This window comes from Cupressus sempervirens, chromosome 11, assembly GCF_028749045.1.
Source record: "Cupressus sempervirens isolate cs-2001-9-10 chromosome 11, ASM2874904v1, whole genome shotgun sequence".
In the NCBI taxonomy this organism is placed as follows: Eukaryota; Viridiplantae; Streptophyta; class Pinopsida; order Cupressales; family Cupressaceae; genus Cupressus; species Cupressus sempervirens.
The window spans coordinates 624,040,043-624,112,131 of NC_143128.1; the positions used below are offsets into that span (position 1 = coordinate 624,040,043).

Here is a 72,089-nt window from a genome sequence, read left to right on the forward strand (position 1 = left end):
TGTGTGGTTTATCGAACCATATAAATCACTCATTAACACTTCTCACCACATGTCAAATCCATTAATGATAAAAATAGTTTGGTATATCAATTACCTATGCCAAACCATTTTTCCTCAAGTGTTTGTTCTTATCCTTCACATATTATTCTCACACAATACTCTGAATTCTTTATTAACATCATTTATGCCTAGTTCCTAAATTTTTCAATGGATATATGACTAGATGCCTTCAATAAAAAATGCTTAAGGGGGTAATTAAGATAGGGATGGACCATCATGTAAAATTATTGCTCACCTTCATTAGATGCAATCAAAAAATATATATAGGCTTTTGAATCACATCAATCAAAATAGTGTTATCTAATCCTTAAACCATGAGTAATATAGTTATTTAATTTAAATATCATCACAATCTAGATAAATAACTCAAGCTTCACCAATTAGAGTCTTTGAAAATGATTCCACTTATTAGTTTGCAATTCACTTTTTATGTAGTTTTGGTCGCCTTGTTAATGTTTTATTTCTTCACAAGTGCACTCAAGAACGAAAAATGAAAGATCAATGCACTTTACCCATATTTATTATTTAAAATTTAAAATTTATACTACTTGTTAGAAGATATGGTTATTGTTGCACCAAAAGATTGACCTTTTAATCCTTGATATAGCCACTGGACTTATAGAATGGTGGTTAACCCATGTTATGAACCTCAAAGGGGAATGCTGGGAGTTAGTCCAAAATTAATTATCATGGGTTACTACTGTTTAATAGTTACAATATTTTGCTTTATTATTTAATATCCAAGTCATCAATTCTATCACAACAAAATTGTATATGACCTCAAAGATAACTTTAGTGGCTAAGATTTGCCAATTGGCTAATCTCACTCATCAGGGACCCAAAAGTTGGCTATTATTTTCACCTTTTGGGTGGTCATGTTGCCTCACTTCACAAAAAATATGTCTCATTCTCAAGCCAATCACCAATAATACTACAAAAGTATTTTTTTTAGTGATGACTTTTCCAATAGAATCTAATTTTTCTGTGTGGTAAATTAAATATTTTTGCCTACAATTTCCTAGGCTTGTCTTAACTGATTTGTCATATTTTCCAATATTTGGTAAGAACTTAAGCTAGTTTATGTTGGAATACTTTAGAATAAATGAGGGGTCAGGGAGGGACAATGAATCAGGTATCCAAGGTCTAGATCTATAGATAAAACTTTTCACAACTTAGTGAACCCATACAATATTCATATCCATGCATGCATCCATAAGATAATGCAATCACTAAAACTTGTAGGTTATTATCAAATCAACTTTTAGAAATGTAAAGCTTGAAACATAACAAATTCATCAACACACTTGACACAATTATTTACGTTGAAATCCAATTTGCAAAAAACTACCAGCAACATGCTACTCCTTTTCACTCTTTTGAAGTGATGCCCTATGAAAGGCCAACCTATTAAAGGTTACAATACACATTGCCAAATGTGACCCCAGTTAAGGGATTTCAATCACCATGTTAGAAGTGAGCTTTGTTAGAGTAATTTAGGCCATTCACTTGGAATGCCACCTAGTTAAAGGATTTACTAATGACTGTTAGATCAACCTTGATCCAAAGGATTTACCCTAGACTTATACAATTGTTAGAGAGTAATAGTAGAGCTTTGATCTGATACAGCTTATAGTTTCTCTTTTAGATTACAGATCTTTGTTCAATCCTCAATTCTACTTGGCCTTCATACTTTGCATCTCTAACATCTAGTTCACCCTTCAAGCATTCATCTTCATAAGCCTCCTTTCTTAACAAGCCATCACAGATTCTCCTCTTAGGTCACTTGATGAAGCAAAACCCTTAATTCCTTCTCTTCCTTAGGTTCTCACTTATGAAAACTTTGCTTCTTGACTAGACATTCCTATAAATAGGAAATTAGGATACTTTCCTACTCATTTTCCATCATCTAATTTAGGGTTTAGATGGATTGGGTAGGATACAATGTATCTACCCCATATTTCATATCTCTTCTAGAAATTTCTCCTAGAATCCATTTGAATTTACCTCAAAATGGTTTACCTCAAGTTCTATGCCACTAGTTCATCAACCTTATTTTCTTCTTGGTTCACAAATTTCAAGAATATAAACTTGTTGGCTTAGATTTGGAAAAACTTTGATCTTTAACATAATGCAGCAACTCGGCATTATCAACCTTCTAACGCTCAACACATATTGAATTTCTTGGCATCTACTATCAATTCACTTGGCATCAACTAAAGTTTACTGATACTCAGCATCAACTAAACTTTACTCGGCATCAACTTTCTTGCTTTAAACACCCACTAGAATTTTCTTTTACTTGGCTCCAACTGACTTTCTGCTTGGCTTGCGCTATCTTTGCTCGACATCTACTATCCACTTAGTCAAGCTTGCCAAACAAACTTTGTGTAACTTGTTCTTCTTAACTTTCTTAGTATAGTCAACATTTGTAACTTTAAGTAGATTATCAATACATCATAGTGTCTTAACTAATCCTTGTATGTCATTACATAATCATAACTCAACCTTTCCTCTAGGTGCTTTTATTACGTCTTATTGATCAAATCCTCTTGACCAATCAACCAAGTGATAGTACTTGAATCTTATACATATTTGTCTTACTAGAAAATAGTAAGTTTGCCATCAAAGACAAAACAATGATTAAAAATAATAATCTTCTTCAACAATCTCCTTCTTTCAATAATCTCTCTCAACAATGATATTTTCAATCATATCTCAATAATCTCCCTCTTTGACATTAACGATAAATGAAACTAATCAAGCAAGTCAATCAAATAATGAACATCATGTTCAAGTAAACTAACTATGTTACAATAGTAAGAGAATACCAAAAAGAGAACTTGTATCATAATTTCACCCTCTATCAGCAACTTCCATCTCTTGGTTAGGTTACAAATCTCTTTCTTATAACTCCCTCTAAGTTCCTTGTTGTATCTCCCTCTTACTAGGTAGATTAAGATTTTTCCCTCTTTCTTACATACATGTATCCTCTTCAAATCGGAAACATCGGCAATTATCTAGTCTCCCTCTAAGATTAGTAGCACTCTCTAGTTCTTTGACAACAATCTCTAGATATCTCCCTTGATATTTATAAGGAATACCTCCCTTTGTGATTATACATTTCTTTGATCTATATTTTCTAGCTCTTGATCAACATCTCCTTTCTTTATTTTGGCTATTGATTAGTAGAATATCTCCCTCTTTGACAATAATGCCAAAGACATATACCAAAAACTTGTCATCTTAAAATATGTAGATATAAACTTTTGTAGTTTCCTCAACTTCTCCCTCTGTCACCTTTCTTGTGACTCTTTTGAAGTTTTAATTGTGTGATTACTTTAGGCAGCTCCTAAAGTAAGATCCTTTGCATCAATGTGTAACATATGAATATCAGCTTGTTTGGTGTAGGGCACTCGTCTTGTTACTTAGATAGCCTTTGATAGGGGTATCACCCCTAATTTACCTCTTAGATATGCATGAGCATCCTTAGGTAATGGTTTTGTGAAGATTTCAGCAATTTGCTCCTTTATATTGACATATTACATCTTCACCTCTTTATCTTGAACTAACTCTCTCAAGTAATGATACTTGATTGCAATGTGCTTTGTCTTCGCGTGCATCACTATATTCTTTAAAATATTGATAGCACTTTTATTATCACAATAAAGTATCACTAGTTTTGTGATCTCTTCCTTCATTCCTTTGAGTAGTTGTTTGATCCATACAATGTTTGTGCAGTTTACAATAGTAGCAACATATTCATCTTCAATGATAGATTGTGAAGTACAACTTTGTTTCTTGCTAGTCCATGTACTTAGTCTCTTGCCTAAGAAAAATACTCCTCCACTGATGCTCTTTCTGTCATCAATGTTTCCAGCCCAATCTACATTAGTGTAGGCTCTCAATTCAAACTTTTCATTCTTCTTGTAGTATAGAGGGTATGTGCAAGATCATGGTCGATCAAACTATGCTCTTAAGTGGCAATAAAAAATTAGAAAATTAGGGTTATGTCAACTTGATGTGCAATTTTATACTTGTTATAAACTTTATATAAAAAAGTTGAAAGAAAAGAATATCTAGGAAATTGAATCTAGTTTCTAAACTACTAGGACTTATCTCAAAAAAATAAGAATTGATTGGTAAAAATTTTGAATTTTAATGCAATATTACAAAAATTATAGAATAAAAATAAGAAGTAGATGTATGTCTGACCACCTTAATCAAAATCAAATGATGATATTTTCAAATAACATTATAGATATAATTGGTAGACTCATGCCTAGATGTGACACATATTTCTGGGTATTTTTATTCTAAACAAACAATTAATAATTAATTTTTGACTTTAGTATTTTTGGAATTAAAAAACTCTTGTGTCTGACTACCTTAACTAATTCAAAACTCTGCAAAATTTAATTTTTTTATTTTTTCCCTTATAGTGGAAGAAACATAGAATGTGATGCATCTTTTGGATTTGAAAAATGTTGTACCATTTGAAAGTTATAGTTGTTTTTCAATACATAGACCCATATCACCCATCTTCAAACTAGGAATACCTTTTACTCTTTTATGTTTTCTTATCTTAACTAGATTATCAAAGTTCACATCAAATAATCTTTTGTTCCATAACTAGCTTTCTTTTACTTGAGCAATAAAACATGAACTTTTTACTGAGATCAAGATATAATAGATTAATTTTTGTTTGCTTGGAAAACCCAACCAGATTTCCTTTTCCATCCAGTAGTTTGGTCTATCCATCCATGAATTCTACCTTGATTTCAATGTTATTCAACTATGCCACACTTAGTATATTATTCTTTAGTTCTTTAACCCAATAAGTATTGTCACATATAAGTTCCTTTGTCAAAGAAATACATCCCTTTCCTTTTATGTTACAAGGTTCATTGTTTCCAAATCTCACACTACCTCCATCATAATATTCCATGTGCTCAAATTTTGTTTTGTCTCCAGTCATATGATGTGAATATCTACTGTTAATAATCCATGTATCATTTTTTCTAACATGAGGGATAAGTGCCATTTTATCTCCTTCATCATTAGATTCATCTTTTACTATAGTATATACCATTTCATCTTCACTGTTATCAGAATCTTTAACCATAAAATAAGATCTCTTACCTTTGTCCTTGTAGTTCTTGTAGTTCTTGGAATCCTTCTTGCCTTTGTGCTTATTACTTTTCTTTTCATGTTTGTTTTCTCTATGTGGACACCTTGCAGCAATATGACCAACTTCTTCTCAAGAAGAGTAGATCAAAGGAACTTTACCTTTGTACTTTCTTCTACCTTTGGAATACTTTATTACAAGTAGGGCTTTAACAACTTCATGATCATTGTCTAAGCTTTCTTATTATTCTTCTTCTTCACTTCCTAATTGACTGGACTTTGATTTCTTACTTTTTTTCTTTAGTGAGAGTTTAGCTTCAAGAATAGACTCAATACCTTTTGAGCTAGGAACATAGTTATCAAAGTTATCTAACTCAAAAGCTATCAATCTTCCAACTAGAGCATCCAAAAAAATTTTATTATTTGGATCACATCTCATCTCTTGAATAGAAGAAACTCTAATTGCATAAATAGGAAGAAGGGTTCTAGCTACCTTGCTTACAACTATTTTTTCTTGAATTTCTCCTCCAAATGTTTTGATTGTACTCACACTTGCTTTGATTCTTTTCACATATTTTGCAATGTTATCATCTTCTCTCATTTTCATCTAATCAAAATGACCTGTTATACTTTCATCCTTAGCTCTTTTTACATTTTCATCTCCTTCATAAATGTATTTTAGTTTGGTCCACATTTCATGAGCTATTTTACAATCTTTTACTACATCAAGTTCAACATATTTAAGAGTAGATGTAATATCAATCATCATGATGTTATGATTCTTCATTTCAACAATATCTACAACTGATAATGTTTTAGTGGGAGTCTTGTATTCAGCATCAAGATATTTACATCTTGAACCACTGATGGTATCCAAATGTAACCTCATAAGTCCTTTCCATGCTACAAAATTGTCTCTATTGAACTTGGGAATTTCTCTTCTATAAGACATCCTAATCTTTAGCTTAGGTCCTTGAAATCTTCTCTACAAACACCAAAAGTTATGATACTAGTTGTTGAAAATATAAGAGGAGTAATTGAGAGGGGAGGGGTGAATCAGTTATGACTAAAATAAATCCTAGATCCCTTTAGATGTCAGGACAAAATAAACTCTAAAAATTGAATATTGCTAATGGTCAGAAAACACACATTAAATTTTTTAACTTGGTAAATATTGAATATGCTTGGTAAGTACTTGACATGCAAATATTAGATGTTATCTATTATTTAACTTAGATGCAAACATATAAAAGAAAATAGCATGCACACAATTGACACTAAGATTTAACATGGAAACCCAATTTGAGAAAACCACCAATCACAACTAGTTACCATTTTCACTCTTCTGAAGTGAGCCCTATTAGGAGCCAACCCTGTTAGAGGTTACAAAACACACTATTAGGTGTGACCTTGTTAATTGATTTAATCACCCTATTAGGAGTGGCCTTGTTAGAGGTCTTTAGACAATTCAATAGAGCTTCCACCTTGTTAGAAGTTTTACAAATAGTTGTTAAGCCAACTCTGTTAAGAGATTTAGATCACTGCTACAATAGTTAGACAGTAACAATGAGATGACCTGATTTTTGATGCAGCTAAATTTCTAATTATAGATCTCTACTTTTTCTTGTACTTGATCCTTCCTGATCAAATATGTTTCTTTTAAGCTCCACAAGGATATTTTGCTTATTCTTCTAATTCACTTCCTTGCTGCACCATTAGATCTTCAAAATCTTCCATCCATTCACACTCTTACACACACTTTCAAATTCTCAACTTAACCTTATATCATTTATATTGTCAAGTCAGCTCACAAAAAATATTGGATAACTAATATTCATCACCTCAGTCTACTGGAACCAATAGATAAATCAATTAAACTCAATATGCCAAAATAAGAAAATCTTTCGTTAGCCGACCCAACTCAGTAGACACTAACTCAAAAACATTTTTCTTGTGTTAAACAAGTTAACACAATTAACACTATATATTTGTGATGATCCTTTGGTAACTGAGTGAGCTCGGTTAACACTACTTCCATCCAATATTTCCTTCATTAAGTGAATGACTTTAGTTAACACTCATGTTCTGTAAACTTTCCTTTGAAGCCCAAGTTAACTCAGTAGACACTGCCTTTTGAACTAGGCAAATAGAAGAATGCTTGGTAGACATAGGAAATTGTCATCACTACCCGAGTGAGCTCAACATTCACTAACTAAAAATGATATGATAGTTGTAAAACATTAAATAAAATACACAATTAATCAATTATATCCAACATAAGAGACTCATTTTTATTCTAGGTTTTGCATACATTCCTAAAATTTTCATTACTTTTCACATTTTTGATATTTTAATTAGTTGCAACATCAACTAACATTAAAAGCCAAATTTCTTATTATAAAAAAATGTATATATAATCTATTAGCATGTGTCCTAATTTGTATCCATGAAACCAATCCCTCAAGATTATCTATCACATCATTAAGAAAATGAAAATTATGTTCAAGCACTTCAGTATCATTTTGATATGTTTGTTCGGTAATTGGTGTTTCCATGTTTACATTCATACAATTGTTATTTTTAATTGGCATTTTATTTTCACCGTTATTTGGAATTTGAATCTCATTTTTTTTTTTTTTGGTATTTCTTTCGGGGCATATGTTTCCATTGGAGTTTGTTGTGCATGATCATTTGGCAATCTATTCTCATGAAGGAGATCTAAATCATTTAAATAATAACCTGCTTCTAAAAAATCACCAATTTCATCATGAGAAAAAATTTGAGGGTTTGGAGACACATCTGTATTTAATGTTTGATTAGAATGTGCACCTAGATCTCTTTACATTGAGTTATCTTCTTCAGCTTCTTTATCCATTGTGGTATCCTCAATGTCTATATCCTTTGAAACATTGCTCAACTCTCTAATTTTTTGTCCTCACTCTTATTGATGTTGTACTTCATTCTCTTTATTTGCTACAAATTCCTCATTTTTCAGAACTTTTATTTTCTTCTTTCTTCATTTTTTTGATCCCATATTTTCACTAGTTTTGAATTCTAATCAACAGCTTGTAAATTGTAAAAGAAGACAAGAAAATAGAATAACTATGATAGAAATTTGTTGTTGCATTTTGAAACTATCATTCAATCATTGCAATCATTGAAAAATGGTCTGTGGAGCATCTTTTGGGCCCCAACGGGTAGATTAGAATCAAGTACCTAATCATTTAAAAATTGGCTACTCAATATTTAAATAGTCGGGTACCCAATTATAAATTGGGCACACAATTTTTAAACAATACGTACTCAATTGTTTAAATATCTAGTGCCCAATTTTTTTAATAAGTAAATTCAAATCGGGCACCAAATTTTTGAATTGCAAATTGGGTGCCTAATTTTAGAGATATGGGTGGGAATTTGGAATGAGCACGAATTTGCATGGGGTTTTGCCTTAGGGAAAGGCATGGCATAGGCTTGGTCCCACCAAGCTTATGCCTTTATGAACCATTTTTTTACGAAGGCATTTAATTGACAATTTCAAAGATTGTCACCATGTTTATATGGTCATCCCCATTGAATCTTTTGACAAAACAAAAACCCGAGTAAAAGTACAAATCTGTGTCACCTTTTAGGCTGACTTATCAGAATGACTGAATTTGAGTATTTCTATCTAAAATTCTTTTTTTTTTTTGAAATATATGATCTAGAAAAATTCATTCTAGCTAAGTTATATATGGTCTTGCACATTTCCAATTGCAAATGTCTATTAGATGCATGTTTTATACTAGTTTGTATCCAATTACTAAAGAAATAAAATTATTTTAGAAAGGTGGCATTTCAATAACTCTTACTATTTTTTATAATTTTTTTAATAACATATAAACATCATTTTATAGAGCTCAGAGTCAAGAATATTCTCATGTAGAGTTTATAGTGTTTTAATTAGATATAGTATATTGTAATTAAAAAATTTCATAACCATGTATTTTAACACTCAAAAAGATGTCAATTTTGAGAAGGAAAAAAATAGTAAATCCTATTGTAAGAATTTTCCTAAGGGAAAAATTCACCTAGGAACTAAGAACTCAAACACAAGCACACAGTAGACCAAAGAGAGAGAGTATGATCAGAATAACAATGTATTCGATAACTAGTTCATGAGAGTACACTAAGAGTGCCTGAATATAAAGGCCTTTGAGATACATCTAGAATGCCTCATAATCAGCACCATGATGTGTCATAAAACCAAGCACATGTCCACTAGATATGGGTTATCCTCCATTAAGCACAAAATTAAGTGCAGTGATGAGAGGATAAGCCTACAAGGGTGTGACACGCAAAATAGTGTTGTAGACACCATGTGCTAAAATAGAGTTGTGTACTCCTGTATTGTCTACATGACAACTCAAAAGGTGTGAAAACTCCTAAGTGTCTCACAAATAAAAATAATAAAACAATACAAAATAATAAACTAATGCATTAACCTAAGTAAACTTAAGTAAGTGTAATAAGTAAATATTTATTTACACCAACACCCCCCCTTAAGTGCAACTCAAGAGAATGCCCTTAAGCTTACGAACTAGGATGAAGATGCAAAATGGGTCTCGGCTACTAGGCCATGATAGGTACCTGAGTACATAATGAAGATGCAAATCTCTCATAAAGCGGGGAAAGAGGAAAAGCCTCATGGGAAAAACCCTCCCCCAAAAAGAGAGATAAATAAGGATGCATTGATGGATGGAGTAATCAAGACCCCCCCCATTATGACATACATCCAGTATATACATAAGAGAATAAGAGAAGGAAGAGAGACAGAATAGGCTCCCCCCCCCCCAAAAGAAGAATGCCAACAAGTGAAAGCCGCTCTGATGAAGAAGCTGGCCCAAGAATATAGAATGGTGTTCCTCCCCTTAGGAAGAAACAATGGAAAAGGTACAGTCCTGAAGATGTGTGCTCTCCCTAAAACTTACTCACGTATCCCTATACTGATGCTAAAGTTCACCCCTTCCAACTGTGCTGAAAAGAATAAATGTGGATCTGTCAAGGATGTCTGTTGAACCTGTTTCACTGAACCATCTGTCTCCTCAACTAACAAAGAAACCTCCACTAATTGTTGTTCATAAGGATCCACAATCACATCAACTTGTGTAGATTGATCATGTAGAGAATGGACATGAGGGTCAAAGTGAGCCCTCACAACAACTGTAGAAGAATCATCATCAATGAGAAGATTGAAGTCCTCAAGTTTGTCTCCCAAGTCAACTGAAGCTAGAGCTAGAAGATGAGATGTACCATTATGTGTTGGACCTTTCATTGTGGTAATGTAAGCATGTGGACTAGATTGATGTGACCTCTCACTGCAACTGTAGATGGAACCCCACATGTCTGAACCTATTGAAGCACTATCGCTAGTGTCACTATCAGTTTCCACTGTGTATGAAGTGTGGAGAGGAGTAGAGGAAAAATTGGGAGAACTTCCCTCAAAGTGAACATCCTTCTCCGCAAAAATCTCATGTGTCTCTGGATCCATCAGTCTGTAAGCCTTCACATTGTCTTCATAGCCAATAAAGGTACAAGGCCTAGATGTTGGTGCCTTGCAACTCTTGGAAGAAAGGTTTGCCCATGCTAGAAAACTAAAGACTCTAAGGTGCCTCACAACTGGTTTTCTGCCACACCATGCCTCAAAAGGAGTCTTGCCATCTAAGGCTAGATGAGGAGACCTGTTAAGTATGTGAGTAGCATTGCTAATGGATTCAACTTCAAGAGTAGGATCAAGAGACTTGGCTTTAATCATGCAACTTGCCATGGTCTTGAGAGTCCTAATCCTCATAGCTGCAATATCTGTCTTATGCGGACTGAATGCTAGTGAGTTCTAAAGATCAATCCCCTCAATTCTGTAAAAGTTCTTAATTCTTCTATCTACATATCTATTCTCATTGTCCACTCTAAGTACTTTGATGGCTTTCCTGACTTGTGTTCAACATGAGTCTTGAAGTCTTGAAGCTTATGAACCAATTCATTCTTATGATGAAGGAAGAAGACCCAAGTGAATCTCAAAAAATCATCAACAAATGTGAGTATTTGGCTGACTGAAGTCACTGCAAAGGGTCCTGCTAATACCATGTAAAGTAGGTGAAGAACAACTAGAGCTCGAGAATACTTCCCTTTATCATACTTCTCCTTGAGATTCATATCCACTGAACAAGATGAAAACTCTCCCTTAGTTAAGTTGATATTAGGTAGACCTTTGATCATGTGTTTTGAGAAAAGTTGCTGAAGAGAGCAAAAGTTGGGGTGACCAAACCACTCATGCCATAGGTTGATGTTTGAATTAGAGTGAGTTAACAAGGCTTGGGAAGGACTCTTAGGCACAAAGTGGGAGAATGAGTATAACATGTTGTCATCATTGAATTTCCCCATGGCAACCAATGAATCATCTTTGAGACTTTGCACCATCACTTAATTGGGAAGGAACTCAACCTTATGACCATCTCCAAGGTGAGTGATTTGGTAAACTAATAGGAGATTGGAGCTTAGATTTGGAAGATAGAGAACATCTTTGAATTCCCCATCTTCCATTTCCACATGTCCTTTCCCTTCAACTTCCATCTTAGTATCATCTCCCACGAAGATGTGTAGTACCTTTGACTGCTTCAATGAAGAAAATTCTTCCTTTAAAGAACCCATATGGTAAGAGGCACCTGAGTCAAGTATCCATTCCGAAGAAGAATTTGTGTTTGCCATAAGTGCTTGACCTTTACCTTTTGAAGAGGTAGGAGTAGAATCCTAGGAAGTGCCTGACACTTGAATCTTGTTCTTCTTGAGTAGATTTTCTAACTCATCGATTCTTTTTGTCTTGCAATGATGCTCGTCATGATTTGGCTTTTTGCAGTATGCACAAAAGAGTTTCTCCTTCTTTCAATTACTTCCTTTCTTGTTTGAAGAAGAACCGCCTTATTGAGAGGAGTCATGTTGTGTCTCAGATTGTGTTTTCTGCTTCCACTGCTTCTTCTTGTTGTTGTTTTTCCCCCCTTGACCTAATTTGGGATCATCACTAGCCACCAGGGCTTTGGTCTTAGATGACTTGAGAAGTCCAAAATCCACCAAGTGAGATTGTTCAACAATCAACATGTCTACAAATCTATTAAAGGAAGGCTTCTGGTAAGCAGATCCCATGGTCAACCTATGAGTATTAAAACTCAAAACAAAGTTAGTGTACTCTGAGGGTAGCTTCTTCAAGATGTGATGAATCAACCTGTCATCCTTCATGGGAAGTCCACAATCTTTAAGAAGTGCCCTATACTCATTGACTTTGATGATATAATCTTGAATTGTGTCATAATTCTTAGGATCCAAAAGAAGTAGATCATCTTCAATCTGAAATTCTTTTTCTTCATCCACTTTACCATACAACTATTCAAGTTTATCCCAAGCTTCTTTAGATTCTGAACAATTTTTAATATGGAAGAAAAGATCGCTATGTACACAACTCTTGATAACACCTAAAGCTTGTCGGTCTTATCATTGCTAATCAATGAGTTCTTTAGCATCAGTAGGTTTGGTAATTGTACCATCAACATACATACTATATCCTTTTTCTATTAATCTACTCCATGCAATATCTATCCATGTAGAATAGTTGCATGAAGTTAAAGGAGGACATTTAAAACCCATGATGTAGAAATGAAAAGAGCACAATAGAGAGACACAAAAACATAGTATACGCCCCCCTTTTCACTCAATCAAAAGAACCCCCAAAAAAAAGATGTTGTTGACACTTTATAAGTAGTGCATTTACAATGGGCCACTTGTCAAAATGAACAAATTAGAATTTCTGATTTTTCTTTTACAACTACCTTATAAGGCTTAAATCTATCACTTAAGCATTGTAGCTTAATTTTACAGCAATTCTGAAAAAGAACCAAAGCTTTACAATGCCAAAGAAGGCCTAATTCTAAAAGTGAAAAATTGGTCCACACAACCCTAGAATCTGACTTCATATCTAGAAAGTAGACAAAAAAATACATACTTAAAAAAAAAAGGAACCTGAAAAAGTGACCAGATGTGCCCGTACGGAGCTTCTGAAGTTGCAAAATGTAGGATTATGCAAGTACAGTTGCCAAAAATTGAAATTTCTGCAAAATTTGTGCACCAAAACTAGAAAACAACACCACCAATGGAAAACTCAAGAAATTTTACTTGATTTCAAAAAAAATTGCACCTGAATCGAAGTCTAGATGTCCGAGATATGAACTTGCAAAGTTAGGCTGCCAAACTAAAAAGCAATCTAAAGAGGGGTTTGGAGGGAAAATTGCTAGTCTAAATTTGATGGTCAATCGACCATCATAGCAGTTCTAAAACTCCTAAAAATGATGGTCAAATGGCCATCAATTTTAGCTTCAGGAAAAGATGAAGTCAGCAAGAAAAATATGCCATGTGGTGATGTGGCAGCTGAGTCATATGTCTGTACTGTATAAAAAAGATATGTGGAAATATCCATATGGTGATGTGGCAAAAATATCTAGTTCCACGAGTGACGTGGTAGTCTGGGATGGGTTGGAAATTATGCTAACTGGGCGGTCCACCGAGATGTTGACTGTATGCGTGGCAATTTTGAATGCAAAACATGTGGCAGCATCTGAGTGGCTAGTGACATGTCCTGGCACTGGATCCATGTGGAGGCTCTATTATGAGAGGACACATGGCAATGTAATCGTTGTCCTTTAAAATAAATCCACCATCATCGAAGGTCTTCTTCTCGCACAAGTGGGAAAAAAAGCCTGTCAAAAAACCAAAAAATGATGACGGAGGGTGGAAGACAGTGGCGGGAGCTAAAAATGAGTGCCAAAAATATTCAATGTCACTAGAGATGATTATGCCATGCTAGAAACCTTAGTCTCTACAAATGCTGAAAAATGTGTTACAGGCCAGATTTAGTTTAGTAGTCTGCAGACGCGATCGAGATTTGGTCAGTGCACCAAAAAATCACCACGGGTGGGGGATTTGAATCATGTTGCTAGAGGTTTGTAACTCTGTGGGCAGAGGAGATCCAGTCTACACAGTCGTTAGGAAACGTAATGGTCACCGGAGATTCTATGTGGGTTTAATCCCACATGCAGTAGGGACGCTGTTTAAAATGCAAAGCCCACGACCCTATTAACAAAGAGGCTGATGAAAGGCTTGGTCGCCAGTTGAAGGTGCTTTGATTTGGCCACTGGGAGAAGGTATTTACAGGAATGCATGAATATATCAGTAGCTTAGTACGGTCACGGAGTGCAGAGCCGAATCAATAAAATATGTGACTTGCAAATGCAAAATATACCCTCCAAATGGTAGATCCCAGGTGTCACTGCCCAGGTTTGCTAAAAAAAAAAAATTTCAAATTTCTGCAAAATATACTAACGAGAAAAATATAGGGAAAAAATAAAATTGTAGATCTAAAATAAATCAAGTGAATCTGTGAAAAATTATCATACCCATACCGCAAATCGGGGCCTCCGAGTTTTGATTTGCAAAATTTATTTTACCTCACGGTCAACTTGGGGCCAAAGTAGGTGTGTTTATAGTCAATTTTCACTAGTTCAACATTCAGGACACAATGGCAAGGTTAGATCTGGTGCTAAACACTCCCAATTTTTGCAGCACTCTAGATTTGAGCTAAGGTGATGAAGCAAGCATGGTCTCGAATGGCTATGTGATAAGAAAATCTCCAAGTTGCTCTGATACCATGTAAGAATTTGCCTAAGGGCAAAATTCACCTAGGAACTAAGAACTCAAACACAAGCACATAGTAGACCAAAGAGAGAGAGAGTATGATCAGAATAACAATGTATTCGATAACTGGTTCATGAGAGTACACTAGGAGTGCTTGAATATAAAGGCCTCTGAGATACATCTAGAATGCCTCATAATCAGCACCATGATGTGTCATACAACCAAGAACATGTCCACCAGATATGGGTTATCCTCTATTAAGTACAAAAGTAAGTGTGGTGATGAGAGGATAAGCCTACAAGGGTGTGACGTGCAAAATAGTGTCGTAGACACCATGTGCTAAAATAGAGTTGCGTACTCCTATGTTGTCTACATGACAACTCAAAAGGTGTGCAAACTCCTAAGTGTCTCACAAATAAAAATAATAAAATAATGAAAAATAATAAACTAATACATTAACTTAAGTAAACTTAAGTAAGTTTAATAAGTAAATACTTATTTATACCAACACCTATTAAAAAAACTACAAATTATATGATGTTCTAGAGGAGAGAGTCCTCTTTTAGAATATATAACTTTTCTCCTAGTGAGAATAGATTTTTTTTGAAAAATGTGGTGGGAGATGAAAACTATCAATTTTAGGTGAGTTGAAATTTCAATCTGTATAAAAGAGAAAATATAGGTCTAAAGTCGATTTTCATTTTTGATTGTTCTAGATATATATGTTAGCTATAACGTAGTCTAAAATTAAAGGGAAATAAGTTTATTTTCATATATTTTTGTGGTGGGAAATAGACCCCTAGTTGTCAGCATTTTTTAGCACCTAAAAAATTATCTATAAAAATTAGGAAAAAATATATATCAATTCTTATTCCAAATAATTATTAAATATTATAATCCTAAAATTCATCCATTTCTACACATTTCATTAGTTTTTGACTAGTTTCCATAACCTTAAACTTATTGTCCACTTATGTTTGTTTCATCACTTAATTCTTTATCTCATGGGAGGTTCACTTAAAAAGCTTAAATAGTTCAATGGAATCGTCCATTCCTTAAAATAGCTAATATAATATGACATCACTCTTTGTTTGGCTTGAAATAGTGATATTTTGCCCTTAAATTTAAGAAAAATAATGGTTTTCCTTCCTTTGCATTAAGAGGGGAGATGGAAGAGGCTTATGTAGATGAAGATGCAAGGAGGGCTTCCAAGATTCCAATATTGGGCTTTACATTTATCAATTGGTTGAGTCTTTATAATGTATTCTTTGCCTTAGACCTACTTCTATTACTCTCAAATATAAGGGGGTTTCTCCAAAGCATTTAGGTTTCATTTAATATTTGGGAATAAATATGAGATTTCATTACTTTCTCTCCTTCCTAAGAATAACATACTATTGTTCCAACTTTAATTCCTAATCATCCACCTCATCAATACAAGTAGTCTTAGAATTTTCTCTATCTAACACACTAAGGGGAGGCAAATGAGTAGACATTTAGCTTTGAATTATTAATAAATAAAAATTTTAAGAGCCTTATGCAAAAATAGATTTTCAGATGGGCTTTTCCTATGATATTTGATCCTAGCCTTTGCAAAATGTAAAAGGCAATAAAGACCCTAACCTCTAGTATTGAAAATGGTTCAAGCGAGAAATATAGTTGTAGAAGAATATAGTAAATCATCCATCTAGATTAATCTACCCCATATCAACATTCACAACCTCTCTCCATACCACCTAAATTTGTGACGTATTCTAACTACTCATAGAGACCCTCACCAAAATCCTCCAAATGAGAGCATTCCCTTTCAATCGACATACTTTATCATTTTGACATGTCATATATTTTTGCCTATCTCCAAATTAGCAAAATAATAGGGCATTGGTAAACTTTGAAGAGTGAAAAAATTAAAGAATCCAAAAACGTCACCATCAAAGTGTGTTAGAGCCTAATTCTGAAATTTGTATTAAGATGGCAAACATAGAAGACTTTTATGGAAATCATGATACTACTAGACTTAGTGGATATTAGAAGAAATGATTAATGATATTAACTTCTTTTTTATAAGTTCTATCATAGCTTAATAAGACTCTAATATAATTGTCCAACCTATCTTCTTCCTACCACTCTATATTTTCCTTCACCTAAACACCCTATTTAACATAAATATCAAGCACGAATTATTATTTTCCTTTTATACATGTGATATATGACATTTTCATAGGAATTAATAATATCCTTAGAAGAATTTATCAAACTTTTAATGGTCTACAAAAGCATATTATTTCCTTTAATTATTCAAATTACCTTCTAATTGAACTTTTTGAAATTAAGATAATAAAGAAGAAAAAGCACCTGATATGAACCAATGCCTTCCCCAAATGGTTTCCTAAACTATATTGTAAAGCACAAGATTTAGAATGCTATTATAAACTATATTACTGAATAAATCACCAGATTTTCAAATCTAAATCATTTATTTGTTATCCTTATTTATACAATGTCAATAAATATGTGATTAAAAATGATTATGTGGAAAACTAAACTATATTGTAAAGCACAAGATTTGGAATGCTATTATAAAGTATATTACCGAATAAATCACCAGATTTTCACATCTAAATCATTTATTTGTTATCCTTATTTATACAATGTCAATAAATATGTGATTAAAAATGATTATGTGGAAAAGTGGGGAGAGAGAAAGAAAGACTATAAGAAAATCTTGACCAATGTATTAATACCTTCATATTCTATCTATATAAATCCAGTTTGGTCTATGTTTTCTTTCTAGACACTGTGTAACTAATCACAACCTTACCCATTAGAAAAGGAAAGCTCATGTATGTAAAAATCAGCCTTAATGTTGAAATACAGAGTCTTCATCTCATTATTTTTTGAACTAAAATCCCCAGATCGTCCCCCAATCATTTTTATATCTACCGACGTCAAGTAGTAATAACAATACAGAAGGCAAATCTTCTGATCTTAAACTTCCGACTGAACACACTAACATTCTGCCTATTGCTTATCCGATCAAATGATGAAGTTTAACATATAGAGTCTCCAAGTTAGAATTGATACGGTCTGTTATCTGCGGAATTAATATGAAATGCTTTCAGACTTTTGTAAAGAGTTGAGAATACATGCTAAAATGCTTTTATTTGTTGTTAAAATACCTTGGCGTGTATCGTATGGAAGACTTTTTCATCTGACACAGACGAAACAACACTGACAACTTCAACTCTACAATCTTCCAGCAACAGGAGAACATCAGACGAGGCAATCTGATTCTGGATCGAGTTTATATATACCTGAAAAGCAGCTGAACCAAAAGACTTTATTTTAACTGATGGGAAACCCTCATCTGATTCTTGGAATTGCACAGCCTTCGATATTTCAACGCCATTATACAAAGCTGCATCAAACTTGTTCTTCTCTCTTTCCTTTGTTAGATCTTTGATCTGTTGCTTCAGATAATGGACGTAATTATAAGCTTCTGCCAGTTGTTCTGTTATAGAACGCTTTCCCTACACAATATCATTTCAGATTCAATTTAGACAAAACAAAACCGACAAAATAAAACTATTTCACCTCTGAAATGAAATAAAATCATACCCGAATACTTTCTTCAGGAAGTAGTGACCTCAGCTCTGAGTAGAGGAAATTCATGTCCTTCCTTCGTTGCCTTTCAATCATTTTGTGACTTATCTGTTTTGTGGGTTGTTTGTCCACCTTCTTCACACGATTGATTGAATTAGGGTTACCAAAACCATTTTCTAAAGATTTCGTAAAGTAGAAATCCAGAGCGTTTTGGTTGTATGGGTTCTCTTGTTGAGATGGGAAAGAGCTGAAATTCCACAAGCTGAAATCCTTGCTTGTGTGGAAGGTCATGGTATATTGAAAATTGGTCATTAGGGTTGCTAGATTTTAAAACCGGGCTGGAAAAGATTCGCTGCAGAAAGGATAGAGGATTAGGGCACCTGACCTGGCAAGATGTTAGACAGGAATAAAAATGGGATAAAAGATTAGGGTTCGTCGATTTTCATCACAGATATAATCGTAGGTTAATCAAAATGGGGATTGCGAAATCTATACCAACTCATATTTTCCTCTACTCAGTAGGTCCAGAGCTTGAAGATTAACTAGAAAACGAGATCTGAATCAAATTAGATCTTTATGGACTGATATAAATTGGGGCAGAAGAGTTCAATAATTCAATATGTCAGAGATCAGTGTCTGTTACCTAACTTCTTCAAAGATAAATAGTGCGCCCTGAAATAAGAAATGTTTCCTGTATGGCCAGTGCACTGCTTGAATGAGGGCTGTAAATGTATTTTAAAAGTCTCTTATGAATGCACAGGATTTCCAACTTGGAATCTTATCTTTTCCCTTTTCCTATTTTTTAGTTTACATAATGTTCACTATGATAGCATCGCCGACAAGAACGGCAAGTCAATGACAGCATTTTAAATGCTTGTTTTTCACGTTGGAAAATTGACGACTTTTTATATTATGCCAGCGCATTTGTTGGAATCATGATCTAAAATATTTCTTAATCAAACAATTGGTTATACAACGCCCACCCTATTTCACAAATTGCTACTGTCTAACGGAATGGCAAGAATAATTTATAATAAATGGATGACAATTTCTGAATGGGAAGATACCAATTTGAGATTTTGATTATTGGTCAAGCTAAGATTGTTCTTCAAGGAGCGAAACTAGAGGAATTGCTTTAACTAAGCCAATCTCAGAGTTAATATCAGTTAAAGATAGTTACTTGAATAATATATCATATAAAAAAGAGTGTAACAGTAAACAAGATAATTTATATCTAAATTTTGTTTAGGGCAAATGTTGCTTATAACTTAAGCTATAGATTAGAATTTTTTTGTTGTGTTTATAGTATTTATAAAATTATTCTTACAAATAAAGGAATATTAACTGAATTATATATGGTAAGAAGTTCATATTATTAAAATATATAAGATATTTTAAAAGAGGGATATATATAAAAATATGAGAATAATCAAAAGTTAAGATCATTTAATTATGTCTTTTCAATGGAAAAACTAAGTGGGAGATTTTGTATTAACTATAAAATCAAAAGTTAAATAAAGTTTCATTGGTCCATCCTGAAAGTTGCTATCAAAGCTATGAAACCTCAATTGACACCAAAATGAAACCCCATTGACCCTATCAACAACTTATAGGAAAAAATATATAGAGGTTGTTTCTATCTACCTATTAGATATCTCTAAAATTGACTTAATCAAAGAAACTTGTATGTTGTTTGCGAAAAAGGCACAATGAATCAAACAAGTGGGTTTATCTCTTAACCATTGTTAGGTGATGAAGAAAACATAGCCTTGGCCTCCTCTATGTAAAGGGTGTTTGCATCCTCTTGGTTAACTTCTTACTCCTTTTTAGCTTTCTCATTGTCTTTTGCCTCTTCCTCTTCATCAACCTCTACCTCAACTTCCACTTTAGCTTCTATCTTTTCACCTTCCTCCACATTCACATCTTCTTGTTCACCTTCATCATGTTCAATCTCTTCTTCATCAATGTTGTATAATTCTTTTATTGGTGATTTTTTCTTTCCCTTTCACAACTTTACGAAGCTCTTATATTGATGTCATTGTTATAATTTATTTAAGTGGGTTTAGCTCCATATCTATTAATTAAATTAACATAATGTCTAAACATTTGACATTGAAATAATTCACAATAAGTGAATTTAGATCATATACTAAGTAAATAAATAGCTACAAGAAATCAAACCAGTAAATAAAATGCAGCTAACTAGATGAATAGACCACACAATACATAGGGAGAATAGGAACACTTTTAAATCTTCTTTAATCTCCATGAGCTTGTACACAAGAGGGATCCATTCAAAAAGGTGACTAGAAGAAACCTTGGTGGAGGTCACATCTTCTTTGAAAGTAATTGGAATATTTTCTCTCTCTTTCATTATTTCTCCCATGTTTCCTTGAGCTTTGACTGTAAATTATTGAGAGTCTAGGTTGTCCTTTCCATCATGTCCTTCGACTATGAACCAAGTTATGAAATATTTATATTAAGCTAAAACTAGTTATTGATTATATTATCCAAGTCACTGGTTGCTTCTTTTTATCTAGTTTTTATAGATCATTTATCTAGTCATCCATTATTTCCTAATTATTAAACTTTTAGGGAAAAATCATTAATCACATCCTACATACTCTCATCATTGATCCTTGTGTCGAATCAACTTCTTTCTTCTCTACCTCAACCATTACAAACAACCTATTAATAACTTTTTTTTATGAAATTTGATGTTGTGGAATGAGCTATTTATAAATCACATGTTACCTATGGTAGAAGACACAAAGCTTGTTTACTTTACACCTAGTAATGTCCAAGTCATAATGAAACATTTCTAATTGTTATGTGGAGCCAAGTAACTATTCCATACAAAGTAGGGGCTAAAAGGTATTCTAGCTAGGTTACAATAGGGTAGGAGGGGTTTTAGGACTTGGAAGGGGAATTCATAGTAGAAATTTAAGGAATTTTGGTCGACTCTAATGATAAAGAGGAAGAAGAGTATTTAGAAACCACAACCAAGATCACTTTAGGCTCTATGCTAAACAATTTGTATTTAAACTTCCTAAGAAGGTTGAGTATGGTATATATGGGGGTATTTTAGTGAATGGGTGGGGTGGAGTAAATTTTGGGTTTTTGAAAACTATAGTGAGGGATAGGTTAGAGCTCACTTAGAGAGTAAGATCAAAATTAAAGATATAAGGCCCTAATGCAAGGATGTCTCTCTTTTTTATTCTTTCTAACATTAAATTTAGATATGGAGGAAAAATTCCCAAATATGAAATTAAATTTAAAATGCCTGCAAAAATATTTAACATGGGAAAGATACTCGAGTAAATAATTTTAAATTTACCTTCCAATATTATTAACTTGATGAAAATTACTATTAAATCCTTTTGTTATCCAAGAATATCCAATGTGTTGAAACTATTATGCAATTGTAGCACATGTTCCCCAAGTTTGAGGAGCTACTTCATGTCTAGCTTGTACTATCCATTAAAATCATGAAGAATCGCATTTCCCTTTGAAAGGAGGCTCATTATCACAATGATGGTTTTTATTGAAACTTTTCTATTATGCCAAGGCTCTTTAATTTTTTTTTTGATAGGACTAACCTCGGTCAATATGACTCATCTACATGATGTTCCAAACAACCAATATACTCTTAAACTCTTTAAAAGAGTCAAGCATGATTTTAATCATCCCTCTACCCATATTATAGATAGATAAATCATTATGGAAAGAACAAACACTTTGATACAAACAAAACTAGAGAAATGATTGGAGATATAACCAAATACTTGAGCATCAAAGAAAGTACACAACCTTTCATAAAATCATTAAAATTAATTGATAGTGTCATTATTAAATCCCACAAGGTACCACAATCCATGAGTATATTTATAATACATTTTTATATGATTGTGTATCAAATATTTAGAGAAATGTTTTGGAGATCACACTTTGTGAACCATCCTCAAGATGAAAAAGAGAACAATACTCGAGAGATAGAATATCATGTCCAATCTCTAGAGGAGAAATCTTCAAAAAAAATTAGTGTTACCATACTTGATGATTTTTCTATTTCCTTGCATGATAGAAAACTCAACCCTATGATACATCACCTAAAATTAATCTATATGGGCTATAGAAGAGTGAAGTTAACTTAATAGGAAATTAATTTTGTACTCATGGTGTCTCTTATAGAACCACACCCTCTTTCTTAACTTGAATTAACAAAATATGATCTTTCAAAGTTTAATTTGATGCTTTCTAAATAGGTGAGAGACCACTTAACAATATTTTTAATACCTAAAATGGGAGATTTATACTTGCGGAGGCAACTTTATAGTCAAAATCTTCTAGAAGTATCCCAATCCAAAGAGGAAGGGGGAGGGGGTTTAATGGTTGAAGCATGGTAAATATTATTCATAATTGATATTTTTAAGATTAGGGTAAAAACTAGTTTTGAAGGGGCCCAAAACCATTTAACAGAAGCTAGAAGTACCCATTAAGCATTGCAAGGTTTTACAAGGCCCCGAAACTTGAAATTATAGCAATAAACACAAAAAAAAAAAAAAAAATTATAGGGACCTAAAACCACAAATTTAAACCAAACATAAAAGCATCTAGGTTTTACAAGGACTTGTAATGTAAAGTTTAACCAAAGTTGGAAAATAAAAGGTAAGACCAAAAAACCACATAGACTAGCTACCAGCACACTAGCACTCCTGAATAACAACTACAATAGCTCTTTAATGATTTTCACCACCTCTTTACCTACCTCTATAGTACTTTGGATAATATCAGTCATGGCTAAAGCAGGAGCCTTTAGAGCCTCAGTGACCTTTTTCATCATGTTATTCTTAATTCTCTTCCTTGGTTCTCCGAGACTTCCTACCCCAACATTTTTTAGAGAAATAATCTCCACATTGCTCTTCTCACCCAGACATAATTCATAATTAATATTGTTGAACATGGAGTCAAAAATATATATATCTACAAACATCTTTAATATTTCAAATGTGGTTATTACTTTCCTTGCATAAGACTTGCTAGAGTGATTAGACATTTTCTAATTAACTCAATTTTACTTAAGCTAAAATTTAGGCATATACTAATTAATTATTTTATCAATTATTATAATGAAACTTAGGTTTTACCTTTTAGGGTTTTGATCTCCTTTATAAGGATTGATCTCTTTGTAATTACTCATTCATTCACTTTTGATTAATAAAAATAAATATTTTTTTCTCTTCAAGAATGTCAACTCTCTAGATCTATGAATTCCAACCTCATCAACTATGGAGGAAAAATTGATGGTCTTTACATTGTCAAGTATTCATGTTTTTGTCATAAAAATTTGTTGATGGTGTTTTTACTATATCTTGGGCATACAAAAGTATTTTTTGACAAATCTTATATCATTTGAAATATTTGTCCAATCCCATCATGATGGTGTAGGTTCTTTGGACTTTTGATTCTATTTTGCTACCTATTTATGTAGTCAAAGCTAGGGGTTCTACTTTTCCCTCTGGGAGAGATATCTTAAGCATCTAATCTTTGTGAAATATTTATATCATTTTAAGGGATTTTCTATAATCTTTCTAGTGATGCTATTTTTTTTTTTTTTCCAGATTCTACTCAAAATACATTCAATTTAATTTTTTGGCATTTTTGCATTTTGGTGGATATCTTGGTTGTTTCACATCTGTAGATCATTTTTGTTTCTTAAGATAATTAATCATGGGTTGTAATATCTATTATATTAGCCTTATATATCTTTTAGTCTATGTAAAAATCATTTCTATGTATTCTTGCAAATTTAATGAGATAAAGCACCATATTCCACTTATTTTTGTTTCATTTTTTCACCTTTTTTTTTCATTTGATTCAAGCACACTCATCTGAGGACAATCATATAGATGACTATAGTTTTGTGATTTATTATCTATTTTGAAATGTTTTAAATGTAGTATTCTCATTAAAGTGCCATGGGGGTTCAATGTTTTTCCTTTTTTTTGATTCTTCCTTTGTCCAATAATTGTCCCTCCTATGGCACTAGCCTCATGACATCTCTAAGATTGACCACCTCAGTACACACATATGTGTTCTTTTTGGCATCTTGATTGTGGTTCCTTCACATGAAGATCTATTCGACCACTTTTCCAATTGCATGTCACCTCACCCTTCTCTGCATTAGTAGGAGGTTTCGTTGATTGGTTCTTATGCTTACTTGGTTCGATGGAGTGAGCTATGTATTTAGTTTTTTTCCTATGTTCTAAGCAGATGCAGTGGTTGGGTACCTTTTTATTTTGATGAGATAGATCATTTACCATATAGAAACTTGTCTTTTCATACCTACTTTTCTTACAATCTTCTATTTTTTATTGATAAACTCTTAAGGCTTTGGTGTTTCATGACATACATATCTTTGAGTTCATTGTTTTTCCTTTGTGTGTCTCCTAATTTGAGTAGTATCTTCTAAGAGTATTCATCCGTATTATAGTCTTCTCTACTTGGTCAAGTTCTATTGCTTCGGAGGTTCTTCAGATCAACGGTTACTTTTGATAGAGTTTGCAGCTCATGTATGCTTCAGTTGTGTTCTACATGATCTTTTTTCTATTCCTATCTTCTAGGAAAATATCTTGTTTGGAGGCTTCTTCAGTCCTTCACTAGTCTTTCAAAAAATTCATGTCATCTCGGAGTAGGTTTTTTCCCATTTGGTTTTCTCCATTTCTCCTTTTTAAGAAGATTTTGTTATGCTTGGGTACATCATTAGGATTTGTTCTCAAGACCCAAATCTACTTTTAGTAATAGTTTCTATGTTTTTTGCTACTCCCTAAGTTTCTCTTAAGGGAAAGTGTTGAAGTAATTATATATTTTCTAATTAATTCTATTTCACTTAAGCTAAACTTTTGGCATATAATAATTATTTTCTTAATTAATTATTATAATTCAACCTAGGCTTTCCTTTTTAGGGGTTTCATCTCCTTTATAAGTATTGATCTCTTTTTAATTACTCATTCATTCACTTTTTATTAAGAACAATTAATCTTTTTTCTCGTGAAGAATGTCTTCTTTCTAGCCATCCATAGTTTTTTCTTCTCTCTTTCTATGATAGGTGTTTGGTGTAGGTGATTATTGGGAGCTGGGGGCTTGAGATTTAATAAAAGTCAATAATAAGAAAACTACCATAAATGAGTGAGTTTTATCACACATTTTATTAAATAATAATAAGAAGATTTAGGAAAAATAAATTAGTAAAACACAATTTCAATTCTTTTAATGAAACCCAATACTATTTAATAAAAACCACCAACCTCTATATTAACATAAATAAATAATAATAGAAACAAAAAATATGGTTAATATACTCATTACTCTTTTAAATAAGGAGTAGTAACTCACCAATTAGATCCTATTTATTTAAAAATTTCTAGAGTAATTATCTTTTGTGATAGATTGTGTATTGGCATTGACATGTAAATTGGTGGATATTTATTGGTTGTAAGGTGAAATACAAATTTGTGGAGTATTTGGTTTTCATTGATGGAGACATATGAACAACACTAAGATGGACTTATTAGTAAGATAAGGCATATGATCAATTTGATCAGGAAAATAACTAAGTGATGTAACTAATATGCAAGAGGACCAACTACAAGTTAGATATTTTAATGGAGATCATGATGTAATCTAAATCAAGTGGAGCAATCATACTTGAAGTTTCTTCATAATACATGAAGAGTATGTCTATAAATCTCAAGGTAAAATTATGATAGGTGAGCAAGGTCATAAGTGTTAGAAATGGTGAAGGATATATACCTTATGTTCTTTAGCTACTGACGATGTTATGAGATAAGAATGTGTGATGATTTGTCTTAGTTATTTGAAGAAGAGTTGAAGTGGAAAATGTCCAATTGAAACAAGTATGAATAAAGGATTCCAAAAGATGTTGGAAAATGTTAAACATGTTTTGATATCTCTTGGTAATATCACATGAAACCCTTAATACGGGTTAAGGAAGTGATTTAAAATATGTTAGGTACATCAAGATACATAAATTGCATGTGCTATATCCATGAAAAGTGTAAAATTTGAATGGATGGAAACATTTAAGTGACATTAGGACTATGTATTTGTATATTTTATTTTGAGAGAATGTATGTTGAATATGGAGATTGTGGTCGATGAAATTGGTTATTATAGAGGGACCTGTCAAGGTGTGAAGAAGAGAATGAGTAGAGAACAATATCAGAGTAGATAGAGAAGATTTTCTCTGAAGAAAAAAATTATTTGAACATCATTCAACTTGTTCCCTAATAGTTTCATCAAGGTAAATGCCTTAAATAGGTGGACTCTAACATTTATATATGTAAACTATCCTTTAATAGATTGGACTCTAAGAAGGAGTTGTAAATCTTTTTGTGAGACAGATCCTAAAAGATCTTTGTTGTACTCCTAATAGTCTAAAAATCACTCCTAATAGGTTGAAATTATTGTAAGGGCATTTGTAGCTCCTAATAGAAAAAACCACTTTATTGTAGTGAAGGTCTTGTAGGTTTCATCTTCACCATGGTTTAATTCCTCTTGGAAGTGGTTTCTAAATATAAAATTTTGCGTGTTATGTATGTTACATGTTTTTTTGATTGATATTATATATTTCTCTTTCATTTCAATAGTTATATAATATGTATTTTGAGAGATACTTCTAAATTTAATCAGATTAGTGGTTGAAATGTAGTTTTCCTATTTTTATTGATTCACCACCCTCTCAATGTTTTTTTAAAATAATAAATAGTATTAGAGCATAGGCCCTCAAGGAGATAGGCTTAACCACTAGAGGAAATGATCCTTAAGATCAACATGGATAGACATAGGTATGACAACAATCTTAAAGAAGAAACTAACATAATCAATGAACTACAGGAAAAGATAAGGAAATCAATTTCCATAAGAAGATAACTTACTAAGAAGTGACATGAAAGATAGAACTAGATTAAGAAACTATGAAAAGGTGGTACGTATAATGAATATAAAGAATTAACTACATAATATATAGATAAGAACCACAATCTTAAAGAGAGGGTTGCAAATCTAAACACAGAACTTGAAAGTTGGGAATAAATGTGATTGAAGTCTTGGAATAAAGAGACCTATAGAAAATGCAAGAAAATATGTTCAAGATAAAAAGAAGGTTACTAAAGATGCACTAAAGGAAAATGATGAACAACTCAAAAAGCCAAGATGCAAGATGACATTTCTACAAAGGCACATGTAGGATATTGTTCATAAAAATTTTCAAGTTGTAAATAGGAATGGAAGACATAGGGAGGAAATGAGAAACTAAATAATTAATTGAAGGTATAGAAGGAAGAAAAAGTAATATTGTAAAAGATGAATGAGAGTTCTCAAAAGCTTACCTAATAACTAGTAATTGAAGGGAATATAAACATACAACTAACACACCTGCAACTTTTCAAGCAACAATGAATAGGGTTTTCCATCCTCATTTGAAGAAATTTATACTTGTCTTCTTCAATGATATCTTGGTGTAGAGTAGATGTTGGTAGGAGCACTTGGTTCACCTTGACACAGTGTTGGATATATCGGGTAGAGAGTCCTTGTATGCAAAGGAGTTGAAATGTGATTTGGGTATGACAAACTTGTTTTATTTGGGTCACATCATTAGTGTATAAGGCATATGCATGGATCCTAAAATGATTCATGCCATTGTTGAGTGGCTTTCACCAGTGAACCTTACATAGTTAAGGGGCTTTATGGGATTAGGTGGTTTCTATAGGAGGTTTGTGGATGGATATTCCAGGTATGCAACACCCTTGATAGAGATTAGAAAGGGAGCTTTCTTTTGGGCTCCTAACGCATAGGAGTGTTTTGATAAATTTAAGGAGTTAATGACTTCCTCTCTAGTGTTAGTGTTACTAGATTTCAACAAACCTTTTGAGATACACTGTGATGCTTCTAAAGAGGGCATTGGAGCAATACTTATGTAGGAGAAGCACCCTATTACTAATGAGAGAAAGAAATTAAGAGTTCTAGAGTAGAGCTTTAGCATATATGATAAGAACATGTTGGCCATTAAGCATTCTTTGCCTAAATTCAAGAAATATTTGGTAGGTAGCAAATTTTGTATCAAAACCAATTGTACTATCCTAAACACTTTTTGGGGTAGCTAGATCTCCATGATAGGTAGTATAAGTGGGTGATCAAGTTATAGTCCTATGACTTTGATATTACATATTTTAAGGGGACATAAAATGTAGTTGTTGATGCTTTATCACGTAGGCCCCATTTGAGCTTATTGACAAATTTATTAGAGGATTGGAGACATTTGATCTTTGCAAAGTATACAATGGATGGATGGACAGTCAAATTCATAGATGGAACTATTCAAGAAAATAGATATAACCTTGTGAATGAGCTCATCATTTGCAAATGGTATATATTTTTGGTTCTAGGCTCAATAATGAGGAGGATGGTTTTGAAATCTTCACATGATTCACCTATGGTAGGACATCCTAGTTTCTAAAAGACATACCAATATATTAGAGAGTGCTTCACATGGAAAGGACTTAAAGTAGAGGTACTTTAGTATGTTAGGGAGTGTCCCACCTGCAAGTAGAATAAGTAGGAAAACTCCTATCTAGCTGGTTTACTTTAGCCACTTCTCATTCCTTATTGGAAGTGGGAGTGTTTATCTATGGACTTCATCATAGGACTTCCTAGAGCCCAAGTCAGGGACTACATATATATGGTTGTGGATTGCCTTACAAATTTTGCAGACTTGTTTTTGATCATGTTACATACATTGCTACACAAGTGGTAGAGTTGTTTTTCAAGGAGATATTCAATTACATGGCTTACCTCTAAGCATTATGAGTGACAAAGACAACAAGTTTATGAGTCACTTTTGGTAGGAGCTATTCAGCTTGTGTGTGATAGAGCTCACTCTAAGTACTAGCTACCACCCTTAGACAGATGGTCAGATAGAGATAGTGAATAAATGGGTAGAGGGATATCTCAAAAATTATATAGCAGGGCAACAAAAGTCATGGGTGAAGTGAATTTATCTCTATGAGTATTACTACAATACTACTTATCACATGTCTATTTAGATGTCACCCTTTATGAACCTGTATGGGTATGAGGCACCCAATTTTATGGATCTACTTTTGACTGAAAATAGAGTGCCCAATGCAAGTGATTTGTTATAGGAGAGTCAAGACATTGTTAAGACTCTCAAGGATAATGTAACCAAGACCCAGAATCAATAGAAGTAGTATGCAAACTAGAAAAGGACTAAAAGGACTTTTGAGGTTGGAGATATAGTGTACCTTATGTTGTATCCTTACTGTCCATCCACTCTCAACAAGAGTGATGCAAGGAAACTTAAGCCATGATACTATGGTCCATTCAAGATTATCAAAAAAGTGGGAGAGGTGGCTTATGAGTTAGATTTTTTGGTGGAGAGCAAGGTGCACAACATTTTTCATGTGTCACACCTCAAGAAGGTGCTAGAACATCAGGTTGTTCCTTCCATAGTGCTTCCACCCTTGGATGATGAGCGAAAATTGGTATTGGTGCCAGAAGCTATCATTGATTTTAGCGAAAGAAACTTGAGGTGGCATACTATAAGGGAGTATTTGGTGAAATGGAAGGACCTACTAGTTTAGGATACAACATTGGAGAATGAGGATATTTTACAACATCCAGACTTGAAGTTTTTTCAAGAAAAGAAATTTTAGGGAGGGTAGACTGTAATGTCCCTATCCTTTTAGCATCTCAGTGGAGTTATTAGCCTTTACATTCTCTGAAGGCTAGGTGAAGAAATAAGGTGAAATTGATTAAATTAATTTCTTATAAAGTCATCAAAAAAATTAAAATTAAAAGGTGACTTTATATTTAAATAATTTAATTTTCTAGAAGCGCAATTAATTATTGTATTGCAAGTAGAAACTTCAACTTCTAGAGAGTGCATTTTCTAGAAATACAATTAATTATTGTATTGGAAAGGGGGAAGCTTCTAGAGAATGCAATTAAAAAATATTTTATTTTCTTCTAGAAGGGTCAAGGTAAAGAATAAATAGAGTGGAGAGCTTCATTTTTAATGATCTAATTATTGTGAATTGCATTTGATATAAACTTGGGAGAAGAAACTAAGATTTCTGATTTCAGTTAGCCATTGGAGAATGTCAACTCTTTAGTGTTGCAACCATTTGAGGTGGCGAAGTATCCACTAAATTTGGCATTCAAGAGAGCTTCATTTTGGAGTTCTATTTGTGCTTAAATTGGAGGATATATATTGGATGCTATAGTATGCATGCACGATGTCATGCTACAATATTTATGTTTGATTCATTTCCATTCTTAGGAATCACTATTATTAGGTTCCTCTTACAACTATTAGTAGTTAGCATTGTAATTTTTAGGCATATGATTTTTCTATGATAATTCAAAATCAGATTTTGGCATTACTATAGTCATTATTATAAGCATATTTGTCTTCAAAAACTCATAGCAAAATTATACATGAGAATGAATTCAATAAAGGAGATACATGTTGCATACCATTTGTTTGACAAAATTTCCATCTAATAGCACATATGATCAACATAATAATTGCATGTCAATCAGCTATAGCTATCTATTCCATATGTAGTTTTCATGTATATGCATACCATTTTGCATACCATTTATTTGACAAAATGTCTATCTAAAAGCACATATGATTAGCATAATAATTGCCTGTCAATTGTTTGTCAAAAAGTCAGTTGGCTATAGGTATGCATTATGTATCTAGTTTCCATGTATATGCATTGAAAATACCAAAAAAAATGCACTTGCATATTAGTTCATTGTAAGGGGCATTGTAATACCATTTTAGAACATTCTAAATTTCTTAGCCCTAAAAGACATCAGACGAGTTTTTGACAATATTCCTTGAGCTAAAATCAGTCAGTTTGGGCAAGGAATATTACATTTTCTTCATCACCTTTATCTTCTTCTTCTTTATCCTCTCTCCCTTCAAAAAATCTCTCCTAAAGCTTCTTCAAAGGTTTTCTTAATTCCTTATCACAATAGCTATCTTAAAATCAATAGTGATTCTTGATTTGGCTTCCTCATAGTTTACAAATGATGGGGCACTCTTGTCAACTTCCTTTACTAGTAAAGGTGTATTAATTGTAGATGGCTCATCTACATTTAATTCATAAGAAAAGGGCTTTAACCATTTGACCCTAGGTATGGCTTCTTACACATGTGTGTAATATGCATCAACATAAAGAAAACATCAAATTGTAGTATTATTCAACTAGTGATATAGGAATCTTTAGCCTTTGTTTCATAGACTTCTTGAAGTCCTCAAAGTAGCTTGTCATTACTATTTCAAAATTTTCTCCAAATCAAAGAATATGTAGACAAGTAGTGAACCAAATTTTCATTGTGAATTCTTTGTCTTTCTTATGCCCTCCAAGTTTTTTGATAATTGCTAAAGTTGTAACTTGACAAGGTCATAAGTGTGGTCTTTCTTCACTATCTTGTAACCCAAATCCATAGCCATGAATGATACACTATTCATTATGCTCTATTGAAAGAATTTGTAAGAAATTAGTCTCACTCCAAAGTCAATTAGGGGATCTAAATTTGTATCTATGGGTATCCCACTCTTATTCCACACTACCCTCATATTTCTCTAAATTACCTCATTTGAATCACTTTACATAGTTTTAGGTTTGTCTAGGGTTGAATACCCTGATACTTAATGGATGATCCTTTTGGTGATCTTAATAGGTCCATTTTCCAACCAAATGAAATTATTATAAATACGGCTCTAAATAATGCACATCCAATCATTCTTAAAAACTTGAGGAAAATCTAGGGCATGATTTAACCTTTTCAGTTTAACAATCTTGTACTCTTCCCTCAAAACTCCATTATCACATAATTTTATGTATGCATCTCTTATTCCCATGTCTCCTACATCTCCTATCTTTCTAGTGTAGGGACATCTAACAACTTGTATCATTAATACATTTTGTGGTATCATCGATAGCACACTAGATGAGTCTCCCTTATATGCTATCTCAGGAATAGCTCAGAAGGGTGATTGTCTTTAAACTTCATTATTGATCAATTGTACAATAAAATCTTCTTTTCCATCCCTCTTAACATTCACATAAGAGTTAGATTCCATTATATATAACTAAGGTTTGCAAGAATTTAAACAATGTAGCTCGACAATAGTGGAATACCTTCCGAGTTTGATGAATGATAACAAGCAGTAGCTAAATCTAGTTTGAAAATACTTGAATCTTTCTCCTCAGTTTGTCTTATGCTCTTTGTGCTCTCTTCAGTCTTTTATGAATATAATTGAGTTGAAAATTGACTATATAACCCTTGATATTTGGCAATAAATGCTTAATGCTTATACAATTATAAGCTTGGCTATCATAAGATTTCCCACTCACTCAGTTTATACACATGATTTCCACTATGCTCGGTAATCACAACAAGCTTAGCCACTACTAATATAATTCCATCACTCAACAACAACATGAAAACTAACAAAACTATATATTTCTTACAATTTCTAACCAATATATTGTATCTTAATTCATGCATATATAATCTTTTCAGAACTCAGATTCTTGGAATTGATGCATGAAATAACTTTGAAATATTAGTCCCACACATACCTTATGATTCCTTAGTTGGGAGTGATGTGATCACCTGATCCACTTCATCTAAACTTGATGTTTCAATCTTCCTTCTTCTTCCATGTTTTGTTCATCTTCACTTTCACCTTTTCAATATTGACCTTTTCTTTTCCTTTATTGGTACTAGTGCTCGATGTTGGTGATCTGGTTGGACAACTAGTGCTAACATGACCGGTTTTCAAATAGCTAAAGCATGTAATTTTACTCAACCATATATTATAGTTGCCTCTGAAATGTGTTATAATGCAATTCTTAGGAACATGTCCATATTCTTGGCAATAGTGATAATTGAAAATTATGTTGTACCTTTGTCTACTTGTTTTATGTCCAATTGGCATTAAATATGCATTCATATGCTTTATGTCCATACTTCTAACAATTATGGAAATATCCTTAAAATCTTTGTGTGCTTAATGTCTTGGTCCTCTAGTCATGTGCCTAATGTCTTTGCTTGTTGCACTTATGATAGTAACCCTTGAATTTCTTCTTAGTATTCTAATTTGCATTGTTGCTCCTCCAAACATTTGTTGTATGAGCTAACCTTCCAAAATTATGACAAATGGGTTTTTAGTTCTTAACTTTTTTATTTATTTATTCACCAATTTTAGATGATTCTCGTTCCTCGGTACCGAGGTATCCTAATCTAGCAGTATCATTGTTGGATCTAGTAGATCTCATCAATCTCACCAGGTTTGTTGAAACTTTTAGAAAATTCCTTTTCTAGTATCAGCTCATTCCTTAGTTGTTCATTTTGTAAATTCTAAGGTTGTGATCTCAATGTTTTTTTTTTCCCTCATGATATACAATTTTTGAGAAACTGCCATCCATTAATTACAAATTATCGAATTACCACTATTGTTATTCTTCTACACGATATTGGCTTTCCTTCACAGTAGCAACTTGTGAAACAGGTTGGGCGTTGTGAAGCCAAATCTTTAATTGAAAAGATTTCAGATCAGGATTGGGGCCAAACAATGCTAAAATAGTACACCAAATGTGATGGCGTAACATAAAAAGTAGTCGATTTTCCAGTGTGAAAAACAAGCATTAATGCTGGCAGTGACACCATCGACTCAGCGTCCTTTTCCGGAAAATGTTGAACCGATTTCCTTGTTAACAACAAGAATAAATAAATAGAGGAAATGCTGAAAGACTGGATTCCATGTTCGTAATAATGTGTAATCATAAGAGTATTAAAATACAGATACACGATTAATCGATCCATTTACACTTTACAGACTCCATTCATGCAGTGGGAACATTTCTTATTTCACTGGACACTGCGTATCTTTGAAGAGGGTAGGTAACAGACATGGATCTCTGACAGACTGAATTATTAAACTATTTTGCCCTAATTTTGATCAGTTGACAAAGATCTAATTCGATTGAGGTCTTGCTTTCTAATTAGTTTTTAAGATCGGGACCCATTTAGTAGATGAAACTATCGGTTGGTAAAGATTTTGAGATCCCCAGTTCGGTTGTCCTACTAATATATCTCTGATGAAAATCAACAAACCCTAACATTTATATCTCTTTTAAAGCCCATCTCAGATCTGCCAGGTCAAGTGTAGTCCTTTATCCTTTTTGTAGTGTACAGCTAATTTCTACCCTGGTTTTAAAACCAAGAAACCCTAAATGAACAATTTTTCTTATACCATGACCTTCCACCAAAGCAAGGAATTTGACTTGTCGAATTCAAGCTTAATCTCATCTCAACAAGGGAAAACATACGGAAATGTTATGGATTTCTACTTAGGGAAATCTTCAGAAAAATGCTTTGCTAACCCCAGTTCAAGTAGTATTGAGAAGAAGGCAGGCGCACAGCCCACCAAACAGATTATTCACAAAATGATTGAAAGGCAGCGGCGGAAAGACATGAATTCTCTCTTCTCCGAACTCAGATCTCTGCTTCCGGAAGAGCGTATTCGGGTAGGATTTCAATTCATCTCATGGCTGAAATGTTTGAATTGAACTTGATGGGTTTTATTTCGTTTGAATTGAAATTGGATGGATATTATGCAGGGAAAGCGTTCAGTAACAGACCAACTGGAGGAAGTTGTTAATTACGTTGGTTATCTAGAGAACAATATCAAAGATCTAACAAAGGAAAGAGACAAGAAGAAAACCCTATCAGATTGCTGTAAAGCCGTCGAAATGTCCAACCCTCTGGAATTCCATGAATCAGATGAGGGTTTCCCATCAGTTAAAATAAAGTCATTTGGTTCATCTGTATTTCAGGTATATATAAACTCGATCCGGAATCAGATCGCCTTGTCCGATATTCTTATGGTGCTTGAAGAATGGAGAGTTGAAATTGTTAATGCTGCTTCGTTTGTGACTGATGAAAACGTCTCCCATACCATATACGCCAAGGTAATTTTAACCCAACAACGGCTTGATCAGTATATAAAATTCATTCTCTTTAAAACGCTGAATGCATTTCATTTTAATTTCACAGGTTACAGACCATAGCGATACTGATTTGAGCACATTATATGTAAAACTTCGGCGTTTGATCGGGTAAGCTTAAGTCAGAATGTTGGACTATTGGATCATAAGTATAGGATCACAAGATTTGCTTTCTGCTTCCAAGAATAAATTGACATTTGCTTCCTGTTTTAAGGAAAACAAGGGAGATTATGTTAATTTCTGTATTGCTCCTACTTGGCATCTGTCATGGACGATTAAGAGATTTTTAATTCAAATGTTTAGTGTCTATGAAGCCTGCGTATTTCATTAGTATTGGGAACTTACATATATATATGTGTGTGTGTTTGTGTGTTGTTTTTAATGAACAAGGCTGTTATGAGTTGAACTGTTGATAGAAAGCAAACTGAAACTAACTGGATAGAGATAGTTAGCATCACATATATCAACTAATACATAGGCGAGGATCTTTTTGTACACCTGTGTTATGAATTATAATAACTTCAGGTCTGTAGGAATACGAATTATAACAAGCTTAGACGATACGAAGATCCAAAGCAATTCTTCTAGTGTAGCTTTTCAAGAAAATTTTGTATATGGTAGGAACATCTTAGATAGTTAAGGTCTGTTCGGTTTGTGGGATTTTTATATAAATTGGGATTTCTATATAAATTATGGTTTAGCCAAATCAAGGTTTTGTAAATCTTTATTCTCATTTTTGGGATTTTGCGTGTGAAGACACATTTTTATGCATAAGCTTGAAGTTGAAGGCAAATTTTAAAAAGTAGTCCAATCTATTGTTTTTACACTCCTTAAAAAACATAACCAGCTTTTGATTTTTCAATTCCTACTTGCTAGTAGGAAAGTTGAAGGCAAATTTCAAAAGGTAGTCCAATCTACTGTTTTTACACTCCTTAAAAAACATAACCAGCTTTTGATTTTCAATTCCTACTTGCTAGTAGGAAGTTGGAAAACCTGATTTTGAGACAAAATTAGAAGTCCCGTAATTGCATTTTGCCAATTTTGAAACAAACACAAAAATTTTCAAATCCTGAATTCAAAAAAGCCAATTCCTATAATCTTCCAAGAACCAAACAAACCTTTAAAGGAATTCTTAGTGTTGCTCTTTATATAACAATCCTAGATGATATGAAATTTCATAGAACAAGTAGCACATATGAATCTCATATTAGCTTAGTAAATGTAATTGAGTATCTCTGAATAACAATCTTCAATGATAAGACAATTCAAGATTGACTTAGCCAAATCAATATTTTAAATATCTTTTTCTAGATGGCAACCCTAGATGGTATGAAGATCTTAAATTGAGAGAGCCAAAAGAATTATTCAGTGTGATTCTCTAGACAATTACCTTAGATAATATGAAGTATGATTCTGTAGACAATTAAATTAAATAATATGAAGACTTCAGACGGGCCTACCAAAGGTAAGTCTTTTAATGTCCTCTAAATAACAACCCTAGTTGATATGGGCTCTCAAATTGATTTAGTACACCAATTATTTTAATGTTATTTATCACTTTTATATAGAACAATGCCTTTACATAGCTAGTTTTATAGTTTTTAAATAATTTATATGATGAAAGATCTAAGGTTGAGTGGTTGAAATAAAAAAAAGTTAATAGTTATTTTGAATATTGCATTATATTTCTTTCTTAAATTATAATATATGTTAAATAATAATTATTAGTATTAGATTACAATGTTTAGATAACCACTTTTATACTATGATAAGTAAAGAAATTAATTTCAAATAACTTAAGTTAATCGTCTTTAAATAGTTTAATCAATTTATTGTCTATTTTTAGATAGTATTGTTATTTCATGTTAAAACAGTATTAATTTCATATATAAAAATAATATTCATAAATATTTTGATTAGACTTATTGATAGATGCAACATTTTTAATTTGGTTCAATTTTTATTTTTATTTTTAATTCATGAAAGGTGACAAATTTGAACTAGTTACATAGGATTTGATAAAATATCTAGAATATGAAAAATGAAATAAGAATATTGTGATTAAAGAAAACTTGATTTCACTAAAAAAAAGTGGTAGCCAAAGGGAGAAAGTAAGGTAACTTCCAACTCATTTGAGGAAGTCATATTTTCCTTTTAAACTATAATGCAAAAAATAATCTAACAATCAAGCATGTCTTCTCTAAAACATATGATCTATAGCTATAGACTTGCATTGTGTCATGTACAATTCAAAAACAATCTTCAAAATGCATTTATCTGAACTGAACCATTATACTTGAAAAAAAATCAAGATTTAGATTAATTTTAAGATATTATACTTCCTATCCTTTTTATGTTAGCTAATAATTTGAAATTAATTCTCTTCTATATCAATAAGGTGCACATGAGAATCTTGTACAATGTATGAAATTATCATATATTGATTAAAAGTATAATTTATTTTTATTGCTAAAAATGTCATTAATTCGTACTCTTTTCTGAATGGTGTGTTTATTCCTAGAAGAATTGAGACCTTACGAGTATTGCTAGACATTGAGATTTGATTAAATGATAAAAAGACATGAAATTTTGACAAGGATATTTTTTAATTAGAACATTAGTGCTAATATTTTTGAATTGCTTTATAATTTAAGGGTAATTATGTTTCATTGTATTATATTACATATAATATACAAGAATATAATTTGAGATTTCGTCAACTAAAATTGTATGTATTTATCTTTCTATAAAAATAGAAAACAAATTTGCATCATATTGTTGGTAAATAGATTTGTCATCATGAAAATAAAATTGACTACATTCACCTTATGAACTGGATATAGTTGGAGAGATTAAAAGTGATCACTATCAACTTGCAATCTTCCACTAAATTTGAGAAGGGAAACTCCCTCATATGATTGGAGTATTTGATAGTTCCTTTCAACTAAAAGTACAAAAAAGATACAAAAAAAAACTAAAGTTAGTCATTAGTAGGCACCCCAAGAGAAGACATACAAATGCTAGTTGATATTGATAATTTAATATGATTACAAAAGAGTATTTAGCTTACAATATAAAATTATGACAAAATAAGAACACAAAATATTGACTTACAAATAGATAGGATATTCTAATACATTCACATCAAGCTACCAAGAAATGAGCATCTTTCATCAAATCAATTACTTTAAAAGAAAAGGCTACAAAATTCCATGATTACATAAGAGAATTCAAACTTCACATATGAGAAGTAAGCAATAATAATTGATAGGTCCACAGTCAAGACATACTACTTAAGGTATTAGTTCCTATTATTTTGAGAATATACAAGTTCAAAAGTATTTATGTACATGGTGTAGATCCAAAATATATATTTTTCTTTTGTAAATTATAAGCACTATTTTTATAGGCTCTTTTGAATAACTAACTTTGAATTTTTAGCTACCTAAAAGGTTAAGAGATTTAAATTTTGGAATGCATTTCACAACTAACTCTAACATAAACAATTTGAAAGTTAAACTCTTAAAAAAAATTAAAATCAAAATTCTAACTTATGAGTTACAATAAGTGACACAAATTACATCTGCAAATGCATAACTTCAATTTGTGACTTTCAGTTAGATTTCTCAAATTTGCATGTTCTTCCTAATTTTTATACATGCACTCATAAAAATTTTACCATATAAACGATCTAGGTCACAAACAGACTGCCTCTCTTACCCATTTCTTGACGGAAACATTTTGTACACATTTTGTAGAAACAACGTTTCATAAGACAACATCTCAATGAAGTGTGTTGACCATTTATTTGTATGCCGTGTGAATTCCTTTATAATGGTAACCTATGCATTTCAAACTTTAGTATTTGACAAACTGTCTTATATATTCTAGATCCAATGGATATTCACAACGTTGTCATATCGTTCAATTGTTCTTGCATAACTTTGTCAACTGCATCAAAGGAGTTTTTGTCATCATAAAGCTTTGAATTCATCCCTTTCATTTGATTGAGACTATTTTGGCACTATACAAATTTAGAAAAATTGAGCACTTCCATTGCATAGTCATTACATTTTCAAAAATGCTTCCTCGATCATCACTCTTTGCAATCATCCTTAAGCTAAAGGTTGCTATTAATTTCTTATGATTTTGCATACTTACAATAACACTTTGTGAACATTCACCAAATCAAACCTCTTCCTCAAATTTCTTGTCTTAAATATAACATTTAGATCTATGAGCATTTTGTTCATAACCAAAGAAGCTAAAAATATGTTTGTTATTTGTACTTATAGCCATCTCTTTCTGTAAGAAACTTATAGGCTCATCCAAATGTTTTGAATTTGGACATTAATCATCTCTAACTTTTCATCAATGTCCTTTATGTTCTCTTTGATTGAGCTCATCTAACCCCTCCACAGCCTTTCCACTATTTCATTCTTAGTTCATTATTTAATAAATTTAACTTCTTGTAAAAGTATATGCTATAGAAACTATTTGGATTGATCTCATAACTTTAAAGGAAACAAATGTGCCTATATATTCCCATGTCTCGACTCATTTCAAAATTTAAATTTTATCAAACAAACTTAACACATAAAGATTGTAGCGGTTGTCTCTATTCATGCTGATTCTAGTGCTCGATATTTTCAAAAGCCATCTCAAGAAATCTATTTTATTTATACGTTGTAATCATGGCCTTTTATTAGACATGAAAAATCTAAGAGGTGTTATCATTAGTTAAGTCATGGGCTCTATCTACAAAATGAATCAATTGCATGGTCTCCATTTACCAAGTTGAATTGTCAAAGTTTATGCATAAATGATATTAGTATAACACTTTTGGGGTAAACCAGTACATATATAAATTACATTCCCAACTTTAACAGATGACCAAAACCCTTCAATTTGATTTGGCGGATAACTACAACTTGTCACAAAAGTTCACGTTATCGACATGACATGGAGAAGATTGGTTGAAGTCTTCTATGGGTGGCTTCATTCTTGTTGGCTTCATCACTTCAATGTTTTCTTTTTTAACTTTTACAAAGAAGCTTTCTACGAATCTTTCCATTGTTGTACGACACAAAAATCATCATAATATATTGAGGCGGAAGTAGAGCATTAAGAAATGTAAGTATTCACACACTTTTTGGGTTATTTTGATACATCTTCTCCTTAATAAAGACATATTACTTAGAATGAGAAATATTTTCTGGTAGCATCATGGGTGGCAAGCCAAAAAGGCAGGAACCCAGCAATTGTGATGAGGGAAGGATAAACCATAGGTCTAAGAGTAAATGGTTAATGTTGGTGTAACGTCGTATTTTCAAAGTGTCCATGATTTTGATCTGAAGGCAATAAAAGAATTTTACAAGGGATGAAAGATCATAGTCTTAAAATATATGGGGTTTTATTCTCCCTTAACACCAAGTTCATCTTTGACATCATGGGACTGACAAATAAGAGGAATAGATTCTTCAAGGAAAGGGAGAGAACAAAAGAAGTGTCGAAGAAATTCCTAAAGTATAAAATGGAGGAAAAAGCTCTTATTAAGGTGGGTAGTTCTTTTTTAATTAATAAAATTAAATCCATATGGCATTGTGTTGTAAACCTTAGATGGTAGGTGTAAGAGGGTGCATTCCTTTAATTTCATATTTCTGACTTCCAGTAATAGGATAAAATCTCTATCCCCAACTATATTTTGTGTGCCCTGAACTGAAGCATTACTAGTCATAGGAAGAAATCTTTTCAACCTATTTTTCATGAGGGGCTTACTTTCCTCTTTGTAGAGTACTGTAAAGAAAAAACTCTCATCATTATCCCTAGTGTAAAGTTGGAAAATGGGTTGAGGAGTAAAAGAAAATCCCCTGCTAATGAGAAAAAAATAAAAAATGAGGAGAGTGATGATTTAGGAATGGATATGTTTGAGGAGGAAGATTTAATGGTCTCTGAAGAGGATAGGCTTTCTGAGAATTTATGGGGTGGAGATGGAGATGAAATGAAAATAATGGAATAAAGTGAAGATACCCCTCCCACTAAAACGTATAAGAAACTATTTATTTCCTCCTCTAACCGAAAGATCTCTAAAGAGGATGAGAAGGAAGAAACGAATGTGGATGTTGGTAAAGAGAAGAATATTGAGAAAATATATACACAATTATGAACATAGTAGGATATGTACTATCAGATTTCAAAGATGATACTATGGATAAAATTGTTAATGAGTAGGATGACATTCCTTCTATTTCCATCCAAGGTGATCCTAATAATATTGGGAGGATTTCCTTTAAAAACTAGGTTATTAATGAGATTAAAGTCATTAAGGAGGAAGTGGGTAAAACAATTAAACATTTGCAACAAGAAGTTGAAGCTAATAAAATACTAGATGATGGTATCCCAAGGTAAATTCAAGACTTAAAGAAGGTCATTGGAGATAGTGTCACCAAAATCCAAGGTTTGGTCTAGAAACTCACCACCGGAAAATGTAAAGTAGAAGCCAAGGGCATTAAGCTTATAGTATACTTGACTAGAGAGGATAAAGGTTAGCATGTGGATGCTATAGGTGGACCTGGTAAAAGAACAAGAGAGAAGCTGAATAGAAAGTCGACTACTTCTACAAAGACAACAAAGATTGAGATCTAGGCGGTCAAGCTCCTAAAGGAGTTAACATAGCTCTAGCTCTCTATTTGTTTTGTTGTCATTTTGGTTTTTCTAGTTTGGTCTATGTGCTAGTAATTGGTTTTAGTTTGGTTGTTGGCTTTAGGTTGTTGATTTTTAAAAAAATTTACATGCTGCCAACATAGTTACAATTACATACTTTATCATTTCTATCTTTGTATTTTTCTTTTTCTTCCAATCTTCCAAGAAGAGTATCTGTGGTGAATTTTTGAGTATAAGATGTCACTTATTCAATCACATCATCTCATCTTCATCTTTAGATCTATTACAAGAGTTGATTCTTCCAACAATTTTTGATATTATGGCAATATATTTTCTTACAGATTCATCTTCCGTCATTTTAGCTTTATGAAATAAACATATCCAATTTTGTAATATGATTCTCTTAGCATACTTATCACCTTTAAAAGTAGATTCCAAAGCTTTCCAAATTTCAAGAGATAAATCTAAGGATTTTACTTGACTATATTCATTTTTAGGAAGAGTTGACAAAAGTGCTTCTCTATCAAGCAAGTTACACATAAATAGATCTCTTTCATCTTTAGTATATTCTTCAAGTTTTCTCTCTTCCACAATCTTCTTTATATTCTTCATTACCACCCAATATACAGGTCCCATGCATTGTAGACATTTCTTCATCTTTTCTTTCTAGTTGTCATAGTTAACTCCATCAAAATTAGGAATTTCTTTTCTAAAATGACTTGTCATTAATCTACTTAAGCTATTATGGTTTTCCTTCAAGGACCCGATGCACTACTACCAATTGTTAGAAATTAAAGTCCACCAAGATAAGTGAGATTGTGTGTGTGCGTGGGGGGGTGTGTGTGAATCAATTATAAGATCTATATAACTTTTATCAACCTTATTAAACTGTCAATATGTGAGAAATTGTATAAGCAACAACCATAAGAAATAGGCATATACAATAATGCTAGATATGTTAATTAGGCAAACCCTTGATTAGAGGGGAAACTTAGTGGGAATGGTACCCGAAAAATGATGTACTAATATAAAAGTTCATTGTAAGTGGATGGACTCTATTAGGATCCAATGAAATACATTCAGTACATATCAATCCCTATTAGGAGACCTTGAATACCTATGAGGAGATTCAAACCCTATTAGGAGTTGTAGAAGGCAGATGAACCTACTATCCAAATAGCTTTAGGGGAAACACCATAGGACTCACTATCTAATTGACCTTTGTATTAATCATTTCAGAATAATTGAAATGGAACTGATTTCCACAACTTGTACTCATTCTTTGTCTTCTTATTTTGCCAATACCTCACCCAATGCATTGTTAGATCTCAATACTAGATCTTAAAATTTGCATCCCTTTGACTCCTTATCCGCATTAACCAACTTCACATATCCAATACAAGTTCAATTGCTTGTATTAATTACACTCTTCATCACAAGGATAATAGGCTTCCTTTATACTAGTCCTCTAAATAATTAACTGGGTTAGTCTTGAGGGTTTTCCAATTAATTACAGCAGGCCCTCATTAAGATAATACAATTCATTACATCTTTTCATAATTACAAAACATTGTTAGCTTGTAGTAATTACAAATTTTCACATGTGCAACCTTAGACCTTGTGCACTCATTGATATCATCATCAGGTTGTCTATTTTCACTATCTAACTTCTCTCATCAATATTTTATTCCTATCATTAGATACAATCCAAACACCAAAAACTACTTCTCAGGTACTCTATGTACATGCTATCTTCAATATATCATAAATAACTTTCACATGTCTTCAACTTTCTACACGTGCACTTGTCCATGTCATTAGGACATACTATAGATATCTTCAATGACACTTTACCTTATCGTCAATACATAGTCTATACAACCTCATTCTCTATCTTCTACTCAACCAGTCTTTACAAAAACAATACTATGTTGACATCAATGACAAACACATTCATGAATGCAACATTTCAATCTCCATTAGTGCTTATGATACTCCCCCAAATGAATATCATCAGCATTCATGCTCACAATAGATCTCTCATGCTACACCATTTCTGAGGCAATTGCAATGAGGTCTAGGTCTTCTCAAATAATGAGTTATTACAATTACAATGGTCATCATGTCATGATCTGGACATCCTGAATATTGGTACCCTTTTACAAATTGTGTAGGGTGCGAAACCAAGACATTTGAGGTGGAGTCCAAAACATAACCATACTCTTGTAGATTACATTTTGAGTGCTGGGCAGATGCCATTTGGGATTCTACAAATATGGATTTGTGGTTGTGAAATATTCATTTTTGGTAGCTGCATAAAATATTATATTTTCTTAAATAGTTCATGCCTTTTCTTTCATCCAAAATACTACTAGGTTTTGTTTATAAAGAGGAATTTGATGTTCTTATTGTGATTTACTGTGGATCCTGATTTCTGGTCTGAAAGATTTGAAGTAGTTTAGGGTGAGGACGCTGAAGTTTCATAACTGATTTTAAATTTAGCCAACAACTTCCGATAAACCTTAATCGAGTGACAATTTAAACAAAAACTTCTAAGTTTTAGGAATTGTCTTCTCATACCTAGATGGAAATGCCTATCAGCAATCATGGAATTTATATCAATTTTCTGAATCACTTCCACTAATGGTTTTAACATTTCTTCCAGAGATATTAGACAATGAAAATCCCATTTTTGTTAAGCATCCATCTTTCCTATATAGTAGGCAAGACTGCCCACAGAGACAATCCAAATCATTTGCAGATATGGAAAACTTTAAAAATTAGAAATCTGAAAATTTCTCAGAATGAGAAGAATGAGAAGGGTTTTTAAGATAAAACAAAACATACTTCTATGCTGGTGTAAAGGTACCTATGCCATTATTCAACATAAATTTATCACTCAGCTGTTGGACGTATGTTTTCCTTGATGGAAATTATGAAAGGTGAAAAAAAAATTAATGTTTGAAAAGTCATTTGACTTTGTAATATCTGATACTCCCCTCATATTGTGGGTAATCAATAAACCATTATTGATGTCTCTTGAATATTTAATATATTTCTTCCACTCATTATAGTGGGTATGCAAAGCAGCGACGACAGGGATAATGCACGGTAACAGTAGTGCCACATGTCAATAACTTATGGTGGCACTACAAAATCTCTGGAGTTTGATTTAATAGTTTTTTTATGAATAGTTGTTGATTACGGTTATGACATGAATTTTTGTGGGGTGATCTTGTATCTCTCAGTTCCTTTTAAGTGAATGTGTAACTAGTATATTAATTTGAATTTTGTTTAATAGTCTATCAAAATATTTTTTTGTGGTAGAATGAAAGTTCTTTGAACTCTTTTGTGTATCAGTGGCCACTTAGAGTAAGTGGATTCTAGGTTTCTAAAACTATGAAGAATATATTTTGTTGATTCTATTGATATCATTTTTTAAAGAAATATGAAAGGTACTTTGAAAATATTATTGTTAGATACTTTGAAGATATTATTGTTCCAAATCATTGGTTTTTTTTTCTCTTCTGCTTGTTCTCTTTATCAGTTACTAACAACAGCCTTTGTTATTTGGATGTTTGAATTACACTGGAGACTTGCTGAAAGTGAAACAAGTGAACAAAGCTTTAAGGATATGGACGATAGTAGAATATTAGAGGTATTTTTAAATTTTTTTTTTTGGGTAGGTCTATAAAAATCTATGTTTTATTTTGTGAGAAAAGAGCCTTTCACAATATAGTTTTTGTCTGTCTTTTGTTTGAAATCAAAACTATCCTTTGAATGTGCATGTATAGAGTTTCGTTCAACTTGGAATTTCGATTGAGAATTATGGAAGAAGAAAATTTATTGACCTTCCTCCTTTGTGTAGAATTGTTTAAAGGGTTTCTAAATATGGAAATAAAATTGGTCTGCCAAGTTTGTGATTTCTCATTGTAGATATAAAATAATTTCTTTCTATCTGCCAAATCTATTTGCAAGAACAATATTGTTTCTATTTTTTATGATGGTGTCATCATAGTTAGAGTTAGTTGTGGAAATTATTGCAAAGTCAGTTTGAAAGTTCTTCAATGATAGTTTCAAATTTGGTCAAACAAAGTAATATTGTAAAGAATAAGATTTTTTTTAGAAACTCTAATACAATGTTTTTAAAAATATCTTGTGATTGTAAAGGATGCAGCTCCAAACCAATTAAATTTTCAATCATTGATTGATTCAAAAAGAATTAAAAAAATTATAATTTATTCATATATTGTTGTTTTTGTACTAGTATCATTTGAAATGCTTTTATGGGTTTCTTCAGTTATGAAGATTCGAAACAAAGGTTATTTGCACTAATGAGAGGGTTTTGAAAAATAGTTCTTACAACTATTACAACTATCTTGTAATAACGGTGAATGTTAATATTTCTTAGTATCTCCATATATAAAATAGTGAGTATGTGTTGAAAATATGTAGGAAGAAGAAACTAGTCATGTGGAGAGTACTTGATAGCACTAAAAGAAAGTTCCTTTAGATTCTTTACATGTATAGGTGTATGTAGTCATAAAAATATAGTTTTTTATGTATTCAATCAATGAGTGAAACTTCAAAAAAAAAGCACAAAAGGGTTGATGCCCTAGCAATTGTAGCTACTATTATAAAAAAAGAATTGTTACTCAATAAAGATGTCATGTTCCAATAGAGTGTTTTTTTCTGATGAGAAATCTAAAAGGTTTTGAGGGTTCCCCACTTAGCACAAAAATATTGTGTCTCTCTCCTGAGTTGTCAAATTTTCTGTGATATCTTTTTATTTTGTCTTATCATTAGTTTATATGTTCAATAGATTTCATGTTTACATGTGCATGCGCTAAATAAAATTGGAAAATATTGTAAAAATAATCTATTCTAATTCACCCTGCCCTCTTTGTATAGCCACTACTTCCAACAAGTATCAAAGCATAGGGTGCCTTCCTAGGTCTCCCTATAGGGATCATTTAGGGATAATTTGGAAGTATAAATAGCATGGGCTAAAGGTGTCTCTCTCACCAAAGGCCCTCTATTTGATGACACTAATTATGTTTCCTAAAAGGTAATGATGGAAGCCTTCATAAATTCTGTAGATGCCTATATGTGGGAAGTTGTTGTCACAAGATATAGGATACCAAAAAATAATACCTATTCATCTTGATGATAAAACCAAGTATGAACTTGACTAGAGAGAAAATTTTCTATTCTATGTGGTATCACTAAATATATGTTTATAAAAGTCATGTATTGCCAATCTGTTAATGACATTTGTGTGAAAAAAGAAACTATATATCAAGGTGATGAAAAGGCTAATGAATCTAAGTTTCTAACTATATAAAATTAGTTTTGATAAGTTGAGGATGAATGAGGATGAAAGTATAACTTCTTTCTTCTTAAGAATTGATGAAGTAGTATATGGTAGAAGGGGATTAGGAGAGATAATTGAAGAATGTGACATCATCTCTAAGTTAGTTATGACTACACTACCTAAATTCAAATAAAAAATCTCTACTTTGGAAGAGAAGAAAAAATTCTTTAAAATGAATTTACATCAATTGCAAGGAACCTCAATTATAGGAATCAACAATAATGGTGGTTCCACTTAAAAAGAGACAACCTTAAATGTTAAGAAGCAAGATGAGAGTGATTTAGATTTAACAGATTCTCTAGAAGCATTGTTGGTTAGAAAAATGAAAAATAAATATCAAGTAAAACTAGAATGTTTTAGTTGTGGAAAATTAGAGCACTTTTCTACAAAATGCCCCTATGTTGATCAAGATGAAAATGATGAGAAATGTATAATGTGTTTCAAAAAGAAACCTTGTAGTCAAAATAAGACATTCAAGAATTTCGAAAATAAGAGTCACTTTTTAAAAGAAGACACAAATGATGAAGCAAATGATTTAGGTGAGGAAGGATAAACATTGTTTATGCCTGAAATAGTTAGTTTTCAAAAATTAGAACCTAGTCAATAACAATTATCATTTGATTTAAATGAAGGCATTGATCTTGGAGGAAAGCATCATCGCTCTTATGAGAAATAAAAAGATTAAAGAAATTAATCTCCATTCATGAAAATGAAAATCAAACTTTATAAGCTGAATTACAAAATGAAAATCAGCTTATTGAAAATTAAAAAACATTACATGTTAAAAAGGAAAAGAAAATAATTTTATTGCAAAAGTAGGTTGATCAATGTGAACAAGAAAATGAACAAAAAAATTGTTGACCTCCTAAATTAATCCCCAAGTCTTAGGTTATATGATATAAAGTGGTTTTATAACCTAAGACTCAAGATATAAAGTGGTTTGATAGCATGTGCAAATGGCTTTACTCATAGTAGTGTAAACAACACTTTATACACAAAAGTTGTAAATGATGATATTTTAGTAGTTAAAATTTATTTAGATGATATCATTTTTGGATCCATTAATGATGATTTGTCATAACCATTTTTTAATATTATGGAATCTAAATTTTAAATTTCACTATTAATTGAAATTTCATTTTTTTTTGGCTTACAAGTATCTTAGCTTGATTATGGCTTATTTTTATTGCAAATAAAGGATTCTAATGAAATGTTAGAGAAATTTAACATGGTTGATTGAAAAGGATTCAACACACCTATCAAAACTAGTTTAAAATTGATTTAAAATGATGTTTCTCCTACAGTGAATCAGATTGAATATAGAAACCAACAATTTTTTTTATCTTACATAGAATCTTCTACCAATTCAATGTGCAACACCATCCAAAATATATTTCATACATTGATTCTTTATCTCTTTGTTCTAACATTTATTTTCACAATAGCTCTTTGATCCACATATAATGGAGTGATATAAATATGAACATTGATCCTTTTTATTTCCTTATTTCAATTCAAACATTTTATAATTTTAATTCCTTGAGTTCCACTTTTCTTACATAGGTGTCATTCTTTCTACCGGTCATATACCCATGACTTTCATACTTTTATCTCTTTGTTGGTTTAATTGGATTCCTCATTCCTTTCCCATTCTTGCACCATTTTTAAAAAATCTTTGTACCCAATTCTATGCATGATATTCAAACAATATCTCTTTAATCTCCATCGACTAGAATCCTTTGCATTATTATCACATTATTCCTTATAAACAACTTCAGAAAAATTATACTTATGAAATGATGAATTTTAATGTTTGTGCAAGAAACATAACATGCCTATGTTGATTTCAAATATTCATTTCTCACAATAAGTATTTGATTTATTTGATATTTTAACAAACCATATTTATTTTCTAACCTCTTCAATTTTCTCTCTAATTCTTCATTTTTTTTATTCTCTCAATATCACTAAACAACCTTAATATTTTCTCTAGCTCTTCATTTTTATTCTCATCTAAGTTGTCCCATTCCTTATAAAAATCACAAATTAAACCTTGAAATTTGCATTGTTCTACTAACCTCTATTTTTTTATGTAACCATTTATTTTCTTAATTTTGTAAATTCTTTTTTCAAAGATCATTTTCATATATTAAACTTGTATTACTATTATTTTTCCTTTTAAATTTTTTTCCCTAAATTCCCTATCTCAAAAATTAAATTCCCATTTTCTATTAAGACTTTTTAACCTTACCTTCCAATTTCCATAATGATTAAAAGAATGTTTTCCTCCTTTCATGTATCACCTCCTCCTTAATATCAACTCACTATAATAAATGTTGTTGGATCATTTTACAAGCCCTAGACTCTTTCAAAACCTTTGAATAAAGATTCAATCTCCTTTTAAACAATTACAAATCAAATGTATTCTTATCTTGGGGACCTTGACTTTACTGACAATTACTTGAATTTTCATCAAAGATAGTCCACATAGATCTAGTCACCCCTAATATTTTGTGCTCACAATATTTTATCAATTCTTACCATTCTATTCTTTTTGGGTGTATATGTGAATCCCAATAGGCTTTCATTTTATTCTCAAATTTTTTAATTTATTTTCCCTTCAATTGAATTGATTGTTCATTTTATAGAAGTCTTTATTACTATATGCTATTGGAGGTTTATTAAATATTATTGTATTCAAAGAGCCCACCCTATAGTAAAATGAGATTTAAACATTAATAAGAGAGCACCCTATAGTGTGGACATAGCCACAATTTGGGGTGAACCACAATAAATTTGTATATTTGTGATCTTTTTCTATCTTCATGTTCTTTTTCTTTGATTATGCACTTTCAATATTGATTAAGGAGCATCCTAAGGTAGTCAATAATCCTATATGTAGGAGAATTCAGCTTAGATTTGTGTACTTATGGTTCAAAAAGTTAGGGATGTGTTTACGGCACATTTGGGAACCTTGTCCCAAGTGCACATAAAATTTGGAGTAATGATGTTGCAGTTAGATCCATTTTGGTAATTGTCGATAATATGTTCCTGATTTAGTAGAAGACCTAGGAAATTAATTTTGTAAGCTTCAATATGAGGGAGTTGGCATGTGTTCTATTGGATTTGGATAGATGGATGATATGTGTACCTATGCCTAAGGGTTTGTACTATGATTTTTTCATTTTAGTTATTTATACATTGTAAACTTGGGCCCTGTCCTAAGTATTTAGTTATTTTTATGTATTTAATGTTTGTTTATAATGGGCACACTAGAAATACTGAAGAACTAAACCAACTATTGAAAGAGATTTTAATGTCTTTGTGTAGATTTAAAACCAACATAACATGAACAAGAAGGAATTTATGCAAACTAAAGATTGAACTACTTTTGAAATAGTATTAGTTCTCAAACTAATAAAATCAAATACATAGCAATGAATTCCAAAGGCCAAACCCCAAGGGAATGATGTCTAGAATGTCATAGGAGAGGATAGAAATCCTCTAATGCTAAGAACAAATATATAACTCACACCTCCAAGCTCTTATTAAATGTAATTCACAATAATTCCATGCTAAACAATGAGGCTTTCACCTCTATTTATACTTTCCCTTCACCCTTCCATAAGGAAATAAAATATTGATTAATTGCAATTACTAGAGGCTTCCCCCTTTCCAATAATTAATGCACTATCTAGAAGCTTCTCCTTGCACTACAATAATTTATTGTGCTTCTAGAAAATTACTTAAATATAAAGTCACTTTTATTTTTAATTTATTTAATGACTTTATAAAAAATTTATTTACTCAACTTATTTTTTCTCCACTTATCCTTTGGAGAATGTAAAGGCTAAGAACTCCAGTGAGTTGCTAACAAGATGGGGACATTACAGTCTGTCCTCCTTGAAATTGCTTGTCCTCAAGCAATCCAACAACACAGTGAACTCCAATCTCCACCTAGATCCCACATGAAGTAGTATGTGATATCCCTGTGGACATTAAACCAACTATAAACTAGTATCATCAGGAACAACCACATGTCCTATAGCCTAGCACCCAAAACTTGTGTTGATAATGTAGAAGTTAGAATGTCACCAAAAGGAAACTTCATAGAAGATCTATGAAACCTCTTATTCCATGTATCCATCCACATAATATATATTGGACTAGAGTCCTAATCATTACCAACATGCATTGAAAAAGATGTAGCTACAAGTGATCCGTATGCACTCATGCTACCTATAACAATAGTAGGTGTAGCCACATAAAAAAATATGGACATAGGAACAATGCTAATTGTCACAATAGAAAATTGAACTGGATCTGTAGTTGATGAAAACTCATAATCATCAACATGTGCACCATCATTAGAACACACATCAACAACTACATGCATACTGCTAAACTCCTCATTGGATGGTTCAACTGACATAGAAGTGGCTACTGATATGACAGTATCCTTGCATTCTCATAATCCCACTATTGCTGCATCACCATCCCTTAACAAAGCCTTATATGTGGACTCCTGACTCTGCACACATGACTCAAAACTAGATTGTGAATCAATAATACTATATTGTAAACCCATGTCCACTAACTCCATTAAAACACTCAATTCACCAACATCATAGCTAGATGGCTCTATATGTGTCTCAATCCCACCTGGGGAAGCAACTACCTCTGACACTATAGCAACACCATGAGATCTCAAATACAAATCTCAAATAATAATCTTTTCCTTGAGAGAGTCAAGAGTATTAATGGTAATAGTTGCATCAACTATCTCTACACTAACTATAGCAACAGCTCTGGGAGTCTCAACATATTGAAGCTCAGTGTTGCTATCCTCTGCCGCCACTAACACAACCACATGTCCCTATGAAATAAGTCCATCATCAACACTATATATAGGACTAGCATATATTGTACCAAATATAGGTATATTTTAATTAGGGACTCTTGTTGTGAAAAACTCAATCTTCCTTCCCTACAACCTCGATCTTTGCCTTCTAAAAGTAGAAGCCATATACCTCATTGCACTTTCAATTGTCTCTGGATCTAAAAATCTCTCACTTCATTTTTGTTGATGAAGCTCAAGTTTCTCCTTACTCTCCCAAAAAGCATTCATCTTTGTGCTAATTTCATCATTACTCCACTAACTTCTAGAATTCTCAATCCTCCTATGTTTTTCCATGGCTAGAAAATACTAGAGTTTTGGTCACTCCAAATATAACAACAAATCTAACAATAATATAAATTTCCTACCCCCTAAGATGGAAAGAAACCACTTTGATACCACTGTAATAGGCTCTGATACCACTATAATGGGAACCTTCGATACCATTATATTGGGCACCTTGGAAATGCTCACAAACTGAACCAATTGCTGAAAGAGATTTTAATGTCTTTGCATAGATTTAAAACCACATAACATGAACAAGAAAGAATTTATGAAAATTGAAGATTGAACTACTTATGAAATAATATTAGTTCTAAACTAATTAAATCCAATACATAGCAATGAATTCCAAAGGCCAAACCCCAAGGGACTGATGTCTAGAATGTCACAAGTGAGGATTGATGTCCTCTAATGCCAAGAACAAATCTATAACTCACACAGTGAGGCTCTCACCTCTATTTATACTTTCCCTTCACCGTTCTAGAAGGAAATAAAATATTAATTAATTACATTTACTAGAAGTCTCCCCCTTCCAACAATTAATGCACTCTCTAGAAACTCCTCCCTTGCAATACAATAATTAATTGTGCTTCTAGAAAATTAATTAAATATAAAATCACTTTTAATTTTAATTTATTTAATGACTTTATAAGAAATTAATTTGATTAATTTCTTATTTCTCCACTTAGCCTTTGGAGAACGTAAAGGCTAAGAACTCCACTGAGTTTCTTAAAAGATGGGGACATTACATTGTTGCCAATATGACTTTTGGCTTGAAGGTTTATTTAATGTGAGCGTTTATTTAATATAAATCTATAGGCTGACATGTGTCTTGGTTTAGTATAAGTAGATGGTCTTGTAATGTCTTAATACATTCTTTTAGCATGGAGTCATTAAGAGGAATGAAGTTTGAGTAGAGCTAGTAGCTAAGAGTGGGCTTCGAAAACAAGAAGGTTGTTTTGTGGCTTTCAAGAACAAGTTTAGACTCTTCTTGAGGTTTTCTAATAGATTGTGAGTTTGGGCTAGCTAGATGTTGGATCTTGTGAGGTCTAGTAGAAATATTGTTGTAAATTGTTATGTATTTGGCCATAACCCAGAGGGCCTTACAACTAGGCATATTGAATATAAATGTTATGATTCTATAATGAGGATTGGTATTTTTTTGAATCTAAAATTTTATGTATTTTTTATTCTTTTATTGTGTGTTTATTTGTTAGGGTCTAGGACATCTCCTTTGGGGATTCTCCTACCTTATGTTGCATCAAGTGGTTTGATAGCTGGTTGATCTTGTAGATTGGTTTCTTTGAGTTTGTGAAGATCTTGGAAGATGCCTTCAAGAAGATTGGACTTTAGGGCAATTATACATCAATGTGATGTTGTAGAGACTAAGATTTTAGAGAAGGTTAGATCAAATTTTAGATCTCAAATGGAGTTGATGAAGAATGATATGACAATTGAGATTATGAGAGCTATAACTAGTGCACCTAAGAATGTGAGTATAGAGGATGGTTATGAGGAAGTTGTTGAAGACTTTCAAGATGCTAGATCTAGTGGTGAAAATAGAGTTGATCAGTTGAACTTGAAGCATAAGATGGATGTTTCTAATTTCTTATATTCTTTGAATCCCAAACACCTAATTAATTGGATTGTTGATTTGGAAGAATACTTAGAGTATGGTTGGCACAAATAAAGTTTAAATGATATGGCTATTTAAGGTTGAAATAATTACAAAGAGATAGAGAAGAAAAAGGTGAAATGGACATCACTAGATGGAGATTGATGGTCACAAAATTGAAGGCTAAGTTCATTCAAGATAGTTATGAACTTGAATTTTTTAAGAGATCACGAAATATGAAATAGAATCATACATGATTGTGAAGGGTTATATCGAGGAGTTCTACAAGCTAACAACTTGGTCTATACATACAAAACTTTCTAAGGAAAAGGTGGCTAGACATATTAATGGCCCAAGATTCAATATTTAGGATGAGATGGGTATGTTGAATATTGCTTTAGTTAAGACTGCTTATTACTATGATCTAAGGGCAGAAGAAAGGTTGAAGAGAATAAATCAAGGTAATTCTTGAGGGAAGGAGAGACAAACGAAGGATAAATAGATTGTTGATAATGAACCAAAACCTACTAATTAGAGGAAGAGAACATGTAAAGTTTCATTTAAAGGTACTTGTTTGACATGTGGTGAAGAAGGATATAGAGCTTTTGAATGTTTCAATGCTGATCGAAAGATTGGTGATAAAAGAATTGTTGTGGTGAATGAGAATGTGGATTTAGTGAATGAGCCCAAGGTGGAGGAAAATACGCTAGTTCGATGGGAGTGCTTCATAAGAAGGTGATGGAACCTTGTTAAAGGCTAAATTGGTTTAGGACTCAATATAAGTAGGGAGGAAAATGATGGAATGTGATTGTGGATGGTGGTAGTACTGATAATCCTGTTGCTTAAGAGATGGACCAAAAACTTAGTTTGAAGAGAGTAAGACATCCTTGTCCTTATAGTATAAGTTGGTTGTAATACAAAAACACTTTAGAAATAAGGGAATGGTGTCTTGTTAATTTTTAGATTGGAAAATATGTTTCAATCAAGTGTTGTGTGATATTGTGGACATGAGCAGTTTTCACATATTGCTTTATGGACCTTGATGGTATGATTGCAAGGTAGTGCATGATTGTATCAAGAATGTGTTTACTATTGAGAATGGAAATATTAAGCATTCCCTAATTCCCATGCAAAATTTAGAGCTTGGAAGGAGGAACCTAAGTTTTTATAAGCACGTTGAGTTGAAGGATTGTATACTAGTTAGAGATCAGCGTGGGAAAAAGACCTATCATACACCAAGGAAATATGTGAAGAGTTAGAGTAAATAGTTATCTATTAAATAATTTATAGGAGTGGAATAAAGGAAAGAGTATACAAGTTGATAACTTGGAGGACATATATGTGAAGAACTAGTTCAGGGTTTATGTGTTCTATCCTAAAAGATATTTTTCCAGCTATTGAGAACATCTTTTCTTTGCATCTAGGTTGTTTGATGTCATAGTATCCTATGGTAGTCAACCATTACATATACATGAGGATAAACCTCCGATTTATGTACTTATGGCTTGAGGAGTTGGGGATGTGTTCAAGGCACATTTGGTAACCTTAACCTAAGTGAACATAAAGTTAGGAGTAATAGTGTTGGGGTTAGAGCCATTTTTCATGACTAGTGTTAATGTGTTCATGATTTAATGGTGATGATTTTTTCAAGATTTGATTTGAGGCAGTTGGCATGTGTAGTCTTGGATTTGGATAGATGGATGACATGTGGACCTATGTCTAAGGAAATGTACTTTGATTTTGTCATATGGATTAGTTATGCATTGTAACCATGGGGCTTGGTTTAGTTTAAGTAGATGGTATTGTGATGCCTTGAATCATTCTTTTAGCATGGAGTAGCTAAGAGGAAAAAATATTGAGAAAAGATAGTAGCTAAGTGTGGGATTGGGAAACAAGAAGGTTGATTTTCAGCTTGCAAGCACAAGTTTAGATTCTTCCTAAGGTGTTCTACCACATTGTGAGTCTAGGATAGCTAGAGGTTGGATCTTGTGAGGTCTTCCAAAACTATTATTGTAACTGCTAATGTATCTAATCGTAGCCCAGAGCACCTCACAATGGGGCACATTAGATATAAATATTATGATTCTATTGTGAGGATGAGCATTTTTTTCGGATCAAATTTTTTTGTTTTTATTATTTTTCTATTTTGTTTAATTGGTGGAGGTCAAGACATCTCCTTTGGGGATTCTCCAGCATTACACTACATCAAGAATACTTTACAATTGATATCAGAGCTTTGCATAATTGTTGGGATCGATTTTGGTGCTTAAAATTATGGAGTTGTGGAACATTTGCAAGTGCAAAAAATCTCTAGAAAAAATTTCAATCTAAGGAAAGTTCAAATGCATTTGTTGTTGGCTAACAAAGATCTCTCACTAGTGATTTGGCTGAAAACCAAGAAGTCAACTGCAATATCAAATGAAGATTGTGAAAATCTTGATGAAGAGGTGATGGTGACAATATTTCTCTCACTGTCTCAAAATGTTTTGTGTAATGTATCAAACAAAAAGACAACAAGTGAAATTTGGGGTAAACTTTTAAGCATTTAAAAAATGACGTTGGGTGCAAATAATTTTTTTATTATGAAGAAGTTCAAAAAGATAAAATTAAAAGAATGGACTACAATGTCAAATCATATAAATGAGATGAACACATTATTATGTCAAAAAACCATAGGTGGTATGACTCAAGATGATGAATCTACATCTATCATATTTTTATTTCCTTACCTAGCAATTGGGATGTCATAGTTACAACAATTGGCATTTTGAATTCTACAAAGTGCAAGCTAGTCTATGATGAAGTTGTGGCCACTCTACTTAGTGAGGATATGAGAAGAAGGAAAAAGTAATCATCATCTAGTGAAGCCTTGACGACGGTCAACACAAAAGTTATAGGAACAAGCCACAATAGGGGAGATAAAATGATTGGAGGAGATCAAAATCACCTATGCGCTCAAAGTCAAATGAAAGTAAAGGAGGAGATTATTGGTTGGTAGTGATGGAATGTGACCCATTTGCCATTCATGGGGCCTATCCTTCTTGGTGTGGAATAGAGATATAGCAATAAAATTGAGTCCACCATGCATAGAATGTTTGCCAGCTTTAGTGATGGATAGTCAATCTACAACTATTCTTGCGCAATCTCCAAAATGTACTTGTCACAAAATATGGAGCACAAAAATCACACTGCCACAGATTTTTTCCATTAAAATGAATTCGACACCCCCCTCCAAGTTGCACTCTCCACGTTCCTTGGAGCATATTTTTGCTACAACGAAAGATTTCCTTTGCCTCAAAAAAATCCATAACATCCTCAAAACCGCACTTTCCTTGAAATACAGAGTGCATTTGTTTCCATCTCAAGGAAGGTATCTCATAGATGAAAAATCTGCAAGTCTCCGAAACCCCCCCTCCCAAAATATTGGAGCGCAAGTCAACGTTGGCGAAGGAATGATCAAAGCAAATGAGTCCATGATAATCTCAAAACCGTGCACTCCACCTTTTTTGAAGCACATTTTTATGTGCACCAAGGAACATGTCCAAAGGAAAGCAATTCAACACATCTTTTGAAAATGCCCCTAGTTTATCAGAGAATGCACTATTGGTAGTATCGCAAATTTTATGTAGCATTATGAAAATCATGGGCATATATAAATAAAACACACGTTCTCCATAATGTCGAGCACCAATGGAAAATTTGGAAAAATCCAAGAAAAATCCAAATTTGAAAAAACCGAAATTTGGGAAATGTTGAGAAATTCAAAATTCAAAAACATTTAAAAACTCCTAAACAATGAAGAAAATGAAAATCCAGAGTCGCCCAAAAAACATTCTAAAAATTAACAAATGCAAAATCCATGGGCAAAAGATTGAAGACATGGAAAAAGTTGAAAAAGTTTGCAAATAAATTTTCAGAAAATTTGGAAAAATTCAAAACTTTGGAAAATCTCGAAAAAAATCTAGAATAACGGAAGGGGTTCTGGTAAAAATCCAAGTTGCCTGAAAATTCTGAAGGATAAAAATTTAGGAAAATGAAAACAATTTAAAAAATTTGAGAAATCTGGGAATATTTGAACATTTTGGATTCTACGACGGTGAGAATCTAAAACCTCGTGAAAATTCCAAAGGGCGAGAATTTCAGAATCTGTATGAAAAAAGTTTTGGAAAAGGTGGGAAATTTCTAAAATTTAGAAAAGTTGAAAATTTGAAAAAATGCAAAAATTTGCCACGTCCAAATCATGAAAAGATTAAAATTTGGGGAAGTTCAAGTAAAAAAATCCTAATTAATTTTTTTTTGGGAAAATCCCAAGAATCTATGACAATGAGGAAAAAAATTGAAAATCCAAAATGTGATGAAAAGTCCCAAAAGGTGGAAGATTCTTGAGAATCCAAAAAATAAAAATAAATGGAAAATTGGTGGAGAGTAAATAAAAAAAAGCTGAAGGTTTGAGAAGTTTTTTCATGGGTTGAAAAGTTATATTTGAAAGAATTTTTTCTTTCAAGGAGCTTTTTGGGATTTACTTAAAATAAATTAAGTATTAATTTTATCGATATTTAATTTGATTATTTTTAAAATAATCCAAAAAATTATAATTGGGAGAAACTTAGAGAAAAATGGATTTTTGAATTAAAACAAGAAAATTGATTTTTAATTAATATATAATTAAATAATTTTCAATACATCAGGATGGGGAAATAAACTACATAACTTCTTCACGAAGTCAATGGAATCAAATTGGAAACTATTTGGAAAACAAGGAAAAATATGACAAGTGGCACATAAATGGGAATCTTGGTGGCTATGTAAAGTGTCTACCTAATTTTAGCCTTTAAAGCATAGCTTTAAAGGCAACTTGTTTTCAAAAGATGACTTATATAAGAAACCCACTCATTTATTCCTTCTCACATAGAAATTTGAGCAACAAATTGAGAGCAAGAGTGAAATTTGGAGAGTTTGTGAGAAGGAAGATCTTTGAAGAAATTTACGAGATCATTGAAGAGAGAGAAAAATGAGTTTCCTTGGAATTTGTGAAGGAGGATTGCAAACTTCATCGAAGGAAATTTTCCAATGAGTTGGAGAAATTCGCAAGTTTCTTGAGAAAAGCAAGAAAAGTGAATTCCAAGGAGAAGCGTCTTGACAAAGTTCCAAAATATTTTTCTTTTGGAGAAATAACCTCTATATTTTAAGTTTTTTGTATATTCTTAGGTATGGACATTTTTTGTTTTGCAAGAAGGAAGAATCAAAGAACTTGGAGGGATAGGAGAAATGCAGGGACAATTGATAAAGAATGAAAGGAGAGGATTCTACCCTGAATCCAAAATCATGTCAAAGTGGGCTAAAATTGGAGATACAAGCCTTGGTAGCCTTGATTTGAAAGAGTTCAACTGAAGAATGTTTGGATACAATAACCATCATCATATGCACCTAGCTACTAGAATTGTGAGAAGTGGAATTATTTCTATATCTAGTTTCCCTCCTACCTTTAAGCATCCAAAGTTGATCATGGAATGTGCCAAACACTATAGGGCCAAGGATAGAACAATCAGGGATTCAGAAAAAGTATTCTTATAGATTTTCCTTTGACATCCATATATGAAGTATTTGGGATTTCTTCACACCTGTGGATGGTAAAAAAAATATGGGAGCATGCAATTAGAATATATGTTCCTGGAATCCACTTTTGAAAAGAAAGAATCAACAAACCCTAGTTGAAAAAGAATAGATTGTATCATTCCAAAGTTTCTAAGGAACTAGTGTGGCTTGATTTGTAGAGGGAGTATAAAAATAGGATCATTATGCTTAGTTGGATTTTTGGCATACCTCATTTCTATAGATTTCAATACTAGATGTGGTACTTTATTGAGGAAGTGGCAGAAGAAGGTGACATAATAGAGTGAGTTGGGATCATAAGTGACAACCTAAATGAAGAATTGATAAACTAGAAAACATAAGAAAATTCTACATGAGATCTTACAACATCTATATGCTTGCACACAAGATAAAATTTGATTGGTTGAGATGCAAAGGGCTGATTGGGATCATAATTCAAGACTTCAAAGTTCATGAATGCTTCCCGTAGCTACATATATTCTAGAGATGAATATGTAAGGGTTAGTAATGCCTTTGCCATGCACATAGTAAGAGAACTATGAAAGAGACAACATATGAGATTGTCAGTTGGCATGATGAAGATGGTGGAAGATTATGGTGTTTGTTTCATTGAATTTCCTACCTTCTCATGCATTCAAGTTCAAGAATTTTCCATGTAGTTTACAAAATTCCCAGGTACCCAACAAATAAGATGATTTTCTTGGAACTCTCTCACCAACTCATAGACTATGACAAGATTCACAAGGGGAAGAAGAATTTGGTATCATAATTCTCGATTTCCATAGGAGAAGAAAAAACTAAGGTGTACCCATGCTTGAAAGTAGCTAAGAGATGATCTAATGAACTCCACTTCTTTTGTCTTCCACTTTATCCAAAAAGGCTACATTATAATCCCTAAAACAAGATCACCTTGATGATTTTTAAGAAAATATTATGGATAAGCACGAGATTAGAAAGAAGATGCATTCAAGATAGTCATTGAACATTATCAAAGCGTGCAGCATATTCTGGTTTTCTCATTAGATGGAAGAGGATCCCAATGTGATGTGAATAGGATTTAATCTAGAAATGATAGTTCAACCATATGATTGAAAAAGGAAAGAGGTTATGGATCTCAAAACTCTTTCAAAGATAGTGTTGGATTTTACAAAGTAGTGGATTGAGTGAAATGTTGAAAAAGCTAGTTGTGCTAGCAAATGGATTCATATATAGTTTGTTTATTCATCAAACACTTAGGTATGAATGACCCTAAAAAACATCCAAAGGGAGTCTTGAAGGAAGAGGAACTCCATAAAAAGCTGTAAGAACAAGGAAGGGGAAAGAGGTAGGTCAAGAAAAGCCTCCCAGGAGTGGGACAAATGTCTAAGAGCCTTAACAAAATAAGTAGAAATATGGAAATGCTCCCTCTTCTTTGAGGTCACACTCCTAGTGTTCAGGAGATAGAAACATTTGAAAGAAAAGATGTAGAAACAAGCATAAGGTGATTTGAGTGCATGATAGACTGAGTATAAATCTTTATGAAAATCTATGCAAGCAAGAGGAAGAGATCAAGATATAACTATGGAGAAAAGTATCACTATAATCTTCAAGAGAGAAATGATGGAGGATCAAGGTAACCGAGAAGAGGAAGAATCTCCTGCAAAAGTGATACAATTTCCAAATGTTGAAGTTGCAACTCCCGAAGTGACAATAGATAGTCCAAGAGGTGAAGAGGAGATCAAAATTTAAGAAGTCCAAAGGAAAGAATAATTGGTAATCACAAGGGACTAGAATATACCCATTCCAGAATGGTTGAAGCAAAGAATTTAGAAAAATAAACAAAAGGAGGTTGATCCAAGAATTGAATAACATGAAATTTTGGACTGAGAAAATTGAATAAAAGAGAAAGGGAAAGAAAAAAGATTCACCAAGATTTTTAGAGAAGAATCAAGGTCCATGATTTTACAAATTGCAATTGCTACAGTTAACAAGGGTAAAAATAAGATTGCTGAGATGAGTACCCTATAATGGAAATCAATTTTGGTTATGCCTCCTTAGAGAAAAACATAGAATAATTTGATGACTCTATGTAGATTTTGAAGGATAGACTAAAGAACCTAGAAGATGGAACCAAAATTAGAAAAGGGAAATCATAGTATTGTGTCAAGATATCAACAACTTTCCTTGTCTAGTAAGAGAGGAAGGTCCATCGTTTGTCCCTCCAATGGGTGTTTCAGTTGAAGAAGTTGGTGATATTACTAGGATCAAGTAGACTTCATAAGGTGTGAAGGTTTGGGTTGAAGTAATTTATGAGGAAGCATTCAAATATGTTGAACAATTGGTGCAAATACATACTAGGGAATTAGCTATACTCTCCACGATCTAGTACATGGAGGAATCATGGGAGGATGAGCCTATTTACTAAGATGAAATGATTTTTGATATTTAGAATTTGATGGAGACCCCAAAGAAAGAATTGATCCATGGTTGAGTTATCAACAAGGGGGATATCTATAATTTTATTGGATGGTACAGTGTAGTAATCATAGCAAAGGAAATGTTCTAGAGATTCACCAAGGAATCTTCTCGATTGAAGAAGATTATTGATAACATCAAGTAGGGGTTGTCCAACATAGTTGCATCTTTGTTATCATAGAGGTTGGTAGAGAAGGAAATGACAATGGATAATTTGAAATTTAAGTTGGAGGAGTTCTTTCAGATGAATTTTTTTTGAAGAGCTGATTTTGAGAACTTTTCCATCTTCTTGAATGCCATGTACACCACTCAAGACTTCCTACCAAATTGGGAGGAAATTTTAGGAAAGGCAGAAAGAGAATTTGTAGTTCTACAATTCAAGAAAGAATTGACACAAATTATCAATACAAAAGAGTTGGAGATCACGTTGGATTAACTCCATGCCTTCAAGCAGGAGAGTCAAGGATAGATGCATTTAAAACATAGTGGTCATACTTTGTGGTCATCTATTACACTCCACTCCCTTCTTGGATGGACATGTGTAGTGAATATTTATTACCTGCTATAGTAGTGAATTTCTTATTTCATTAATATGATTTTCTTTTCTTTACCCTAACCCTAATTAGGTCTAATGTGACATGATCTGGGCCATCACTTATTATGATCATTCGGGCCATCCATTGTAATCAAGGACCTATATAAATGCCTCAATCCTCATTTGTTAAGAGAGGATTTTCTAAGATTGCTCCTATGAGCTATTGAGATAGTAGATTTTTCATTGAAGCTTGTGTAATACTTGATGTGTCTTGGTGCCTTCTCGTTATCTTAAATTCACTCATTTAGATTAAGTGTAGTTAAAGTATTTTGATTGCAATCAAGAAGATGCTGGTGTATTGATGATTCTCTTTGGTTTATACTTTTGACATTTTAGTGATTCTAAATCATTGTTCAAAGTTATCTCAACCTCTTTCATACATATGTTTAACCTCTATATTTCATATACATTATTATTTATGATGGCGTATGTGGTGGTATGAAAATCTTTGGCATAACCCTTGAAGATTGCACCCGTTCATGCCTAGTTGTATTATAACATGGAAAAGTGGATCTTAGTAAATTTAGGAATTTGTCTAAAATAATACCTTCTATTGTCATTATTTCCCTTAGGAATAAATTATGGTCTCTAAAACATCTACCATTTTAATTGAACATCTTTTATGAAAACCCCAAAAGAGTACTCTATTAAAAAAAACATAAGATAGCTCCCACATCTAGTATGGTTTTAAATGAATCTCAGTAAACATACATAAGACCCCTTGTGATATTCAAAAAATCATATCAGCCACCAAGCTTATCCATAGTCAAGACCCGATTTTAAAGGAACCTTAAAGTCATCATATGATCTTCTAGCAATCTTAGCATACACAAGACTTTATTCAAGAGAGGATAAGATATCTTGGTATTTAGTTCTATTATTTGGTAGGTCATAAAACATGCATCAACATGGTTTTGTGGAATATATGGCCACATGAAAAAGTATTATAGAGGTTATAAAAGAGCACAAGAACAAGAAAGTGAAGCCAACATAGCCTTTGAAAAATTTGATGACATTTTGATATTATCTACAATTGAAACTAGTTCTACCTCTTAGTTTTTTGATTCCAGTGCATCATTTCATGCCTATCCATGTATGAAATACTTCATGAATTAGCAAGAAGGTAAGTTTGGTGAAGTATATTTAGGTGATAATAAAGCATCTGAAATAGTGGGAAAAGGTTATATTTTATTATCTTTTAAAGTAGGTGTTAAATGTAAGTTAAAAGATGTGTGTCATGTTCCAAAATTGAAAAGAAATCTAATTTCTGTAAGTCATCTATATACATAAGGTTTCCTCACTTCTCTAGATGACTCATGGAAAGTTAGAAAAAGATCCATGATAGTTGTAAAGGGAGACAATATTGAGAGTTTATGTATTATAGAAAATATTGGTTAAGTGGGAGTAGTCATGATAGTTGTAAATAGTAATTCATAATTCTACCATCAAACACTTGGTCATATGAGTAAAAAGCAGCTTGTATTATGCATAAAAAGGAGCAATTATTGGGGCTAAAATTAGTTGACTTACAATTTTGTCAAAATTTCCTTTATGGAAAAGAAAAATGGGCCAACTTCTTGAGGAAAATTGCATAAAAGCAAGGGCACTCCCTTAGTATTGGTCTACTCCAATGTATTTAGACCTAGCAAGGTGGCATCCATTAGAGGATAAAATTAATTTTATAAAGTGATCCATATGTGTTCCCAGCCTATTAATGATATGAGCAACTGGATCAACTAAAAATGAAAAGGTCACTTTCCTTGATGATTACACAAGAAAAGTGTGGATTGACATGTTGCATAAGAAGTTTGATGATTTTAGTAAGTTCAATTTTTTTGAAGCATTGGTTGAGAATCAAATTGGTCATAGAATAAAGTATTTGGAAATGGATAATGGTGAAGATATTTTTCATTAGAGTTTGATTCATTTTGTGTGGATAATGTCATATGTAGAATTAGCATTGTTTTATTCACTTCCCCATGCTCTTCACCCACTAACATGTGCTAATACTCCAACAACCATAGCTCCTCAACAATGTTTAAAGAAGCCTTATAGGTAGGATTCTCATGTATACAAATCAATTCTCCTACCCCATCTCAACATGACACTCACATCAATAATAATGACTATAGTCATGCTCATTCCAACACTGACAACGACTCCATTGATAGACTTGCCCCTGAAAAAAATAGTCATATTGGATCACTAAAAGCATTTACTAGTAATCTTAACATTCCTCTATTAAAATAAAGAAGTCACAATATTTTGGAAATAGGCCTTCAATTGACAAATATAGATTGTAATTTACATGGCCAAAATAACAAAGATGAAGAATTTTCCAACAAGACAAATATTCTTAGAGCTACCATTTTAAAAATTCTTGTGTCCCCAATGCTAACAACATACCTTCAAATGTTAGCATGAACAATATAAAAATAAAAACTATTGATCCAACTAAAATATAGAAGAAACATTATATTTATTCCAAATGGAAACACTCAAGAATTAAAAAGATGTAATTCTTAGGAAATATTACCAACAATAGAAATGTTGATGACATTTGCATAAAGGGAAAAATAAAGAGCCATGGAGAAAATCTACTAGATAGAGAAGGCTTCTTGCCATGTTCTTTGACTATAAACTTTTGTATTCCAACAAAGAAAAGCTAGAGCTTTTGTTACAAGACCAAGTTGAAATAGAAAGCTCTAAAGAAGCTTATAAGGTTTCACATTCTCACAAATTTTAGGAAAGGATGCTAGATGAGATGGACACTCTATTGTTTAAAAATAATTGGGATTTGGTTCCTTTTCTACAAAATCAGAAAGCACTAAAAAATTAATTGATTTTTTTATTGAAAGTTGAAGGCCAAGTTTAGAAGCAATACAAAGCTAGTTTGGTTGTTAAAGACTTCAATCAGCAAAATGAAATAGATTTCAGTGAAATTTTCTCACCTATGGTCAATATGACTACAATCCTAGCTATTCTTCATTTAGTTGTTGTTCATAATATTTAACTTGAATAACTGGATGTCAAAATGACATAGCTTAATAGTGACATGAATGAAGAAATTAAATGATGCTGCCCAATAGATTCATTAAACACGAAAAGGAGAAGTTATATTGTAGATTGAATAAGAACTTGTACGATCTCAAGAAAGCATCGAGGTAGTAGTACCTCAAGTTTGATCAATTCATGACTGAAAATAACTTTATTTAGTGTTAATTTGATTCATGTATCTACTATCAAAATTTACCTGATGGTTTCTTTGTTCATTTATCACTCTATGTTGATAACATGCTTGTTACTGATTCATGTCTGAAGTTGAGTTCAAAATTGAAAGAAAAGTTGTCACAAAGGTTTTCTATGAAGGACTTAAGGTTTGCGAGATGGATACATGGTATCAACATTATTTGTGATAGACAAAAGATGGAAACCAAACTTTCTCAAGAACACCATGTTCTGAAGGTGTTAGAAGGATTTGGCATGTTGAATGCCAAACTGCTCATAACTCATCTTGCTCATCATTTTCGTATATCTTCAACCATGTGTCCCAAGACATAAGAAGAGTGAAGCTATATGAAAAAAATTCCATATTATTTAGTAGTGGGCAACTTTATGTATGCAATGATATGTACTCATTCAAATATTTCCCAAGAGATTGATGTTGTCAGTAGATTTATGAGAAATATGGGTAAAAAGAAATTGGGATGCAATTAAATGGTTCTTGAGGTATCTTAACGGTACTTCTAATTTTGTGTTGTGTTTTTGTGGCTAGGATGCTTCTCTAAGAGGTTACACTAATTTAGATGTGGATATAAATATAGATAATAGAAGATCCACTATTGGTTATGTTTTTACATTTCATTGTGAAATTATAAGTTGGGATCAAAGTTGCAACAACTGGTCTCGCTATCAACTACCAAGGTTGAATAAATTTCTCTCATCGAAGGGGTGAATTAATTGATTTTTTTACAATATTTGTTTAATGATTTTTATTGTCCTCCTTAAGGATCATCATTGTATTGAGATAGTAAAAGTGCCATTGACATAGCAAAAAATGCAGTTTTTTATAGTAGAACTAAACATATTGAAGTTCGTTATCATGTCATTCAAAAGAAACTTGAGGAGAGAAAACTTTGAGTCTTGAAGATAGACATCAAGGACAATCTAGCTTATGAACTTACAAAGGTGGTTCCATGAGAGATATCAACATTGTAAAGAAATATCAATAGGGGAATTTAGGGGAGTCTCAAACATTAAAGAAATTGGACTTCAAGTGGATGTTCAATGGGTGTATATGTGAACCCCAACATCCTTTCATTTTATTCTTTGATTTTATCATGTCTTTCCCCTCCAATTGTATTGACTCTTCATCTCATTTAAGTCTTCATTAATATATGTAATTAGAGGTATATTATACATTATTGTATTCAAAGAGTAGAAGCTACAACTATGATATAAAAAAAGAGATAAATATTGAGAAGAGATTTCCCCTATAGTGTAAATTATTAAATGAGTAGATTATATCAATCAACAAAGAAGACAAAATATAATGACACAACTATTTATCATGGTTTAGCAAAACTTTTCCTACATCCACACTCAAGCAGGGAAATCTTTATTACTGAAGCATCTAATACAATCTAGTACAAGACAACATACACATATTTATATATTAGCATAAGCCTTCAACTGAAGAGCCATGAGAAGATGAATAGATAGTGAGACCATTGGGATTCATATCCCAACAATCTCCCCTGTGAAGACCAACCAACACTGCCATGCACTAAAGCATTCCCTACTCCCTTCCAAATTTTAGATAACAATCAAACCTTGAGAAGATCTCAAAGTCACCAAACTCTATTCCAACACAGTGCAAATGAGTCTTCTCCACATTTTTTCAAACTTGATAAAGTCTATCAAAGGAATATCTTCTCCAATATTTGAACATGCAAAGTTGCCCACAAATCCATGGTAAGAGTTAACATTTGCTGCACATTCAACAAGATTAATTCTTTTGTCATCCAAATCCACATAAACATCCATGAATCCCAAGTACCTAGTTTTAATACTTGACACTAGTCCAGGGTATCTTTAGACACCATTCCATATTTTTGTTTCAAACTTACACTAGTGCCTCTTCCAACCTTACATCTAAATAGTGTAACTAGTGCTCTGGCTATTGATTTCTCAACCAATAGAACCATGTACTTTTCTCTATCCAATAGCAAGAGTCCTACAATATTCAGAGCAACATTAACAAGTAGTAGGGACAATAGAATAGCATATTGGCTAACAATCTCATTATTCAAACATAACTCTTTGGTTGCTACAAAACTAGGCAAGAGAATGTCTTCTAAATCATTATAGGGATCTTCACCTTGATCACATGATTTCAAAAAATCTTGGGTCCCAAAGATCGTTGGAATGGTACCACCTCTAACATTTGTAGAAACACACAATATATTTTACAGTGAAGAAGGGCATATATAGGGAATTTGAGGGTGGAAGACTAGAGTGTGCGTGTCTATGAGAGACTAAGGAAACTCATTTTCTACGGGCTCTAGAAGCCCCTTTTCATAGCTCCTTGCCACGGTGTATAGGTATTTTCCCTTATGACTATGAGCCGCATCCTTTGGCTGAGTAGAGATTTGAATTTCCTCATCAAATAGACCTCCATCTTCACCAAATAAACTATCACTTTCACCAAACATACCACCCCCTAGAATTTCTTGTGGGATGTCATGGATAAATTCATTTTACTGCCAAATATCTTGTGTGACATCTCTATCAATGATTGTTAATGACTGTGGGAGAAGAGCCCACAATCAATGCATTCCATTCTTCTTCTATTTCGACAAACCACAACAATAAATCATTAGAGTCTTTATTCTCTGACATGCTAAAGGCTTCTAGATCATGTGCAGCCTTGAGCTCTTGAACCTCACTAGCCCTTTTGAGCTCTATAATCCCTATGCTCCTTAGATCTTCAATTGCTAGGCACCTAAAATCTTCTTGTGATTTCTTTTCACTAAGAGGAAACTTCTCTCTCAGTGAGTCATACATTTTTGCAAGATAAATGTCATTTGAATTGCTTATCCCACTATCCTCTTCTTCCTCAAACAAAATTTCTTCAAAAAACTCCCACTCTTTTTCAAAGTTATCTTTCTCAATATTCACTATGCGACACAAAACCTCCAACTTATAGTGCAGACAAAATAGTTGGTCTGTGAGTAGGAAATTCTCTTTCTTCAACCTCATAAATTTTTCTTCTTGATAGTCCTCCTTAGTCATATAAACACCAGCTTCATAAAGTTCATCCTCACTTTCTTCAGTATCCTCCTCTATAGCCTCAACTTCATCCTTGCTTGCTTCAACATCCTCCTCTTCAACAAAATCTAAATTTCCAAGAAATTCTTTAATGATAAAATCAACATCATCTTCTTCTTCCATATTTGCTCAAGCCAAACTGGCTCTCATATCAATTGTAAATTATTAAATGAGTAGATTAAATCAATCAACAAAGAAGACAAAATATAATGACACAACTATGTATCGTGGTTCAGCAAAACTTTGCCTACATCCACAATCGAACAGAGAAATCTTTATTATGAAAACATCTGATACAATCTAGTACAAGACATAATACATATATTTATATATTAGCATAAGCCTTCAATTGAAGAGCCATAAGAAGATGAATAGACAGTGAGACTATTGGGCTTCATATCCCAACATACAGTGTCGATGTAGCCACAATTTATGGTGAAGCATGATAAATTCATGTGTTTGTGTTCTATTTCTATATTGTTGTTCTATTTCTTTTTACTTTGTACTTTCAGAATACATCAGAATTCTAATAGCTCAATCTCAAACTTCAGCAATTTAATATTATTAAATGCTCTAGAGACAGTCTCAGAAAACTTCTAATAGATGGTTACATCACCTTACTAACAAAAGTGTAATTATCTTTTACACAAAATATAAATTGGAAACATATAGAAAACACAATAATTTTTTATGAAAATTTCATAATATCATATTGATGATCTACATTCTCTTTATTGTAAATCAAAAAAAAAATTGCTAATAAACAATATATTTTTACTTTCTGTAAATTTTCCTAATTCTTTTCCTTCATTGCATTATCTAGATATTTTTAAAGCCGTAAAGCAATGGGAAAACTTCCTTTGTAGTTTGCCCAATCCAAATTACAAAATCAATATGTGAATCGAAATGGGAGTCGATCTTCTCCTTTCGAAGTTTGGATTTTGCGACTCGTGCCTCCTCTCATTTTCTTCAATGATCATTAGTATAGATTATGTCATTTGTAAGCTGAAACGTGCTAGTTTATTTAAGCTCCCATTCAAAATGATCGTATTTTAAAATTCTAATTGGATTATTAAAGATGTGATTGATGTCTTTAGGAAAAAAAAGATGGCAATCTTTTTAACACCATCGTTAGCCATCTTCAACAGCAATCCGTCGACACCTACGACGTTTGGAGTAATGTTTGTTAGAAAATCTAGCAACACGGGCATTCTTAAATTATATTCAGGGTATTTAGCTTCTTCTTCTCACAATTTTTACAATGAAGGAAGAGGCAAGGTTTTGTAAACAATGACAATAATATATATAGGCTGCATTTTAGAAAGATACATGCGACAATTTGTATGGTACTTGATTACTATCCCATAGGATATCAATCTCCAACATTTAAAGTGACAAATGAGAATCCACCCTATAGCTGGATCCACGTAACCTATCCCTGCTCTGGAACAGTGCGAGTAGGAAGCCACATCAGAACTCACATAATCGCTTTCTATTTGTGTACTAAGACCGCTAGATTGTCCGAACAACCCGACTGAAATGTTTCAAGGAGAGTATGCCTATGGAATTAATAAAAACTTTATCACACTAAAAATACACATTTTATGTGGATGGTGGTTTATTACCATCTTTAATATTTTATATAAAATATTTGCTAAATCTTTAGTCATAAGGATCAATTTATTGTGGTCTGATTTTTATTAGCTTAAATAAGAAAATGTAATGATCTCATCTTTTGGCCTTCACATTCTCCAAAGTCTAAGTGGAGGATAAGAAAAAATTAGGGCCAAAATGAAGTTGATTTACTCAGTTTCAGGCATACTTACTATTTTTAGTAAGTCGGTAGGACACAGTGCAGGTCAATTTTGGTGATTGGATTCGATACTCCTCGGTGAGAGCTTTCCGACGAGCTATCACTCGCATTATTCGGAGTCCGATTGCTAATACATTTTAATGCCTGAAGTTTTATTAAAGTAACGTCTAATTTAATTGTAAAATATTAAAGTGTTACTTTAATATTTATTTTATGGTGATGTGTACCCAAGGGAGACATAAGGGGTATTTTAATATATGTTTTATATATTACACATCTTTTATCCCACATTGCCCATATGAGTTGAGCGGACCCTTGGAAATAGAATAAAAGGAAGCATTTGTGGCTTCATTAGACAGGTTGAATATGAGAAGAAATTGGTGTGTGAGTTGCAGCTCCGTTCTTGGCATTTGAGGACGTATATCATCTCTTGTAACATTCTAGACGTCATTCCCTTGGGGTTTGGCCTTTGAAATTCTTTGTTATTGGCTTCATTATCATGCAGTTTAGTTGCATTTTCGGCTACAGGTAGATTTGGTATTTTGCTCATACTTCTTCACTACTTGTCCGATTCTTATGCCGCTTTGAGGGAATGGTATTATGAAGGTAGTGGACTGATTGAAGGACAAAGTATTGTTGCAGCAAGTTCGAAAGCATGGGCTGGAGTATTATGTCAATACTGCTGAAGTAATTAGTGAGTAGAAAAATTTGCCATGTATTTGGTTTTATGAATTCTAAAAATAACATTTTATTAGCAGCAGTTCATTTTCACTTTGCATATTATTGTAGTTTCTTTCTTGTTTATGTTGTATGATACCAATTC

General features: G+C 32.5%; 2 protein-coding genes across 2 annotated transcripts; one reads left to right on the top strand and one right to left on the bottom strand.

The window, feature by feature from the left end:
• Positions 1-17,923: 17,923 nt before the first annotated feature.
• On the bottom strand, positions 17,924-18,810 carry LOC149531247 (transcription factor bHLH118-like). The gene is made up of 3 exons (XM_089808303.1): positions 18,514-18,810; positions 18,075-18,425; positions 17,924-17,989 (listed from the first exon to the last, which is right to left on the bottom strand). Exons 1-3 carry the CDS (start codon positions 18,808-18,810, stop codon positions 17,924-17,926), a joined length of 714 nt encoding a protein of 237 aa, XP_089664429.1.
• A 16,046-nt stretch (positions 18,811-34,856) lies between these two features.
• On the top strand, positions 34,857-36,270 carry LOC149531248 (transcription factor bHLH118-like). The gene is made up of 4 exons (XM_089808304.1): positions 34,857-35,150; positions 35,244-35,594; positions 35,680-35,741; positions 36,156-36,270. The coding sequence occupies exons 1-4, from the start codon at positions 34,857-34,859 to the stop codon at positions 36,268-36,270; spliced, it is 822 nt and encodes a 273-aa protein (XP_089664430.1).
• Positions 36,271-72,089: the final 35,819 nt, after the last annotated feature.

Coding starts and splice junctions, on each gene's coding strand:
- LOC149531247 (XM_089808303.1), bottom strand. CDS start 18,810: ATGACCAATTTTCAATATACCATGACCTTCCACACAAGCAAGGATTTC. Junction 18,426..18,513: donor TTCCTGAAGAAAGTATTCGG/GTATGATTTTAT, acceptor GATATTGTGTAG/GGAAAGCGTTCTATAACAGA. Junction 17,990..18,074: donor TCCATACGATACACGCCAAG/GTATTTTAACAA, acceptor TTAATTCCGCAG/ATAACAGACCGTATCAATTC.
- LOC149531248 (XM_089808304.1), top strand. CDS start 34,857: ATGAACAATTTTTCTTATACCATGACCTTCCACCAAAGCAAGGAATTT. Junction 35,151..35,243: donor TTCCGGAAGAGCGTATTCGG/GTAGGATTTCAA, acceptor GATATTATGCAG/GGAAAGCGTTCAGTAACAGA. Junction 35,742..36,155: donor AAACTTCGGCGTTTGATCGG/GTAAGCTTAAGT, acceptor TAATAACTTCAG/GTCTGTAGGAATACGAATTA.